The following is a 72,089-nucleotide window of genomic DNA, read 5'->3' as shown; positions in this document are numbered from 1 at the left end:
CTTCAGCATATAAATTTTGGGGGAACACAAACATTCAGTCCACAACATTCTGCCCCCAAAATTCATATCCTTCTCACATGCAAAATATATGAATTCCATGACAATAGCCCCGAAATTCTTGACTCATTCCAGCATCAACTCTAAAATCTAAGGTCTAAAGTCCCTACTAAGGTGAATCATGGGTAAGACTTGAGATCCAGTTCATCCTGAGGCAAAATCCCACTCTAGTTGTGATTTTGTCAAACCAGACCAGTTACGTGCTTCCAAGATACAATAGTGGAAGAAGCATAGGCAGTCTCTAAAAGGGAAAAATTGTGAGGAAGAAAGGGGTTATGGGCCCTAAGTAAGTCTAAAAACCTAAATCCATCAGATATTGAGGGTCCAGAAAATTCCCTTTTTGTTGGATGCCCCCACCTTCTAGGCCCCACCTCAACAGCCCAGGATGGGGGTCAAGTCCCTGTGGTTCTATGAATAAGATGAGATATCACTCTTGTGATTAGATTATGTTATATGGCAAAGGTGACGGGATTTTTCAGACAGAAGTAAGGCCTCTAATCAGTTTACTTCAAGTTAATAAAAAGTGAGAATATTAAGTTTGTGCAAGATCTAATCAGATGAGCCCTTTAAAAGGTCTAGAAGTCAGAGTCAGGAAGAAGTCAGAGAGACTTCACATGTCAAATGTGCTCTCCCGTTAGCCCTGATGAAGAAAACAGTCACATTTCGGAGAGAGTCACATGGTAGAGAATATGGGTACCTGCTCAGAGCTGAGGGCTTCAGCCCTATAACTGCAACAACTGAATCCTGGCAACAAATGAGCTTGGAAGAGGCCCCCAAGCCTCAGATGAGATCACAGCCCTAAATGACACCATGATTTCATCCTAGTGAAAACCTGAGCAGAGGACCCAGTTCACCCATAGCAGGAATCCTGACCACAGAAACTGTGCTCTAACCTAGCAGACTATGACTTTTGTTCCTTTAAACCCCTAAGGGTGTAATAATGTGTGACATAGCAATAGAAAACAAATACATATGACTTCCCACATATCTTATTAATAAAGAGATCAAATCTATTCTAAGATGCACGCATATTTTCTCAAACCCCAACACTGAATATGTGCAAAAAGATATTAAAGAAATTCATGAACACAGACCTACAACACACAGGTTTTAAAATCTATTGTTTTGCTCAGTTAAGAATAAGTAGGTGGACTAAAAGTGTTGATACACCTTCCTACCATGCCTAATACAATATCTTAACTTACACTGTACAGTGAACATTCATTCAAATATCAGAATTCAGAAGAAGGCCATCGCTTACTCTAACTTACTAAAAAAGCATAGAGATGACATTGCATATTTTATCAGCAATTCAGGACCTTAGTTGATACCTTAAAACATTGCAGCAATGTCCAAAAAAGAAAATTTTACTTTTTTGACAACTTGTTCTCTAATTTTTATTATTGAATTTTTCTAGAAATAATTTATTATATCAAATTTTAATTAATCCTTAATGTTATTTCAAAAAAAATTAGGTTAATGGAATGATTCTTCTGAAATGGATCTGGTAGCTACCATTATTAAAATCACTTAAAAACTCACACTTCCAATAAGTAAAATCTTGTCACATAATGTTCAAGGATTTTTTAAAGAAATAGGAAACAAACTGTATTCTGGTAGTGCAAATCATAAGGAACAGGGTGGCAAGAGGCAGAATATTAGCATGTCCGAGAAAATACGTATATTTTGTAAACAAATGATCAATTCACAATACAAACTCCAGAAAATAAAGCTTGACAAAATACTCCTGTTTGTGGAAACTATAAGGAGCGAGTCAAATGCCATACAGAGACCAGGATTTTTTTAAAAATGAGAAACACCAATGTGAAGTTTGATTTTAAAACTTTCTCCTAGGACAGATCAGATGGATAGCCTAAGCCTAAGTTATGTCCTTTTGCACTTTTAGACCCTAATTCTGAAATGTGAGCTCCCTAGAAGTAGTGCTTATCTGGTTCTGATAAGGGACCTTTCTTCCCCTGTGTCTAAGTGTTGTTGTCATAAGGGAAGAGCTTTGTGAGCCTATGTGTGGTGTGTGAACCAGTAGCACCTGGGAGCTTGGTAGAAATGCAGGCTCTCAGGCCCTGCCTCAAGCTACTGAGTCAAAATACGCATTTCTACAAAATCCCCAGTAGCTCTGCACACACTAAGGCAGTAGCTCACAATCCTGGTTGTACACGAGAACCACCAAGAATCTAAACCAAACAAACTAAAACCAAAATATACACAAACAACATCAAACAACAACAACAAACACCTAACTAATGTTCAAATCCCGCTCCAGAACAATTAATTAAACTACAATTTAATTGGTCTAGCATTGGATTCTGGCCATGTGGATATTTTAAAGTTCTGCCAGGTGACTCTAATGGGCAGAAGTATTCTGAATCAATGTTCATGACCCTCTAGGTAGAGAACCCAGCTATGTCCATGAACATTTCCCTCTTAGATAATGGATTTCTGTATCTGAGTCACAGTCCAAGATCAAGGCCTTCTTACTTTATGGACAGTCCAGACACCAACTTCTTGCTTGAGCTTTAAATAGTAACTTCCCTGGGACTCCCTGTTGCCCTCCTTTTTTTGTCCATTAGAAAATAAGTTGTCATATATACTTGAAATTAACTGCTATCCTGGAATATAATTATATATTTCCAGACACTGCCTACACCATGGACTTTCTCTCACTATCTATAAACAATACAAAAGAAGAATTAAGTCTAGACTTTGGCCCTGCCCAGACCTTTCTCATGCCCCTTCTTCAGTAATTAGCTCAGATATTTATTCCATGTGCTAGAAGATGGTCATCCATTTTTACTTTTCCTCTTCTGTGTTTTTGTTTTCTTATACTGTTATCTTAAATTGCTGAGTATAGGTTATTTATGAATCACATCATTGTTTATTACTTTACATGCCTTAATTGCTTAATTAATCTCTCCAACAAAAGTACCATTGTTGGTATTGGTTTGGAATCCAATGCCTAATCATGAAAATTGATCATTCTTCCTTGATAATCAATGAATTAAATACTTTATAATATTTTTTAAAATAAAAATGAACCTCTTTCTTCTAGTCTTCTGCAAGTGCTCATTCCTTACAGGCAAAGAAAAAACATACTCCATTCACTCAATAGGTAAAATATTTTGTTTCTATTTCAAAACAATTGGCCAAATGTGTGATCAGAGGGCCTGCCCTGAGATAGTGGATGATTGCACTGTGATTCTGCACAATTGGTCCATATATGGGGAACAATAACAAGAAAACCACCCCATCATGTTAGATGTTAGGGCTGACTTAAACTGAAGAAAAATGAACCTACATAAGTAATGAGATAGCGTCTTTTACTTACAAGAGGCTGCAAAGACAGGCACTGATGATGCAGTCAGCCAGGTAAATAACTCATCCTCCCTACCTTTTAGAAACTCCTAATTTAGGGAGTAAGACCCATAAATAAAATATTCAGTAACTTAAGATAACTTAAGATAGCAAAACTATATTGTATGGAAAGTAAACACAAACTTTGGCAAACATCTCTACCAAAATATAAGGTTTAGATTAGGAACCGAATAACAAATCCAACTAATGATCTTTTCCCTACAAAACTCTAAAGCCTTGTGGTTTACGGTACATTAGTAGAAGACTGAGAATATATGCATGGTAATCAAAAGTTTAATGTTGGCATTTGTGAATCTATGATAGTTTAAAAGAGAAGCTCTGGTTCAGATTGCCTGGATTTGATAAATCCACCACTTATTAGCCGTGTGTCCATGGGTGAGTTTCTTAATTTATCTGTGCCTATATTCCCTCAAATGTAAAATAGATATATCTGTAAAACAGACACTTCTTGGGATTGTTTTAAGGTTAAATGAATTAATATATGTAAAGACCTTAGAATTATGCATGACATACAACAAAGGCTATAAAAAATATTTGATATTTATCCTTGTTATTATCTAGTAGAAATAATGAGTACCAACATTACCACAGAATTCTTTACTTCTTCCTACAAAACCCTCGTTTTTGGTAATATCTTGAAAATTATTTTCCTATTAACATTAAAAACTACTAACACTCCTTATAACATTAAAATAGTGTTTCTCTAAGCAAATCATGTCACAACATAATATTATTTATATTGAAATTGAATTTCCATAAAAACTTGATAAATGTACATGCTGGACAGTCAAACACAGGACTGGTATCGTAATGCACAGATATCTGAGATGCAAATGTGAATTAATTAAGACATGCTCAGAAACATAAATATATAAAAATAAAACCTGTATAAATAGGAACATGCTTTAGAAAGTTTCAGGGTTTCTTATTTCAAAGGTTTAGGTTCAACAATACAGAAGACCACACTGGTAGTAGCATTATTTGGCATAATAGAAAAAAAAGAAAAAATTTTCATAATTTATCCATGCAGGTCCTGCCCTTTTTGACACCTTAAAAGCCTCTGACAATTCTTCCTAATGTACATTCTTGGGTAATGTTGCAATAGTACAATTTGAATCTTTAGATTTGATGACCAGTATTTTATCTTAGTTTTCTTTGTGTCAAGTTCAGTATGGTGGATGAGCTAACCTCATTATAAGCTACATTATCAAAAGGTGAAAACAGTTGGAAGGCTGCTTTGTAAAATACATGAGCTATTCAAATGCCAAAGATGAATCGTGTGGACAACTCAAAAAGCAAGGGAACCTTAACATTACCTGAGACTGTTTTAGAGAAAACAGATGAAAGTGAAGGAATACCTCCCCTGGTCAAGAAAATGGTTGCATTTTAATACAATAATAGGTGTGGTCATCAATATGGATGGCAGCCAGTGTTGTATAAAAGTTGAAAGGATGAAACCTGTACTTTGGGGCTTCACTTAAACATCCTCCCATATGTCTTAAACTGTGGAATTAAGAAACCGTTGGCTGTATCTTGATTTTGACCTCTCTTTTCTCCATTACTTGGCCTTGTCATGCATCCAAATTATCGTAGGTAATGCCCAGCTGTTTTCCTTAATATCTCACTGGCAAATGCCTTCGTTATCCTTTTACACCCTTACCAAACGTAAATGGGAAAGGAAAAATGGAGTTTAAAATACTCATTTAACGCTCAGCTTTTCCAAGGTGATCCCTTCAAAGCTCAGAATATTTGTAGTAACCAAAGTTTACAGCTCACTCCTGTTACATATTGGTTATGTGTCAGATGTGGTTCTTCTTCGCTTCTCAGGTCTACATTACAGGATCCAGACTGAAGAAGCAGCTGCATTCTGGGACATACTGCTCTCAAGGCAGAAGAAAAAGAGAGTGGCTCTTTTTCTGCATGGCTGCAGCTCAGATATGGAGTGAGCATTTCAGCCTTTATCGCATTGACCAGATTAAATCAGATGGCTGTGCTTCATATCAATGGGTCAAGGACATAAATGCCACCCAGAGGGATTCACCTTCATTCACACGGCAATAGGAAGATATGCACAGCCCTTTTACTGATGGGAAGCCAGTAATTGGGAACAATAATACAATCTATTATATCTCGCCCTCTTAATTATATATATTCACTCACTTTCTATCTGCACACAAAATAAACACATTCTACCCCAAAGAAGGCATCCCAATCAACCATGACATTACACACCAGTCTAAGGTCGTATGCTTTTCTCTACATCATGAGTACAGCTTCTCTTGATTCAAAGGTGTGTGAACTACAAAGACAAGTTATTTGCTCCCTGCACACCAAATATTTAGTAGTGGAACAGGGACATATTAGTCTCAATAAACACTGCATTAGGAAAAGAGAATGGGAAGCACAAAAAAACTGGTACATAGGAAGCCTGAAATAATTTCAGGAACATTTTTGAGTGCCCACCTACTTCAGGGATAGGGAATCTTCCAGGATTAGTCCTCAGTTCTTCTTTATGATTATATCACCAGGTTCTCTTGGTTACAGTTCCACCTCAAACAGATCCTTCCTTTTTCAACCTCCCTGGACACATCTAAAGAAAGTATTAAATTTTATACCCTCCTTGGGGGCTAATTAGTATTAATAGATGTATCTTGCCTATAGTAGGTTGGGAGATCAAGGTCATTTTAAGTCTCACATTTAGTTTTGGGTCTTTTGCTGTATTTTGGATTTTGGTCCACTCTAGGAGTTATTTCAGCAGTACAAACTTCTAACTTCTAGAATCTTCATCTATATGATCCTAATAAGCTCCATGTTCCAGTAAATATGCCCATGATTCTTTTTGAAATGCACCTTTCTCTCCCTAGACTTAACTGTCAATACCTTGAGATTATCAGGTTTCAGCAGAGAACCTGTTTGGGTTTTGTTTTTGTTTTTTTCTGTAAGCCACTTTGTCCAATGGAAAGATTTTCTGAAAGCCAATTTAATCCCTTCATGGACTTGAACTGAGGAGTTGATTTGATCTTTGCCCTAGGCCAAACTTCAGTCAGCCTTTGTTATTCAAAGCATTTCTCAATTTTATTTTTACTGGTTGAAGAAAATAAAACAGTTGCATCTTTTGAACCTGTAAATTTTGAAATTTCTAGATCTATGTTTTCCTTTCATTATTTTTAAACCTCAGTTTTCTAAGCTCATGGTTTTCTTTTAATAACATTTTAATGTTGCCAAAAGCAAACAAATCACGTCACATTTTTTTTTCCAACTTCTTCATCTAAAACTCTAAGTTTTTAAAGTACACTATCTGTCTTTCAAGTTATTGCATGAAGCAGATTTACCAACTATACCACCACTCCACAAAGTTTCATTTTTCCAGTCTCTTTTTTTTTAAACATCTTTACTGGAGTATAATTGCTTTACAATGGTGTGTTCGTTTCTGCTTTAGAACAAAGTGAATCAGCTATACATATACATATATCCCCATATCTCCTCCCTCTTGCGTCTCCCTCCCACCCTCCCTATCCCACCACTCTAGGTAGACACAAAGCACCGAGCTGATCTCCCTGTGCTATGTGGCTGCTTTCCACTAGCTATCTATTTTACATTTGGTAGTGTATATGTGTCCATGCCACTCTCTCACTTCGTCCCAGCTTACTCCTCCCATTCCCCATGTCCTCAAGTCCATTCTCTATGTCTGCATCTTTATTCCTGTCCTGTTCCTAGGTTCTTCAGAACAATTTTATTTTTTTAGATTTCATATATATGTGTTAGCAAACAGTATTTGTTTTTCTCTTTCTGACTTACTTCACTCTGTATGACAGACTCTAGGTCCATCCACCTCACTACAAACAACTCAATTTCATTTCTTTTTATGGCTGACTAATATTCCATTGTATGTATGTGCCATATCTTCTTTATCCACTCATCTGTCGATAGACACTTGGATTGCTTCCATGCCCTGGCTATTATAAATAGAGCTGCAATGAACATTGTGATACATGACTCTTTTTGAATTATGGTTTTCTCAGGGCATATGCCCAGTAGTGGGATCGCTGGGTCATATGGTAGTCTTGGGTCACATATCAAGCCTTGGTAAATTTAAGAAAACTGAAATCGTATCAAGTATCTTTTCTGACCACAATGCTAAGAGACTAGATATCAAGTACAGGAAGAAATCTGTAAAAAACACATGGAGGGGGCTTCCCTGGTGGCGCGGTGGTTGGGAGTCCGCCTGCCGATGCAGGGGACACGGGTTCGTGTCCCGGTCCGGGAAGATCCCACAGGCTGCGGAGCGGCTGGCCCCGTGAGCCATGGCCACTGAGCCTGCGCGTCCGGAGCCTGTGCTCCGCAGCGGAAGAGGCCACAGCAGTGAGAGGCCCGCGTACCGCAAAAAAAAAAAAAAAACACATGGAGGCTAAACAATACACTACTAAATAACCAAGAGATCACTGAAGAAGTCAAAGAGGAAATCAAAAAATACCTAGAAGCAAATGACAATGAAAACATGACCACCCAAAACCTATGGGATGCAGCAAAAGCAGTTCTTAGAGGGAAGTTTATAGTAATACAATCCTACCTCAAGAAACAAGAAACATCTCAAATAAACAACCTAACCTTACACGTAAAGCAATTAGAGAAAGAAGAACAAAAAAACCCCAAAGTTAGCAGAAGGAAAGAAATCATAAAGATCAGATCAGAAATAAATGAAAAAGAAATGAAGGATACGATAGCAAAGATCAATAAAACTAAAAGCTGGTTCTTTGAGAAGATAAACAAAATTGATAAACCATTAGCCAGACTCATCAAGGAAAAAAGGGAGAAGACTCAAATCAATAGAATTAGAAATGAAAAAGGAGAAGTAACAACTGACACTGCAGAAATACAAAGGATCATGAGAGATTACTACAAGCAACTATACGTCAATAAAATGGACAACCTGGAAGAAATGGACAAATTCTTAGAAAAGCACAACCTTCCGAGACTGAAACAGGAAGAAAGAGAAAAAAAAGACAGAGCAATCACAAGTACTGAAATTGAGAGTGTGATTAAAAATCTTCCAACAAACAAAAGCTCAGGACCAGATGGTTTCACAGGAGAATTCTATCCAGTCTCTTTTAAGAGTCTCTGCACTTCCAACCCCAGAGCTCTGGAGCCAATGCCATACACTTTAAGATTTTTGCCATGGCTGTGTCCCATTTATAGGTACCAATTTTTATATCAGTTGTCTCTTCCTAGGTATGTTGTGAACAACAACAAACTACACATGTAAAGACTGTAAATGTAAAGATTTAAAGAATGTAAAGATTTAAAGATTTAAAGAATATAAAGATTTAGGTCTTGCTTGCATTGCATCTAAGTTGGAAATCATCTCTGGTTCACTGGTCTTTTTTGTGTATGATGAAAGGAGCAATCTGAAGGAGTCATACAGGCAGAAGGAGTAATCACCATCTAGGATATGCCACTCTCATGGCACAAAGAAAATGAAATGACCTAATAGTTCTTAAAGCGTCTGCTCAGACACAATGGACACCAATTCTGGCCACATTCAATTGGCTAAATAAAAAAAGTCACATGACCAAATCCCCCAAATGGGCTGGAATCCTATGTGTCTGGCCAGAGATAAGCAAATGATTTCAAATAGTAACACAATCTATCATAGCCCATGGTTTCAAAATTAATGTGAAACAGTGTTAACACTAGATCCGAAGTTTCCAGGCAGGATGAGTGAGTGAGTGTGTGTGTGTGTGTATGTGTATTTTATCTATTTATATAATAAACAACTATTAACCCTTTTAAGAATATTATAATCAAGTTGAAAGCTTAATAAAAATATGTTTGTGGGCTTCCCTGGTGGCGCAGTGGTTGAGAGTCCGCCTGCCGATGCAGGGGATACCGGTTCGTGCCCCGGTCCGGGAGGATCCCGCATGCCACGGAGTGGCTGGGCCCGTGAACCATGGCCGCTGGGCCTGCGCATCCGGAGCCTGTGCTCCGCAATGGGAGAGGCCACAACAGTGAGAGGCCCGCATACCGCAAAAAAAAAAAAAAAAATTGTAAAAAAAAAAAAAAAAAAAAAAATATGTTTGTGAGAAAAGGTCAATAATAAAAAGAAGACAAATTGTGAAATCAAGCAAAAAAACCTGGGTGCTATATGATACCCTTGAAAGGGAGTCATTCAAAAAATGATTATATTACTTGCAATAGATTAAGTTTTCTTGTTTTCTCATGCTAGGATAGTGAAATTGCAGACAAATATGTAGTTGAAACTGTGTAACTCTCAAAACAAAGAAAAAATAGAATCATTCAGAATTAACAAAGTTAAAAACTCAAAACTCCCCATGTTTGGTGACAAAATATGTATGAATCTTGTATTTGGGGATTTAAGAATTAAATGATACATTTAATAATTGATAAGTCAAAAAATTGATTTTTTACAGAAAATCTTACAAAATTCAAAATGTTTAAGATGTTAAAAAATGTATACACTGTGTCACCCAAACAGATGTGCCATAGAAATAGAGCATTCATATCTGGATTAAATGAATCTTGTTCCAAGTAAAGGAAATGCAGAACTCTCTTGTTCCTGTACCAGCTGCCTCAGCTGTTAACAATGTTAGCAGCTAATGGAAAAGGTGACTTAGAAGTCTGAGTGTGGGGGGAACACCTGTGGGGCTTATTCTACCCTTGATAACCACCACAGAAAATAGTCTTCACGTATTAAACACAAACTGAATGTAGAATCCAACAAAAGAACATACTCAATTATATCAAATTAGCATCTGAGTATACGTAATCACAGAGTTTAGACCAGAGTTATTAAGCTGTCCTTTGTAGCACAGTAACGATTGAAAATGATCTCATATTATAATGTAAGGGGTTTTATGAATGCACAGTGACATCCTTTATAATGTTTTGATGCTGACACTGGAATTTTACAGACTATTTCTACACATGCAGGCCTGCGAGGAAAGAGCAGGTTTCCTCTTTTCCAAAGTACTTTCAGATCATTTAAAATTTTGCCATCTGACAAGGTTTGTATTCTTATGGCAATTCTAGATTTAGAAGAATAGAAGCGTGAGTATTATCAATGGAGATGAAGTTCACACCACCTGGAACTTCAAAGACAATAACAACAACAACAATAGTCTAAAGATTCCGAAGTTGAAGTAATGGTAGCCTCCATCAATTTTCCCCAAATGCCAAAATAAAAACTACATTTCTGGACATAGCAGGAAGAGAAGGTATGGGACTAAGAAGCCTGATTTCCTCTTGCAACCAACATGAAATGAATAGCTGCAACACTTAAGTGATGCTCCTCTGATACCTTCTCAAAGTTCTCACCTGGGCAGAGGGTCAATTCTAAACCCATTCACAGATTAAAGGAATTGGTCGTTCCTCCTCCTAAATCTTTGAGGGGACAAAGGTAAGCCATGGTCATGGGCTGGGAAACCTACCTGACATCTTGATACTGACGACACCTGTGTTGTTCTTTCCTCTGTAGTTTAGCCTCTTCTTTACAATACTGCAAGTCCCTTGAGAGCAGAAGTCATTTTTATGACATTCCTGCAAGGTAGAAAAAGCTCTGGAATCAGGCAACTTGGCTTTGAATCTTGGCTCTGCCACTTACCAGTTATGACTTTTGTAGTTTCCTCATCTGTAAATTGGATATAACCATTGTGCTAGATGTCTTATTTTCCATTCTCCCTCCACCTTTCTTCACTTTGCCTTCTCAGGCTGATCTTAAAGACCTGAATGAGCTCCTTTGCCCTCTGTCTTCTGGTTACCTTTAACCATTGGATTTTGGAGATTGGGTGGCAGAGGGAGGGGCACGAGGAGTGCTTTGCAGGGTCAAGAGGGCTGGTATATTTTGGCACCTGAAAGGTGTCCACCTCCACAACAGCCCTTTCTGACTTTAAATTTGGCAACCACTCTCTCCTCTTGCTCTTTAACAGCTAAGGGTGGCAGACCTACCCACCATGCCCCATGCAGAGTTTGGATTATCTAAACTCTGCCTGATCCTTTGAATTAATCTGTTTATTAATTAATTGAATAATCTTAATTCGAATGTGCCATCTGTTTCCTTTGGAGATGCTCACAGAGCATTACATTCCTCCCTAGATTTTTTTTTTTTTTTTTTTTTTTTTAGGTACGCGGGCCTCTCACCGCTGTGGCCCCTCCCGCTGCGGAGCACAGGCTCCGGACGCGCAGGCCCAGTGGCCACGGCTCACGGGCCCAGCCACTCCGCGGCACGAGGGATCCTCCCGGACCGGGGCACGAACCCGTGTCCCCTGCATCGGCAGGCGGACCCTCAACCACTGCGCCACCAGGGAAGCCCCTCCCTAGATTTTTAAAAGATACTAAATATACAATGTGTTTTTATCCTTAATACCTAGGGCAATTGTTGACATAAATTATGTTTTCAATGAATCAATTAATTAATCAATTAAACCAAGTTTGCATAACATAGTTTGTTTTCAGAAATATCAGTAAAAGTTATATGCTAATGATGGATCCAAAGAATACAGCTTTTCCTCCTAAAAATAATCATCTGCATGTAGCCAATATATGTGTGCCACATCAAGAGGATCATTTATGGATTCTTAGATGAGGCCCATTTCTGTTTAATAAATTAGTCCAGAATTACTTGTGCAAAATTTATTAGAGAGTGTTCTGCCTTTATTCAGAAATCTTACCAAAAGCAATAGAACAGTGTCAACATCAGTACTGAAAATTCAAATCCATATTGACAACTTGTGATTGATTCTCATAAACTTTAAGGCCTGTGATATTTCATCCTAGTTTTAACTCAAGAGTCAGATAACTGTCATTGCCATATTTAACCTCCAGTCTGGAAATCTTGTCTCAATTTTGAAAAATTACAAATTTGCTCCTACTCTTTTATTACCTTGAATAACCAGAGTCATTACATGATTTCTTTCTTATCTTAATATCCTGTAGTAGATGTTATGTTTGCTTACTATCAAGAGAATTGACTAAGTGAAGTAAGCCAGAGAAAGACAAATATCATATGATATGGCTTACCTGTAAAATCTTAAAAAAATGATATAACTGAACTTATATACAAAACAGAAATAAGCCCATAGACATAAAAAATAAACTTAATGGTTACCAAAGCGGGAAGGGGGTGGAGGGATAAATTAGGAGTTTGGGATTAACATAGACACACTACTATATATAAAATAGATAACCAACAAGGTCCTACTGTATAACACAGAAAACTATACTCAGTATTTTGCAATAATCTATAAGGGAAAGGAATCTGAAAAAAATATATACAAATATATATATAACTGAATCACGTTGCTGTAGACCTAAAACTAATACATCATAAATCAACTATACTTCAATAAAAGTAATTAAATAAATTGAAAAAGAAAACAGAGTAAACTAGTAGAACTTCAGTTTTTAGTAAACATTCATGCATAATAAAAAATCTTCTGTCAAAAGCAATCCAGATTTTTCATAAAATTACATCTCATTCTTTTTTTGTCATAGCATCTTGTAACCACAAATGTATTATAGAAAAAAAAGTCAATGAGACTATCCCTTCTTCTAACATATTTCATTACCTGCTTTATAAGTCATTATGTGGAAAAATTATAAATGCTTTAAAAAAAACCTTACAAGTAAAAGTGAGATATTAAAACCCCAAAGAAATTATAAAATAATTGCTTAAGTTATTTTTAAAAAGACGTAATATCTTTAATCACAGGATGACTTGGATCACTGGCAAAAGTCTTAGATAAATCCTGTGGTCAAAATCTTTCATGACCACAGATGAACTGACAAAATCACTGAGATAACTGACTTGAGTTGAGAAAAGTGAAATTTATGTATCAATAGAGAAACCAATATTTAATACATAAATTCTGCCTTTCACTGATGGAGACCTCCACCTTCAGTATTGATATGTTCCCTTTTGCCTGAAAACATGCTATCCATTGCTTGAAAGTTGGATGATGTTCTTGAAAACAGAAGACATTTAATTGCATGAAAGCGACATCTCTTTCTAGCAGCACCTGTTCTTTCAAAATTCAAGAAAATACTCTAATTCATCATACTACAGTCAATGATCATCTTCACCCATCACTGTTTATATGCAATATGACACAATTTTGTCTATTTATACCCCTTGGAGCTTTAACTGAATCTCTGAGACAAAGTATCATCAATGAATTGTATAGAATCCACCAATTTTTATCAATTCCCCGGTCAACTTTCAAGATAGACTTTACAATTAAAATATACAAGTACTTGAAAACTGGATACTGTGTTGAGAATATACAGTTGAAGAGGAAATAGTCTCTGTTTTTTAGGAGATGAACACAGAAAAACTATACTAATTCCTATGATATAGGACATGGCTAATAAATGCATTTTTTTTTTCCTGTGGCAGGAAATAACTCTTAGTATTTGTTTTGAGAGAACAATATATGCAGGATATGGCAGAGTTAAAGAATCAATAGGTTTTCAAAAAGTTGAGATGCTTTACCGGAATGGAGAATAGAATAATCAAAGTCACAGAAGCTGAAAATTTCACAGTATTAGAGAAACTAAGCAAGCATTTTTTATTTACAGAATGTGTAGTAGGAAAGTGGCAGAAATGCAGAACATTTGATAAGGGCTTTGAAAGGTATACTAAAGATTTTTAACTTTATTCTGTAGGCAATAGGAAGCCACTGAAGATTTTTTGAGCAGTGAAGAAACAGAGAAAAGGCAAGTTTATAGAAAATGTCACTGACTAAGAAGAAAATTTATTGGAAGAAGACGACTATATTAGGAAAAGTAAACTCCTGTAATAAATAGATCCCATAACAGTGGCTCAAACACAATAGAACTTTCTTTCTCTTTCCGGTAACAGTGCAGGGCAGGTGTTCCTGATAGTGCTTAGGCACAGGGGGGGAGGCTCTGCCACATTCACAAACACAGGCTACAGCGGCTCTTCTATCTTCAACATGTGGCTTTCAAAGACAGCATAATCATTTCTTTCCATCTTCAGTGAAGGGGGGAGGGAAAGCAAGAAGGAGAACACATGGGAATTTTTATGTAAACAGATACGAAAGTGGCAGGCATCACACCTCCAAATATTCCATCCTAGAGAGCTTAGTCATGTGGCCTGTTTAACTGAAGAGGAGGCTGGAAATTCAGTTGCCTGCCTGGCAGTTACATCCCAGGGGCAAACTGATTACCACGGAAGAAAACGAACAGAGATTATGCTGAGCAACTAGCAGGCAGCACCACAGATACTAACAACTCCACTCTTTATGGGAAAGTGAGTCCCAAAAGTCTTCCTTGGTGACTTCTTTTGATTTCTCCTTTCCAGTGGTTTTGTCAATGAAATTATCAACACTGCTTTCCAATCTCCCCAACTCTATTGTATCTCCCACCTCCCACCCAATCTCATGCTTAGAATAAAACTATATTGGCAATGATTTTTTTTGGATATGACACTAAAAGCACAGACAACAGAAACAAAAATAATCAAGTAAGACCAAATAAAATCTAAAAATCTACTGTGGATAAAAAACAAAAACAAAAACAACTATATCTGCAAAATCTGATTGAAGAAAAAAAAACTTTGCAATTAGACTCTTATGTCAAAGCTTACTAACGTGGTAAATTATATTATTGTATTTACAACATAATACATTTTGTTATTGTCCCCAAATTATCCCTTATTCACCATAAAAGGGTTATTATACATTGCAACCCATTTTCTAGCTATTTGCAGAATCTTCTTGTGGGATGCCACAAGCTTACCCTGTGACCTTCTCTGACTAATAAAATATGAGATGATTAGACAGAAGGATTTAAGAGTCATATTATTGTTTCATACTGACCTTTCAACCTGGAATCTAAGTCAGAGACACAGAAAATGGACAATTGCAGACTGTAATATGGTAAGAAATATATGTTTGTATAAATTTGATGGTGATTTGTTAATGCAACATAACCTAGCAAAAGCTAACACAGTAGAAGAGCTCTCACTCTATAGGGTGAGTACATTGATATGTAAATTCTGCAATGTGAATTTCTTCACATGGACATAACCCAAACTTAAGATATCATTCTTTGCTGAATAGAATAAACATTTCATTGACATAGCATCACTATGATATGTATTAAAAAGAATGGATATAGCAGATGACAGAACAACATGAAAATATTTCTCAAAGGAAAGCAATCTCATCTACTTATTCTTGAAGCATAGATAGCATTCTTCATTATTTCCGTTTATTTTCAAATTCTACCTGCCTTAAAGATGAATCAAAGTCTGAACTTACTCTACTCTTGTCATTTATAGCCTGCCAGTGCTCTTCATACGCTGGTTTAATTGTGGTTTATTTTTCCCAAAGACTTAGCATTGCCGCATCGTCTTTATTTCAATTCACTGACTTTCTCCCTCTCTATTTATCCTATCTCACTCTAACTGGGTTAAGTATAACACAGACTATATCACGTCCTTTTCCTCTGCAAATACTTTGCAACTCAGTCTCACTCTATTTCTTTCCACTGTAATCTGGTTCCTGTGTCTATATAACCTCTAGTTAAAAAGAGTTTGAGCACACTGAGAATGGTTATTTTCTCGGTCCTTGTAGTTTCTTCATCTTGTCTCACATGAATTCCCTATCACTGGGTCTTTTCGTTTTCCCTGCAGCAAATTAACAAATGCAATGAAAACTACTTACTTCATGATTCTGCAATGGATTGTGGACTATCGGTCAAATTACTGCTATGGATGACTACTGCTCTTTAAAGAAGATGAATATCACTTTCATGTATCTGAAAGCATTTTGAATATATCACAAAACATTTAAAATAAATACTCATAACAGAACAATATAAGCGATAGCTATGAATGAGAAGGCATTATTAAATAAATCAGTAGCAGATATTATTAAGATGGTGTCTATTACACAAGCTTAATATCTTATGGAAATCCTTTGCATTTAATTAATCTAATTTTAAATGATCCTGAACTGTCATTCTATCAAATTCTATATGCTTTCTACTTGGACACACTTTGCCGAGCAACAGCTCATTTATTGTACGTGCCCAAATAATAATATTCTTATACATTTTTAAAAGTATATTTCTATAATAATATGTATAAAATAAAATTATAAGATTAAATACATATTCTTAGAAAGAATCCTGGAATAGTACATATGAGAATGTTAAAAGTGGCTACGTTTGTTTTGTAGAAAAGTTATTCTTTATGCTTGTTTATATTTTCTTATACCTTCTACAACAATTTTTACTTGTATGCAAAATGTGTTTCTGATGTTGCATTGATATAAATTTGCTTTGACTCGGATTATAATGTATTTGAGGAGTGTTTGCTGTTCTAAAATTATGCTTTATAAAATTTGTGTTTTACAACTCATCACCCTATTCCATAAATGTTGAAACATATTATTAGAAAGAAAAAATGAACAAGGAGCAAGTTTTCTCCCCTTAACTTGGCAAGATTTGAGTTCCACCTAAATAATTATGCAAACACACAGGTTTAGCTCAAAACTTCTAAAACCAGACTTTCGAAGGAAGTCTTAATTGGTAAAAATTAATATTTCACCCATAATCTAGATATTCAGTTCCAAATTAATACACGCATCATCAAATACTTTACCTTCTTTACATAAATAGTTCTTTAATGTCCATTGATAATTATTGGTTCTTGCCCTTCTCTAAAGTATAAATTTTCACCAATTTTGTCACAGAGCTACTAATAAAACCTCATCATTTAGTTATAAATTTTTCAATATTCCAAGAAGCCTAAATCTTTTACTAATTTAATAATTATGCTAGCAACATTGGTTTACCATCAACGTCATCTAAGCAACATTCTGTATTAAAAGTAAGCTTTAGTTCTCATGTACTATTTTATTCTGGACAAGTAGAACTATTTTGGATAGGTCAGTCCCCATTCTTTGTGTATCACGTTAACTCATCAAATTGCTAATTTAAAAGAACAAGCGCTGTCAGTAGGCATTATTTATACCCACTGGCTGATAGTGAGCAAAGTTTTATTTACCCTTTGAAATGATACAGACTTCCCTGAGAAGTCACACACACAACACAAACACACAAAGTCAGAAGAACGTGCCTCTCCCTGAAAATCTTATCTGATAATAAACTTTCCTAATATTTTCCTGCTAAAGATTAATAAACTTCTCTTGAAACTTATATCTAATTTATGTGACTTTAAGGGTCATGCTTTAATAACAATGATGAAACACGATTATTACTTCCTAATGCTGAAATTACAGTTTTTACATTGTAAATTTTCCCTGCTATGCGCCCTGTGGCACTGACATCTTTATCACTCCATGTGTTTCTAGTTTTAAAACCTTTACCCCTGCTGTTTGAAAAATATTTCTCATTTTCGTCCCCTATGGAGTACAGCAATCCCTAAAGGCAAAGCCATTACTGATTCCTCTGCCTCTCCCCAAACACGTATTGTGATCACCAGTGCTGCTCCCACTGCCTCATTGGCTTCTGGTAAAGTATGCAAATGAGATGTTCAAAATACACACTTCTTGCAACTGTGCAAGTTCATACTGATTTATAAAATGGGCAGGCTATTAAAGTGACTAAAAATGTCAGCAAGATTTATGCATGGATGACAAATTGTATTGGAAATGTTCATTTTTAACATGCTGCCCTAGGTTTTTTTTTGTTTTTTTTAACAACCTAGATATTCCCTGTGATACATTTGTTTTAAGACCATTTTTTCCCTCCCCAAACATACTTTTGACAGTGACTTTTTGACTGGAAAAATAAACAATGCTACTTCACAATCATACAAATTGTATTTTATCACAGAAAGCAGTACTTGGAAGATATAATAAATTTCCTTTTGACACCCATTTTCCCCATGTACCATTAGTCCACTATGGTTAAATAGCTTCCCTTTATAACAGATAACTTGAATTGCATGCATAAATATTTCATCACTAAGATACAAAATTATGTAACTATCAAAACAATTACCCAGTCACCTCTGAGGAAAATATTTCATTCATATTAAAAATGCACAACTTAGGGAACAAAAGATAGGAGTGACAACTAACATATATCTTCTGGAGTTTATGATTCTATCTTTGGAAAATTTCGTGTTAAAAATGGTCTAAGCAATATTCAGATGACTTTTCTCTATTATTTGTGAATTTGTTCCCGTATGCTCCAGCTCTGTCTGTGATTCAACTGGGCAGTTGTGGCATTCTTGCCAGCCCAAGTGTGGTCTTTGGGTAGAGGTCTTGATATTTTACATCTCTGGATGACAGCCATTCATTAACTAAATGAAGCACAGGAATAGGAAAAATAATAATGGAGCCAGTTTACCCAAAGTATTTAAGAAATTAACTAGATCATCCTGGCAGATTGCAAGACATATACACACAACAGAAATATCACAAGTATAAGTGTGGTGTATCACAGTTACGGAGGAATGGATTGTAAAAATCAAATTCAGTAAATAAAGAACTGCCTACGATTAATTTCACAAAGAAAAGATCTTATCAACAGTATTACGTGGTCTTTCTAGTTTGGAAAGTTTGGTATTAGAATTCTAATTCTACTTTTTATATTCAGATCAGTTTGTACCAATACTATTATTGCGACTGATTTTCCTAAGTTCATTAAGTTGAATAACAATTGGTTTACAACTAACAACTCTTCTTGATGTTGAAATGGTGAATATAAAATTGATTTAATGCCCACTTCTGACCATTCATTCTTATACATTCATATGTCCTGGTGTTTGATGAAGCTCTCCTTATATGACTGCCAGCCCCTCTGCCCTGTTTTCACTTAAGTGCCATGGCTATGTTCTTGCTTATTAAAAAGAGTTAGCATTATACATTGTACTGAAAAAGTCCAAACACTCTTGAAAAGAAAAAGAAACAACAAATAAAACATCTGCTTTTCATCAAGAGGCACCATCTTACAGCTTATACTAAAATAAAGTTTTTAAGATAAAGAAATAGGAGTCATGAATAGGCAAAGATTTGTACAGGTGAAGATGCATCCAGAAAACACTAGGAGAAATCGTTTTTTTTTCTTTGCTGTTATTTCTCCCTAAAATACTGTTTCACTTTAATAAAATAAATGCCATTTGTAAGATATTATTTATTCAAATATCTTCTGCTTAAAAGAAATAAATAGTATTTTATGTTAATGCTGAAATAACTTCATAATAATGTTTCCCTCTAGAATTTTAACTTTGCTTCCATGACTATTAGCCCCCACCAGTCTCTTTACAACAGTTAAGAGTTTGCCTTCAAGTTATTTTCAAGAAACATACATTCCTGATTGACAGTCATTCCCATAGAAACAGCTTTACCCCAGAGGATGCAAGTGGAAACAGTCAAAAAAGAGGAACAAAGAGCACATTTAAGAACATCTGGTATAATGTCAAGAAAATCTGTCTACAAGACACGCAAAGTCCATCTCCTTCCCTCATCCCTGCACTGAGATGCATTAGAGGAGTAATTTACTACAAGTGGTTCAGTCAGTGGTTTATTTAACTCATAAAGTCTAGAGTTAAGAGGGGAAAAAAAAGCAAAAGAAAACATATACTTGCTCATGTAAGTATATGTACATGTATATGTAAATATAATTATATGGATATAATGTCTAATAAGAGATCATTTTGAACTCTCATTTGATTTTGTTGTCATCCTTAAATATTAAAATAAAATTAAATAAAAACGCTGCGACACATGTTGAATCCAAAACGGGACTTTTTACCTTGCATTCAAACTGCTAATTGCACATTCTGTACAGTTGGAAATGTCACTATTTCCTCACTGTGTTGACTCCCCATCCAGAAGGCTCATGTTGATTTATTTCCCTAATAATAACTCTTTATTTGCAGAGTTAGCTTTACGAGATCAAAAATAGATTGGTTTAGTTGAAGAAACATTAATTGAGCATCTAATAAATTCTAGATAGCTGAGCTAGGCTATGGGAACACATGATTAAAAAGGCGTGCTCTCTCATCTTCTCATCTGTGAGTAAAGTATGACAATGAATAGGGTGCCTAGGCCATCACTTTAGATAAAGTTCCATTGCCAATATAGTCATTATTTATTAGGGGGTGGAAAGAGTAGGGGATGCTTACTGAGAGTTAGAGCTTTGGTGTTATCCTTTTCACAACGAAAGGTAGTCTCTCGCATAAACTGGTGAATCTCTAATGAGAAAATCTATTTAAACTATTTCTATTTTTTTTAATATAAAAACATTCTACAACTTATTCTCTAACAATACAGGCAAATTTCTAATTTCTCCAAAAATAATTCTTAGATAAACAGGCCTTTTAACTAAGTCTCTCCCCCCAACACTTATTCTCATTTATCTTTTGAAATCTCAGCCTTGATGTTATTGGACAGTAAAAAGGCTGCAATGGGACCCCTGTCAAAAGACAATTTTCTTCCTTGAATGATAAGCAATGGAACATGTAAGAACAAAAAGCCAACTGATTAATAGCATGCAATTCATCTACAATTATCTTGCCCATGTTACACAGTCATTGTATAGATTGGACTAGATCATTAAATTATGTGACAGCAATCAGCCATCTAACTTTAAAAGAGGTGGGAAGAGCCAATTTAAAAACTTAATATCTCAGGATGATACAGTAGCCTGAGAAAGCCAGCCAATTTAGAGAAAATTACCATATGTACCAACCAGAATGATGGATGTGAGCCTTAGCTAAGCATTTGTCCCTGAGCTGATGATGTTTGAAATTCAGTAAAGAACTCTGTGCTTCTTCAATATGTGTTCGAGAATGGTAGTGGTCCAGGGCAGTAAACACTTAGAAAAGTGAAATACAGACTTCAGGAGGATATAAGTTTTTGTGATAACTCTCCACCCTCTATGACTTTACTGGGAATTTGGAATCATATTCTGAGATGAGAAGATCAAGGTTGTCTGACATTTTTCCATGTTCAATGTTTAGTTGTGCCTCATATGTATTGTGTCTTTATTTGAAATACTTATGTATTAGATATGCATTCTCCAAAATCCATAGCATGAAGTTCTCATTCAAAATGGGATCAAGAATTTTAAATAACAGTGGAAAGGTCCAATGTGAATTACTTCTACAGTTATAATGTAACTATTACTGGCAGTCAGCAGATATGACAGTAGCAAGTGAAATGTTAGGAAAGTAAAACATATGTATTTCCATCTCATTCTTTCAGATAAACAAATACATTGAAAGCATAACTTTGTACAAGGCATGGTAGTAGGCACTAGGGATTCAGAAAAATGGGGACCTAAAAGATCTCAGAAACCAGTGGGGAGACAATCTAATTTCAGTTGACTCAGATAAATGCTATGCAGTGGAAAAGAGCATATTGGGAGCAACATGATGGGAGAGAGCACACTGAAAGGAAATCTAGCACAGGCCACCTTGACAAAGAATGACGTCATGTCGCAAGAAATAGTATAGTCAAGCCAACTCAGTTCTCTTAGAATAATACAGGATACATGTCAATGCATACTGTCTTAGCTCAGGCTGCCGTAACAAAACTGGGTGGTTTAAACAATGGAATTTATTTCTTACACTACTACAGGCTGGGAAGTCCAAGATCTAGGTGATGGCTGATTTGGTTCCCAGGGGAGGGCCCTATTCCTGGCTTGCAGATGGCCAACTTCTCACTGTATCCTCACATGGCAGAGAGAGAGAGAGAGAGAGAGAGAGAGAGAGAGAACGCTCTGGTCTCTCTCCATCTTCTTATAAGCACACTAATCCCATCAAGGGGGGGGACCCACTCTTATGATTTCATCTAAACCTAATTAGTTCCCCAAAGCCCCATCTTTATCATATTGAGGGTTAGGGGCTTCAACATATGAATTTTAGGGAGACAAAAACGTTATTCAGTCCATAACATTCAGTTTGTGTGACAACCTATCTTGTTTTTCTTAAATATCTATGATGATTTCCTTATATGTAAAATGACTTTTCCTTTACTTCACAAACATGCACTTGAATCTATTTTGAATGCCCACCATCAAATTATTACACTGAATTAATGGATGTCAGAGAAGTTTGTGAGCAGTGTTCAGGGTCAGCAAGTATTTGATTTTCCACAAGACCAGCCAGACTGATGGCCAGTTTCTGTTTTCTCCTGGTGAAGAGCACACTGATTATATGGCTCAATTGTGGATGTGGTGTGAGTGGGACCAGAGCAAATGTGACTTTAAGTGCTATGATTTTTTCTGAATCACTTTGACAATCTAAAGGAGAGACTCATATGCTATGATATTTTTTTTCTCCTTTACATTGAGAAGAAAATCTCCTTTACAGAATTTCTGCCTTTTGAGAATAAGTAGTAGGTAACTGACTCAAAAATCACAGCTGCTATTTTTTCTAAAACTGAAGAGAACCCAAAGTCCAGAAGATAGACCAAATACAGCATGAACATAAACCTATAAGTCTGTGGATGGTTCTCATTTGGGGCTGTACAGTAAGGGACATGTGTGGTCACACATCTTTCTTTGAGTTCCATTATTTAAAAAGTTCCGTTATTAAAACCTACCTATTTTTATGTAGAAAATCTCATGAAATAACTTTTAAATGATCCATGAGACTAAGCCTAACATACTCCCATTTGTACGTGCTGCTTTTTTTTTTTTTTTTTTTTTTTTTTTTTTTTCCCCAGTACACAGGCCTCTCACTGTTGTGGCCTCTCCCGTTGCGAAGCACAGGCTCTGGACACGCAGGCTCAGCGGCCATGGCTCATGGGCCCAGCCGCTCCGCGGCATGTGGGATCTTCCCGGACCGTAGCAGAAACCCGCATCCCCTGCATCGGCAGGCGGACTCTCAACCACTGTGCCACCAGGGAAGCCCCCTGCTGCTTTTTAATGAATTAAATGGGGTGAATTTTTGGTCTAATGATAACACTGATAATAATGTTGTTCACAATTTATTAAGACTTTAAACTACGTGTCAGCTATTCTTCTAAGTGTATCACAAGCATCATCTCACTTAGTCCTAACAATAATCTTATTGTTAGGACTGAGGCACAGGGAAAGCTAAGTAATTTACCTAAGGTCATAAAGGTAAAAAGACAAAGGGGCTTGGATTGGACACAGGCAATGTGATACCACAGATAATTCCCAACTATCATGCCACAGTAGGTGGTAACTAACTCAAAATCGCAGTTGCTCTTCTTTTTTTTTTTTAACTGAAAAGAATCAAGATCTACAAGACAGACCAAACACAGTATGAGAATAACTATGAATCTCTGGATGATGCTCAAGTCATCACAGCAAACCTAAAGCTTTTACAATTTTGAGAATCCTCTTTAAGAAGAAGGACACAAAATTATGAATACATACTTTTTTTTTTTTTTTTTTTTGCGGTACGCGGGCCTCTCAATGTTGCGGCCTTTCCCATTGCGGAGCACAGGCTCCGGATGCGCAGGCTCCGGATGCGCAGGCTCAGCGGCCATGGCTCACGGGCCCAGCCGGTCCGCGGCACGCGGGATCCTCCCGGACCAGGGCACGAACCCATGTCCCCTGCATCGGCAGGCGGACTCTCAACCACTGCGCCACCAGGGAAGCCCGAATACATACATATTTATTTAGAAAGAGAAAGCTCACCAAAATACCATTTTTAAGGCAGTTGGGTATGGTAAACATCACAAAATCTTGAAAAATAATACTTTTCTCAATTGACCACCTGGCCTGTCTCTGTAATCATTTTTCCCCTACATCTTTGGTTTGTACATTCTTTGATTGTCTCTTCATAGAACTATAATTTCTTAATGATTATAATTTTAATCTCCCCTCTAGTATATTTGACTTTTTCTTTATTGGTAGTTTAGAAAAGTTATTTTTAGGATCACAGGTCATTGTTGGTAAGAGCATGTGAACTTTTAGGGTTGTTGTCAAATTTGGGGAAACTTCTGTGAGATCCTTTTTTTTTTAATTTATGAGCTGTAAGATTTGGGAAAATTTTTTTCACAATATAGCTTCTGATTTAGGAGATTCTGAACCTTGTTTCTCTTCCACCACTGGTATTTTTCCAGTGCCAGGGTAGCACGGGCCATGGCCATTTTGTAATATGACCTCTGAGCCCACACCTTTGGGTCCTGATGCGTGGAGAGTACGTACAGTGGATGAGAAGCACACCTGGTGGTTGTTCTGCACCAGGATGATAGCAAAACCAAACATGGAAGTGGACTATAGCAAGATTTAACACACAAAAATAGGGGATGGCCAGTGAAGCTTGAATTTCACATGAACAACTGGTAATTTCTTTTGACATACTTACAACTAAAAACGTATCTGTTCATTATCTGAAATTCAGATTTAAGTAGTGTTCTGAATTTTACCCGGCAATCTTGCAAAAAGGGCTGTGAAACACATAAACCTAACCCACTAAAACCAAATTAATGTATCAGCAACTAAACTTCCCCTGAGTAAGATCCCTAAACAGCTTATGGCCACTGTAACATCACTTGATGAAGGGGAAGGGAAATGCAGAGGAAAATGGAGGGGAAATAGGCAACAGTTTTAACAGTTTAAACAGTTAGCGGTTTTAATTATGGTTAAACTATCCTACTTTTGTAACTTTTTGACCATGTATGCAAATATACGACTACATGAGCATGTTGCCAGAGCCCCTACCAGTACCAGGGATCCATGCAAGTGAAGAGCCCAAAAGCTCAGGTTAATTAACTTTGAAGTTAATTTGCCTCAGTTCACTGGGTCTAGAAACAACTGTACTCACCCATGTCCATGTGCCATGACTATGCACGAAAACTACCCAGAAAGTTCTACCAACTCAGCTTCTGAATTCTGAATGCTTTACTCTCTGATCATTCGTATATTCATATTGTTATACAGTACCTCATGCTTATTTGTTTATAATTAAAGGTCTGGTTATTTTCTGCTTCCCAGCTAGTTGTCTACATTATCTATCTATCTATCTATCTATCTATCTATCTATCTATCTATCTATCTATCCATCCTATCCACTACATACTTTCACAACTAGATTTTAAATTCCTCCAACGCATTGTGAAGGCTTCCCTTCTTCCCCCACCTTATATGATTTCTCTGGTTACTCAAATAAGAGTTAAGTGGTCGAAAGGGAAAAAAATATTTAGTACAAGAATATATTGTGCTGTTTTTTATAATTAGGGAGTAATATCATTTACATAAAAGGACATGGCTTCTTGTTTAGGAATCTTGCTGGATGTCTGTTTATGTGTATAAGATGAGCCCATCAGCATGTGATCTTGGGGAAGAGGGCAATATATAGAGAGAATTGAATGATTCTATATCATCATAGGAGAAGAATATTTCTACAAGCAGCCCACGACAGAAAGAGAGGAAGGGTAAAGGAAGAAGGAGGTGTACAGAAGAACCAGGTGTGAATCGAAAGCCCAAGTTTTACGTGAAGAGGCCAACGTTCTAAAGAGAGAAACAATCAGTGAGATGATTTTCAAGATGGGAAATGGCAATACATTTCTAGGTATTCCAATGCTTAAGAATTTGTTTTACTTCACTAAGTTCTAATAACTCTTTCCTATTTACCATTCTTCCATCAACATCAGGTGCAAACGGTAAATTTAAATGAGTGGTACTTTGGAAGTACAGAGGATGGGTAGTCTATTACAGGACAAGGTAGAACAGTAAAATAGGAAGAACCTGATTTCATTGCAAAGTTGCTATATTCTCTGATGAAGGTTAGATGTTGGACTGGCAAGATGATTATAAGGCCTATAGAAATCCAAGGGGGAAATTGATTAAAACTGTATAATGTTTGAAATGCTGTTCTGGAGCCATAGTTTTTAACTATTTTTTAAAAAGAAAACTGGAAGCAAAGAGGTCATGAAGACATTATCAAGTGGCCAAAATGTAGCAGTCTATGCCAGACTTAGCAACTGTCCATTCTCCTTCCCACCTCCTCTACCCTCTACCACCCTTAACACATTTTTTGTGCTTTATCCCTCATCCATTAATTACTTGGGTACAGCAGAGATAAAAAGGTCTTTGCTAGCTGCGTACCACTTCTAGCCATGCCTACCATACAGTGCACTCTATTCCCAACCCTGTTGAGTATCTCTGGTTTCCTCACTGCCCTTTATTTATAGAACTTCCAGCTACATTCCCAACACAGGTAAAATGTCAGGCAATGGAAACCATGCTTCCCTGCAGCCCTTTGGCCATAACATTAAAAAGAAAGCACCTTTAATTTATCATGTCCTCCTTGAGTGCCCACAGCTATTTCACTTAGCAGAGCCCAGCATCCTTCTGTGGAGGGCTTGGAGAAATGTGACAAGACTATAAAATGAAGGGGTTGCACGGGTCCAGCCCTAGAATTCTGTGTTGCCATGACGCCAGCCTCCAGAGCTAAATGGTCAGCTGAGTGCAGAAGGGGACAGCCATGCTTTACTAGTATCCTGTATTAAAGGCAAGACCACTTGGCAGTTTCCATGACTCCTGGCTAAATATTTTCAACCTAAGCTGTAATATATGCTATGTTATAATATTCTAAAGCTAAAATGAAATTTTTAGAAAAGTCAAGTGTAATATTTAGTGTCTACCCTTACCCCTGCTTGAGGGTTCTTAAATTGAAGAGGTAAGGGCTAGTGTAAAGGGGATGTGTGGAAGGCTTTCTTAAAAGCATTATGTGACACCTAGTGAAAAAGAACTTGAAAAAAAAATTTCTGAGAGTAATTTTATATTTATTGCACTTAATTTAACAAATTATTGCAGGAAACACATAGACAGCGTTTTCCCAGTAAAATTATTATACTTAAATGAACTTTTGACAATGTATTAATTACAAGGACATGACCACATTTATTCTGCTGATCCAGTAATTACATGCATTAAAGAAATATTTATCTACAAACTATGCAGTGTACTTCAAAACAGCATTTATTGCCAAATTACATTTCCTGGATATCTGTGCCCTATTTCCAGTTCCTAGTAATTTTTTTTTTTTTTAATTTCAAGAGGAACAGAGAATGACGAGAATTTTGAAAAATACTCTATAAATAAATGCTTACTGATGTCAAAAGACTGAAATGTAGACCATTTTAACCATAGACGTCAGAAAAATAATTGTGAGGCACCCAAATTCATGTGTTTCAGACAGAAAGAAGACAAGCAAAATCACAATGTGTCAAGCTCCTCTTTTTTCCCTGCCTATCTTTACAATGAATAAAAACATAGCATAAATTGTAAACCAACATGACTTCACACTAGATAACAATAGGAGGAAAATTAATATAACTGACATCTGTCTGAAAGATTCAAATATTCAGTTTATTTCTGAAAGCTGGAAAACGTCTATGAAATATTAGCAATCACTTCCAACACAATCAGAATCGTTCTACCTCTGTAGCAATTCGCAGATACAAACATGCTCCCCTTCACTCCGGATGTTGTAAAGAGTAGCTGAAGAGGGAGAGAAAGATGTTCCTTCTTTAAGGTTTTACAGCTGGTGAGAGGCATAGCGGAATCAGAATTGAAGAACTAGCCCACGGAACTTAACCAAAGAGACTTTTTTTTTTCCCTAGAGGCATATTCTATTACACTTACCAAATAATGGAAACCCATTTCTCTCTTAAGGTATTCACAGAGCTCTGATAGAAAATTTACTTCCTCATGTGTCTGGAAGAGCAAGAGCTTCCCAACATTTTAACTGAGCATCCCAAACACAGCACTTTGATATTTTAATTGAGTATTTTGGAGAAAATTGCAGAATGTATCTTGAGTTTAAATTTTCTATGAAAGAAAACCCCACAATTTTTTCTAGTTGCTTATTCCAGGTAAAAAAGGAGGAAATGTTATTAAAAGCTTAGCACTTCGTGTGAAAATTAATAACAACAGTAGTAATGATAATAATAAAATAGAACACAAAATCTATTTTTTGAATGTCTTCTTTGAGCTAACATTTTATACATGTTACACCGTATCATACAATTTTTTAAAATGAGGTTAATGGCAAAATACACATCTCAACAAGATTAAAAGTAGTATAATGTATGTTATGATCTGATTAGGTTGAGGGAATCCTTAAAACATGAAAAACTACAATATATTGGGGTTTTTTCCCCACATTTGATTGAACTTTTCGGAAAATAAAATACATCATCAAATTGATGTCTGTACTTAATGTATCAGTGTATCTACTCCTCCTAAAATTCCTGTATCAATTCCCAAAAGCAATTGGTACATCTTAATACTGACAAAATAGAAGAGAGCTCTTCCTCAAATAGCTACAAGAGACAGGCATGTAGAATTTTAAATAATGGGGGTCATCTAGGAAGTACTAGCCTTCACATAACATGTCAGATTCTATCAATGCACACAAATCTATCACCTTATCTGTTTGCTGTGGGAGTGCATCAGAACATGGCAGAAGACAGAGTACATATGAATGAGATGGTTAAAAGACCTATATACCCAGAGTAGGAAGCCTCGATTTTGGTGGTCTTTCTGCTATGTCTTTCAGATAAATTTGGGCTAGATGAACTTTAAAGTGTTTTTTAGCTCTAAATCCAATAAAGATATTTCATAAATTATAAAACACTGCTTAAATATAAGTATGCCTATTTTTTAAAAACTAACTTGTAGATATAAGACATAAGAATAGTGTATGCTTTAAGCTGTATAGACAATTCCTGCTATAAAAAAGTTTTAGTCTTATTAAAACACAGAAGTATGCTCTTATAGAGGTATGTCTTAAAAATATCTGAAGGCATAAAATAGCAAAGATTGTGCTTGCTGTGGGGAGAAATAAAGTAGGGGAACAGAGAATAAAAGTAATAGGGCTCTCATGTCCACAACTCTATTTATGAAGATGAGAAAATCCCCACACCCATCCACCACCACCAAATAAAATTAGAATGCTCTCACTGTATTTCTGCCTGAGCTACTGTATAATCTGTTACCACTGCTGGCAGTGATTGAGAAATAATATGAATTAAAGCACGTTAGATCAAATAGATAAATGTAGGTATGGCTAAAAAGGCAAATGAAAGATTAATATAAATTATATTCATTTATTTTTAAATGCTTCATTTTGATAGCCTACTTTCTGCAAAATTATGTGCAGATGACCAGTCAGGGATAAAGTAAGAGTTTAAAAGGTATTTTAGACTACTTCCTCTTCATGTAACAAATTATACATTTATTGCTCCTGAGTCACAACTACCAATATTTTTGGCTTCCAAAGCACCTTGAAAAATTCAGTGATAAATGCTTGGCACTGACTTCCTACACAAAAGTCTTCTGCATCAGCCCAAAAATCTATTTCTGTGGGTTTTGTGGTTACAGTAATTAGGCTTCCACATTTGGCTATGCCCCAAGAACCAGAGAATCTGGCCATTAGAAAACACAATTCCTAGTATAGAATCCTTCCTCTGTACAATTAGTTTAGAAAGGTGTGCTTCCCTTTCAAAAAAAGGAAATGTTAAATCATGGAGTTCTCAATCAAGGATTCCTCCTTTCTGTCACTTTCTGTCATCATCACTCATCACAATCAAAGTGAGTATATTCCAAGAAAAACAGGATTTTAATAAGAAGAAACTGATCACTAATTATATTTACACATGACATCAACAGACACAAAAAGAAAGCATACAAATTAATATATGTTTAAAATATGATAAAATTTAATACCAGTTCTTGAAAAAAGAAACACTATGAAATACTAGGCTTAATTTTTCATCTAAAATCTACAGTCTATACCATGCTGATCGGTGAAACTCTAAACCAAGAACAATTGAACAGATTATATAAAAAGAATTTTAAAATACTGCTTCAGAAATTCTGATAACAGGAACAAATCATAAAATAAAGAAGTATAAATACTGGAGAAAACGATGTGTTATTGTGTTTTATTTTGTTTTTTTCCCAGAAACTTTTCTCCACATCAACAATAACTAGTTATGTGGCAACAGCAGGAAAAAAATAAAAAGCTAAAATGGCAAAATTTAATGAATAGAATTATTCTAGAAATAATTTTAACAATGTTTGCATAGGTGCAAAATAATTTTTTAAAAACAAACTTCTGTAAAAATACCAACAAATATATTTTAATAGAAGACAGAATCTAGATTTTTCTAAATCTTAGAAGAAACAAATATATAAACATTACAATTCTTCTCAAGATTTATAGGTTCAATGTGATAGAAATTATAATCTTAGTGGGCCTATATTATGCATCTTGACAAGATAATTCTGAAATCCACATGAAAGTAAATAAAATGTATTTGTGTGTGTGGTGGGAGCACATTTCAATGTAAGGAGGTTTATACCCTATACAGCTAAGGTAATTACAACAGTGAAGTAATAAATCAACAGTCAAAAGACAAACTGTTTGCCCTTATGCCCTAAAGAATGCTAAAGCAGCAAAGTCAGCTTCTCACATTTGAAACATTAGAAACTCAAATGAAAATGTCAAGAATTAAGTGTTAACGAGATAGATATGTACCTTCCTCCAAACTCTTGCCTTTATTAAATAAATGAACGTTGAATTCCCTAACAATAGTTTTGTAAAAATAATAATAATAATAAACTGAAAGAAAAGAAATGCTGGCATGTTTAGAGTGGCTATCTAAAGGCAGGAAGATTACAGATTAGATTATGTTCTTCTTCATATATACTCCTGTAAGTTACAAATATTTTCCAATGATTATACACCTTTTTATTGAAAAAAAAAACTTTCCTGAAAAAAATCCCTTTTTAAACTTACCTCACCCAACTAAGTTGGTCACGCACTGTATAACTAGAGAGAAAACATTCAGACAGCCATACTATACTGTGTACCAATCCCAAAATGAAGGATTTTCTTTGAAATCTTAGCCTTCGGCATTCTGAGAACTGTTATATGATGCCACACTGATATGCTGCAGTGAAGGTCCTCTCTAAACAAGCACTGTAATTATGGGAAATTATGAATTCTTCTGGATTTCCATATTTTTACCTTTAAAATGGTTTGATTATACGATAACTAATTCATTTCTAACAGAGTTGCATCAGGTTTTCTGACTCTGGGTCTATGGTACTTGAACACATAATAAAGAAATAGAGAAACTTATTCATTGATTCACTTTCAGCAAATTGCAAATACACAACCCTGTGAATTCCCTGGTGGTCCAGTGGTTAGGACTTGGCACTGCCAGGGCCCAGGTTTGATTTCTGGTCAGGGAACTAAGATCCCGTAAGCCACTTGACACAGCCAAATCAAAAAAGAGAGAGAGAGAGAGAGAGAAAAGAGAGAGGAATTAAGGAAACAATCCCATCTACCATCACAACAAAAAGAATACAATATCTAGGAATAAACCTACCTAAGGAGACAAAAGACCTGTACTCAGAAACCTATAAGACACTGATGAAAGAAATCAAAGATGACACAAACAGCTGGAGAGATGTACCATGTTCTTGGATTGGAAGAATCAATATTGTGAAAATGACTATACTACCCAAAGCAATCGACAGATTCAATGCAGTCCCTATCATATTACCAATGGCATATTTCACAGAATTAGAACAAAATTTTACAATATGTATGGAAACACAAAAGACCCCAAACAGCCAAAGCAATCTTGAGGAATAAAAATGGAGCTGGAGGAATCAGGCTCCCTGACTTCAGACTATATTACAAAGCTACAGTCATCAAAACAGTATCATATTGGCACAGAAACAGAAATATAGATTAATGGAACAGGATAGAAAAGTCAGAGATAAACCCACATACCTATGGTCAACTAATCTATGACAAAGGAGATAAGGATATACAATGGAGAAAAAACAGTCTCTTCAATAAGTGGTGCTGGGAAAACTGGACAGCTACATGTAAAAGAATGAAATTAGAACACTCCCTAACACCATACACAATAATAAACCCAAAATGGATTAGAGACCTAAATGTAAGACTGGACACTATAAAACTCTTAGAGGAAAACATAGGCAGAATACTCTTTGACATAAATCGCAGCAAGATCTCTTTTGATCCACTGCCTAGAAGTAATGAAAATAAAAACAAAAATAAACAAATGGGATCTAATTAATCTTAAAAGCTTTTGCACAGCAAAGGAAACCATAAACGAAAAGACAACCCTTGGAACGGGAGGAAATATTTGCAAATAAAGCAAATGGCAAGGGATTAATCTCCAAAATATACAAACAGCTCATGCAGCTTAATATCAAAAAAACAAATAACCCAATCAAAAAAAATGGGCAGAAGATCTAAATAGACATTTCTCCAAAGAAGACATACAGATGGCCAAAAAGCACATGAAAATATGCTCAACATCACTAATTATCAGAGAAATGTAAATCAAAACTACAATGAGGTATGACCTCACAGCGGTGAGAATGGAGATCATCAAAAAATCTACAAACAATAAATGCTGGAGAGGGTGTGGAGAAAAGGGAAACCTCCTACACTCTTGGTGGGAATGTAAGTTGGTACAGCCACTATGGAGAACAGTATGGAGGTTTCTTACAAAACTAAAAATAGAACTACCATATGACCCAGCAATCCCACTCCTAGGCATATACCTGGAGAAAACCATAATTCAAAAAGATACATGTACCCCAATGTTCATTGCAACACTATTTACAATAGCCAGGACATGGAAGCAACCTGAACGTCCATCGACAGAAAAATGGATAAAGAAGATGTGGTGTATGTGTGTGTGTATATATATATATATATATATATATATATATATATATATATAATATGGAATATTACTCACCCATAAAAAAGGAAAATGCCATTTGCAGCAACATGGATGAACGTAGAGATTGTCATACTGAGTGAAGTAAGTCAGACACAGAAAGACAAATATATGATACTGCTTATACGTGGAATCTAAAAAAATAGTCATAAATGAACTTATTTATACAAACAGGAGTAGAGTCACAGATATAGAAAACAAACTTATGGTTACCAGAAGATGCGGGGAGAGGGATAAACTGGGAGATTGGGACTGACATATACACACTACTATATATAAAATAGATAACTAATAAGGACCTACTGTATAGCAGAGGGAACTCTACTCAATACCCTGCAATGGCCTATATGGGAAAAGAATCTAAAAAAAAAATAAAACAGTGGACATATGTATATGTATAACTGATTCACTTTGCTGTACACCTGAAACTAATACAACATTGTAAATCAACTATACTCCAATAAAAAACTAAAAGAAATAATAAAGCAAATACACAACCCAGTTAAGTGGATTTCCTGAGTCTATTCTTTTAACTAAATAACCTATTTTCTGAGTAAGCTAGAATAGTGAAACGTTGTTCACTGAGTATAATTTTAAGTTTATATTCTTTGTTGCTTATGACTTTTATGTGTTATAGACAGACTATAGCTCTCAGTCAGGATAATCTAAGTGTGTATATTTGACACATTTAGAAGGTGAGAACTGGATGTGTGCAGCTGTAGAAAGGCAAGACGTGTGTGCACACGGGCTCTGCTGGTCTCCTAGAATGCTGTCATTCGCCAGCTTTTTCAAGTATCTGTGCCCTGATTGTGAAATGGCGGTTATTTACTTTGGTTAGAAGAACGGACGTGTGGACACAGCGAGGGGGAAGGGGAGGGTGGGACGAACTGGGAGATTAGGATTGACATATATACACTACCATGTATAAAATAGCTAGCTAGTGGGAACCTGCTATAAAGCACAGGAAGCTCAGCTCGGTGCTCTGTGACGACCTGGATGGGTGGGATGGGGGCGGGTGTGGTGGGAGGGAGTTCCAAGAGGGAGGGGATATAGGTATACATATAGCTGATTCACTTCACTGTACAGCAGAAACTAACACAACATTGTAAAGCAATTGTACTCCAATTTAAAAACAAGTAATAATTAGTATAAGTAGTTGAAGCTATACTAACAGCAATAAAGACCAAGAAATCAAACTGTGCGTACGTGCGTTTTTGGTTTTTCAAGAAAAAAGAAGAGTTTTGTCCTAAAGCATCAGTTGTCAAATTTTTTGGTCTCTGAACCAAAACTCTTAAAACTTTCTAAGGATTCCAAAGCGCTTTTGTTTATAGGAATTATAACTTTCAATATTTACCTAATCAGATATTAAAATGGAAAATTATTACCACTTTTATTTATTTAATCATTTGTAGATAACAATGACGAACACATTGTCTGTTAACATAAAACATCTTGGTACTGTTTTGAAAATAGTTTTGAACCCTCAGACCTGAGTGAGAACCACTGTCCTCAAGTAAAGCCAGTTTGTTTTAGACTATGAAAGAGACTAACGAAAGAGAAAGCTTAGAAAGTAAATTTTATTTGCCATGGTATATAATACCTAAGACTGTAAAGAGGTGAGGAAAGGTGTTAAATAAAACTTTGTCAAAGTTCACTTAATCTTATTAGACTTAACTTCCTAGGTTTACTGATTAATGCCTTTGGCTACTATTGTGAAACCTTTTTTACCTGCTTTACCTAATCTTCTTTGAAAGCAGAGATTTCATGTTTTACCATAATACTTTTCCTATGCTTTATGTTGAATTAATTATGCCCTTGATATCAAAGAAAAAAGAAAAAGAAATAAAAATTCCCTTACTTATGAAAGATCTAGGGTTCTTTAAAATCACATTATTGTCCATGTTTATTGTTAAATGTTTTCTTGTCACTGTGATTAAATAGGTGTCTTTGGCAAGAATGATCCTATCTTAATAAGTGTCAAAATTTCTTCTGATAAATATTTTGAGCTGTCTTCTCCATATCAAATTTTAAATATGGAAAAAAAAAATAAAATGAAAGTTTCAGCATAACTCTAACATCTAAAACTATCTTTGAAATTTCCCAGGGAAATGCTAGAAATAATTACATTTCTTTACTATGCTACTATTGTAAAGTGTTATATGGGCAAATCTGTCAAATCAGGAGAGACAAACCATCTACCTATGTTACATTTGTGTAGGTAAATTAATGTACATATTTCACACATTGTATGCCTCCACAGGAATTCCCTGCAGATTTAACAATGCATTGCTGCATTACCTGCAGAAACACTCATCAAAAGTCCTCTGAATTATTCTCTGCCTTGAAAGAGAACTGTGATCTCCTCCATATTGGTAGTTTGGATTATACTATTAAATAAACCACAGCCATTAAATCTCTCCTCTAAAATGAGATTTCATTTTAAGTTAGTGTTTGCTTGAGGGCTTTGATAATAAGCTTTAGGTTAGAGTTTGTCTTCAACCAAGGACAGTCTCAGAGCCTGTGAGAAATTACTGTACCAGGTACTTTGAACTGTTGATACTTCAAAGAATAAACTCTCAAATACAGGCTTCTGAGCTCACATCAACTATAAAACTTTCATACCATACCAGTGGACTGCATCAGGCTTTTTAGTCCAGAAGCAGAGGGTTTTATGAAAACAGACAGCTAACCAAATATCCAGTAAGTGAACACTCAGTTACATAGGACTGAATGAGCTGACGAGGGACATTTTATTGTGATTGTTTGTCTGAATATGGTTGATATTGGTTCAATGTCATATTTATCTGGATATAAAAAGCCATCTTTTCTCTTTCTACTTAACTTATCTTGAACCCACAATTACTCTTTTATAAACTAAAATGAAATACTTAAAAATAATATCTGACTCGGATCCCAAGAATCTCTTACTAAATCTTCTTACTTTTTATTACTTTGGCAATATAGTTATTTATTTGGGGTCAAAAAGAATCTATCCTCCTTTTACCATGACACAATTGGGGGAATCAACTGCATAACCGAGACCTTATCTGGAGTATCATATATGAGAATTATGTTTACTGAGTCAAGTAGTACAGGAACTTTTAAGAAAAAAAGATTGGTTTAGGTTTGGAGCTAATGTCAACAAAGACCTCTCAGGGAAATTGGCCTGGTACCTGGTTTACCAGGTCCCAGCCTTACAGGGATTAAGAAAAGTTAGGCAGACCATGAAAATTAGTAAATTTGGCAACATCGGAAAGGAAAGCATTCATCAAAATTTACAGGTAGGGCTGGAGAAACCTGGTAGAGTTTCTTGGGCTTAGTATTCTTGCCTTGGGAGAGTAAATTATACAGGCTTTTAAAAATCTAATCTGAGATTCCTTACAAAAACTTTCAGAGAGAATTTACTTCATGGCTTCAATAATCTCAATATCTTAATCTTATTACTTTGAGAATTTATGATCATGATGGTGGAGTTGGGACTTGGAAAGAGGCATAAGAGATCTCTGGAAGTCATGACTAGAGCACCACTCTAGATTATCTACACCTTTCATTATGGTTGAGCCATTTTACAATTAAGTAAATTGTAGAACACAAGAAGTAATACAAATGATTCTTGTCCATAGAAATACAAACAGATTTCATCCAGTGGAATGCAACTGATTGTTGCCCTGTGGATACTGATCACTTTTACATCATTTTATAAATTCATTTCAGCATTCCTCATTGCCTGCTTTGCTCCATAAACATGTGCACACGTTTGCAAGTGTGCATACACACACACACACACACACACACACATATGTAGGTATATATACACGTGTGTGTGTATGGTGTGTTCTTTGAAATCTCTTTTGAACTAGTTATAATATCTTACTGATGTCACCATTAATTAATTAATTAAAATCTTGGCGATGTAGTCATTAAAAAAAAAATCTATAACAACTTTAGAGACCATTTATCCAGATGACAGTAGGAAGCAGGAGGGAATGAGGTGTATTCCAGAAGATAAAATAACGTATGTAAAATCTCTTAGCAGGAGAGAGCAAAACTTATTCAAGAAACTGGAAGAAGGACAAGTGTATGGGACAGATAGTAAGAGGTAAGACTGGATGGGGTAGGCAGGATCCTAGCATGTTGGAAACTGAAGGCCATATTTAAGACTTTCATTTCTATTTTTAACTCAAAAGAAATGAGATAAATCTATTTCAATCCATTAAAGTGATTTAAGCTTGACAGGGGAAGATGAATTTTAGATACTTAGATTTGACTTAAAAAAGATGGCTTTGTGCGTTATGGAGAATTGATTGGAGAGGAGACTGTAGTAGCAGGCTGATGTGGTCTAAGGGAGATATTAGAGAAACTCGAAAAAAAAGTGGCGGCAGTGAAGATGGAGAGAAATGTATTATTTTGAGAGATACCTCTAAAGCAAAGAATTAGCCAAGATATAGAAACAACCTAAGTGTCCATCAATGGATGAATGGATAAAGAAATATATATATATATAAAATTCAGCCATAAAAAAGGAAATCCTGCCATTTGCAACATGGATGGACCTGGAGGGGATTATGCTGAAATAAGTCAGAGAGAGAAAGACAAATATGATCTTACTTATATGTGGAATCTAAAAAAACAAAAACAAACCAAACTCTTAGATACAGAAAACAGATTGGTGGCTGCCAGAGATGGAGGAGGGGTGTCAGGTGGCTAAAATGGGTGGAGGTGATCAAATATACGATGTACAGCACGGTGACTATAGTTAATAATACTGTATTATATATTTGAAAGTTGCTAAGAAAGTAGATCTGAAAAGTTCTCATCACAGGAAAAAAAATTGTAACTATGTAGGGTAACGGATATGGATGTTAACTGGTCTTATTGTGGTGATCATTTTACTATATATACAAATATCAAATCGTATTGCATACCTGAAACTAATACAGTGCTATATGTCAATTATATTTCAATAAAACTGTAAAAAAACTATTCACTCATTAATTTTTCCAGTTTTGATATCCATATATTTAAATTTGCTTTACAATATAATCCACTGACAAGTGAGGAATATTCTCTAATTTAAAATATATAGAGAGATATACATTTATTTAATTTACTTTTGGATTGCATTTGACTCACTGTTTGATAGAGTAGGAACAGGAAGTAAAGAGAGATGGAATCTTTGGTAAATTACCAATGACAGGCAGCACTTGTTGGGGATTATTATTATTATTATTATTATTTTATGTATTAAGGCAGCGTTACAGGCTATTGCTATCAGCCAGCAGGAAAAAATATAGGTTTAGCAGAATGATGTGGAGTCTTATTATTTTCTAACGATTGTGTGGGGGGTGGCTGGATGGTGTTGACAGTATTGGGACTTTCAGGCAGTCACAAAGATATAAAACAGGCTCCCGTTTCATGTAATTGAAGGAGGTGGGGCTGGGAAAGTTGTGTTTCTGAGTCATGACCACAGCATTAACCATCCCAAAGGACCCTGAAATAGGGCTGCAGCTGCCAGCTTCACTCACCTCTACCACCAACACTTTGAATCATTACCAAAAATAAATAAATAAATATTCAAGAACTCACAAATGTATTTGTTTTAGAAAGATAGATTTTGAACAAGATTTCACCTCCTGTATGCAGAAAACACTTTCATTCCAGTTTCTAGTATCTCCATGCAAGAGGTGGCCTTGGCATTTGTAGTCTTCCCTAGGTATGTCAAGAGATTAGGGCTACAAGGGTTAGGGCAGAGAGAGTAAAAGATAATATTTAAACTGACTTGTTTCATGTTTTGAGTATTTTAAGAATCCTCTGTCTACAGGTTTAAGGATGAAAGTGTATCTACTTACTAGATATTCTAAGATTTAAAAAATTATCTTTTAAACAGTTTCATAATATCCTTTTTATGAAAAACATGTTATCATCCCCATAGACTGCTTATTACTTACAAAAGGCAAAGGTACCTTTATAATTAAGACATCTAGCAGACACCACCTTAATTAAGTGATCATTCAATCTCCCTGATAATGGGACAATCTCTCCATTATTGATGGACTGAGAAGGACACATTATCTAAGTAGTAGTCCTACCAAAATCCAAGATCCTATTTGTGATTAGAATCTAATCATGAGGAAACAATCAGACAATCCAAATTGAAAGATAGTGGGCTTGGAGACTTAAAATATCAGTGTTATTAATTTAGAAAATGCTGGGAACCAATAAATGCAGTGTGTAATCCTTGATTGCTTTTTGGAATAAAAACAAAACAAAAACAATGAAAATACAAAGAAACAACAAAAACAGTTACAAAGTACATTATTAGGGTGATGGGGGAAAATTGAATATGGGACGAACATTAGACAATTGGATCAATGTTAAATTTCTGGAATATTTTAACATATGTGGTTATGTAGAAGAAGATACCACTGGCCTATCTCCTGTGCACTCAGGCCTGACTCTTGAGGAAGGGGTACAGTGAATGAATAAGCCTCATTTCTCTATCATTCCCATGGACACTGAAAGCACTATCTCACCACTGGTGGACGTCTTATGGTTGAAGTAAGCTTGGCAATGGCAGATGGCCGAGTTAGAGATGATGGCCGTAGTATGACCGCCTGCAGTAGCTATGCTGGGGATGGCAGTGATCCCTTCAGGATTAGGGCTAGAGAGAACGTGAGCTACTGGCAAAGGTATCCATGATTCTGGCCTTAGGCAATAGCAGCCTCCTCTTGACTTATATGAGCCTAAGCAGCAGCAGTTGAAACCTATGCAGATATTGGTGTGATTTGTTTAGTTAGTGGCAGTTAATGGAAGCATCATCACCATGAGCCAGTAAAGAAACAACGGAAAAGATTTACATTCCACATGCTGGCTGGATGAGGTGGATCCTAATGTGATGTCCCTGTGGAAATCCCAACAATTGCTTTAGCGACAAGTAGAACTCCACCCTGTACACTGGCTGGAGGTAGGGGGAGGTCAGACAGAGAAATATGATGGTTGGCTCTAACTCTCATCCTACAGCTACCTCAAGCTGGGGTACTGATAGATACAAATGTTATGTTTTCCTTTACCAGAAAAGAAAAACGTATATATTTTCATGGGTGCCTGACACCACACAGTCTTAGCTTGTAATTTCTTTTGACCGATATTTAGAATCACACCTTCCTGCAGAGAAATTCTTAGAAAGAGTACAAAATAGAAACCAGTCACCACACATCTGAGATCTGAGAATAAGACAGAAGAAAATAAAGAACTCAGTAGGAAGGATGAAATTCATTATGAACTGATGAATTTGATGTTAGATACACCAATTGTAGTGTTACCATGTTATTTATTAATGTATCACAGTGATTAGGCAACTGAGGTAGAGACCAATGAAGTGTTAATGGAAAAGAAGGAAAGAGGCCTTCCCAGTGTCTATAGCTGGGAAAAGACGTATTGTTACTGAAATAGTAATGATGTATCACTTGTTTCATAGGTAATAAAGTCTTACTAGGCATCAGTTCATATCAAGGGCCTTTTGGTGTTGCAGTGACCGGGTGTCTACCATCAATTCCCTAAAGGACTACCAGAAACACCTGCTGATGGAAAAAAAGCTAAGATTGTGCAGTAAGAAAGAATGGTACCTTGACAGGGTTTGTGCCTGGTCCAGAGGATTCTAGGCTAGGTCTTGAAGACAGAGCCTGGGTGGGATGGGCAGGGTTTATGATGTTAGAGCTATGGATCATGGGCACTGAGCCCTGGGTATTGATGAGTAAGCTGTCAGTCTTGAAAAATAAGCTGCTTAGTTAATTCCCATTATTATCTGTTGGAAACAAGTATCATGTGAAACAAGCAGCTAAGTTTTTTTTTTTTTTAATTTTATCATAATAGAAACACAAAAGGGACAAAAATATGTCTGATTATAGGATTGTTTAAATAGAGGATAGAGACATATGTTGGTTTTAGTTTTCATAGAAAACACAAGCTTGTAGCTTAGGTCTCTAGGTATATATACCTTCAATTCTTTCCTAAGGAATATCCATTACCTGGTCACAGGCTCCCCATCTGGAAATACAAATTGGCTACTTGTGAATTTAAAAAAGACTTTGTTCAATGGAAGATTTGATGATTTTAAGTTTCTGAATTTTGCTGACTAAACATCTCTCCTATCATTTCTAAATATAAAAAGAAGTGCATGTATTTTGTGTGTATATATTTGTATGTATCTATATATGTATGTATTTTTACGTAGTGGATATAACGGATACAACATGCATATGTGTGTTTGGGTGTGTGTGTGTGTGTTTAAACCTACAAATACAACATGTGTTTTCAAATAATGGACATATATATGGAGGCATTACAAAATCAGTATGTTCCTGTAACTTGATTTATTCTTCTTAACAATATGTCATGAAGTCTTTCATATGTATGTGCTTCTATATGTGTATAATCCCTAAAATGGAGGGAAATAATTCTTACCTCATAAATCTATTATGTTTTAAAGAGTTAGCTTCTATAAATCACTTAGAATAATGACAAGGAAATAATACACATTATACAAGTGTTTAGTAAATAATTTTATAATATTGTCATGGATTATCATTGGCTTGTATTTTCTCTTCTAGAGGAATTTGAATCAAAATATTAGGCTACAAAAATTCTGTGGCTATTTCAATTGAAGTAGCATAGAAACATATAGATTGGTGTTATTAGTGAGAATTGACATTTCACGTACTAAATTTTTCTATCTAGGAACATAATATATGTTTTCCACTTATTCTGCTTTCCTTTTACATGTTCATTTTTAATTGAAGTTATAGTTGATTTAAAATATTATATTTGTTTCTCATGTACAGCATAATGATTCAATATATTTGTAGACTACACTCCACTTAAAGTTATTATAAACTATTGGCTATATTCCCTGAGCTGCACAATATATTCTCTTAGCTTGTTTATTTTATACATAGTAGTTTGTACCTCTTAACCTCGTATCCCTATCTTGGCTCTCCTTACTTGCCACCACTAGTTTTTTCTCTAAATCTGTGAGTCCGTTTCAGTTTTGTTATACTCACTCGTTTTATTTTTTTAGAGTCCACATATAAGTAATAACATACAGTATTTGTCTTTCTCTGTCTGACTTATTTCACTATTACCCAGAAATAGGCACAACAGTATTTTGGTGTCTATATTTTCCATTCTGTCACTAAGCCCAATTGTAGTAAGTCTTGAAGACATGATGATTGTCTCATGGCAATGTGTCTTAAGACTGCATTTGTAATCATGTATTTCTTTATGTTCTGTTCACTTCCCTAAATGTAATTTTAGTTTTGGTTTAATGAGTCTTACACTATAGTATTATATAAAGAAAAGGGACATTTGATCTCACCTACTCTGAATACAATTTACACCGGGACACTATATCCTATATATAGTTTCCATAGGATATAGGAGAAAAAAGATCATCAGCTATTAACTCATGGACAAGGGGCACTTCTTTTCCAGACGCTTCTCTGCTTGGATGCCCTGGGTGTGGCAGTGACTAAGTTTCTCTATGACCTTGCTTTTTATAGCGTGGCCCAAGGATGGAACAGATAGCATGCAAATCACTTGCGGGCTTATTAAAACTGCAGAATATGGGCTCAAATACCATAGAGAGGCAGAAACAGAACTTGCCCTTTAACAATAACCCAAGGTGATTTTTAAACACGTGGAGCTCCGAGGAGCAGTTTTTCAGCCACAGCTTCCGTCAGGCTTTCCTTTCTGGAGGAGCCTTCCTTTCTGGAGGCTCTAGCTCTCCCTAAGCTCTGGAAATACCAGTCCCTCCCTTGCCACTTCAGGCCAGGGATAGCGGTGGTTTCTTGCTCTCCTTATTCCCTGGGTTCCTGTTCCCATTCTTTGAGAATTCCTTTAACCCTACTCATACCTCTGTAAATAAAGTCTCTTTAAACCCCAGAGCTGGGTGATTTTGGTTTCCTTCCAGGAACCTGACTGATCACCTCCCAATAAGTGGGCTTGGCTGCTGGGAGAGTTTCTCTATCTCACTCTTTCTGAGGTTTTAAAATTCGGAATGCATAAAATTTCACTTTGTCCATTCTGCCACACTTAAGTCTCTCACATTTGGCTGAGTTATTCTGAACTCTAATGTGGCTCAGTTGGTTTCTCTCTCTCTCAGTTTTTGTCACTTCCAAGTCACCAGAGAATTACTCCTTGTGGACTGAAATTCTGGTACAGTGTAGACATTCCCCTTCAGGAGAATTTTCTCATAGCTAAGTTAAAATATATCATGTGTACTTTTTTCTTTTGATAAAATATCTTACTTGATCCTCATAATAAACTCACATTGTAAATACTGTTAAAGATGAGAAAACTGACAAAGGCGGTTACATAACTTTTCCAAGATCACACAGTTGGTAGTTGGCAAAGCTTTCTGATTTCAGAGGTCATTCTCTTAACAACAGTTGCATATTGCCTGCCTATTTTTCTGCTGACTACTTCCAGAAAAATATTTTCTGATGAAGTCTGCTAATTTCTGAGCAAAGATATTATTGCTCATCTTTGAAAATATACTAGATTCCTAATCATTCTAATAGCTTGAGCTGTTAGACCCTATTCACAAACCTCACGTTCACAGCCAGACATTAATTCTGCTACATGTTCATTTCTCTCTTCAGTGGACACACACTCTGCTAAGGACAACAAAGGCAATCCTGGATAGCCAAAAATGTGGCTGGAGATCAAACCTAATTTGCCCCCAGAAGCTTAGCCCTTGGCATGTCCTCAGGATGTGAGAGGATTCTAGAATCTCAAGGTAACACTGTAACTCATTCATTTATCCTTGTCTTGCCATCCATCTCCCTGCAGTCTCCTGTTAGAGGACCACCTCTTCTAGATGGTCTTAGCATTTTTATAATTCTGACAGTCTCATGTCTCCTAAGGTAGGACTAGGTCATAGACTTTTGGGGGGTTGGAGGAGTATTGTTCGCTTAGGCTCCAAGAACAGTCAGAATCAGTGCTATATTGCATGAGCCTGCCGTCATTAAATATCATGTTCAACCATCAACCCCAATGCAAGGGGTTATAATTAAGCATCACCAAACATATCACCTAAGAAGACATCCTGATCAACTGAGTTTAAAGCAGAACACTTTGCACTTTTTCACATTTTGATATAAAACATATGAACTTCTTTTGGGTGTCAGACAGTGTGCTAAGTGCTTTCATATGTATTTTCACATTTAGAATTCATCACAACTTGTGAAATAGGTATTATTATTCTTTTCATTTTACAAATGTGGGAATTGTAGTTTTCTAATTGAAAAGTACAGAGCCTATCTCATTGAGAAAGAATTTAAAAGTTAGACAATGCAATGATGTAGACAAACCAGAACTCCAGTACACTTCTATTGAGTGTAAATATACAGCCAGTATAGAGAACTATTTACTAATATTCAGGAAAGTTGAAGACGCCCTTATGCTATCAAATGACAAGTCCACTACCATTCATACATTCAGAGAAACTCCCCAACATCTACCCATGTATTGGAATGTCCATTGAAGCCTCAGTTGTAATCATGGTAAAATGGAAGTAACCTCAAGGCTCAACTCAAGGTACATACATACACTAGGCTATGCTTACATTCAGAATACCAGAGGTACTTTATGACCATTTGTTTAGAGTTTGACACGTGCAAAACTTTAACATGTATTGCTTATTTCTAACTATATATGTAGTGAAATATTAAAATATTGAATATGGGATGGTGTTTACCTCCGAGGGGAGAGGAAGGAGAAGGAATACATAAGGGATACACAAATGAATTTCAACCTTATTATTAGAGTTGAGTGGTGGTTTCTCATGTGTTAAGTTAGTTTATATTCTCTTGTCTAATTTTAATTCAAAAGACAGAAAAGTAGTACAAAGTGTCAAACGTGAAAAAATGTGTAATAATGGGATACCATTAAAAAATGCACACACACAAATAAACACAAGCAAAATCAGGGAAATCTGAAAACCAGTGGATTGTACCAATATCTATATCCTGGTTACAGTGTGTTACTATAATTTTGTAAGACGTTACCACTGGGTGAAACTAGATAAACATATTCAGGATCTTTCTGTTTAATTTCTTGCAAATGTATGTGAATTTACAATTATATCAATAACAATTTTAATTTTAAATAAAAATAATTTTAAAACAAATTAAAAAGATGATGCTTCCACAAGTATACCTAAGATACCATTGGCTTTCATTAAAATTCAAAGAATAAATTAAAAAATTCAAAAGGATCAAGAAAATCTGCCACAACTGTCAATCACAAAGTTGACTGCTTTTGGTTTCCAAGTCAATTTTTTTTTCTGATATTGAGTAGCACCTTTGCCCCATGGAGATAGTACGTTTGCTAGGGCTTGCCTGTAGAAAATAAAATGGCAAAATGTATAGGAAAATCACCAAAAAAATTTTTATCTGCCTTCTGGGAATTACAAATGTGAACTTAAACTCTACTTAATGTATTAAAATAAATGAAAAAGAACACATATTAGCTCTCATTCTCTATATATGAATAAAAAACCATCTTTGGGCTTCCCTGGTGGCGCAGTGGTTGAGAGTCCGCCTGCCGATGCAGGGGACTCGGGTTCGTGCCCCGGTCTGGGAGGATCCCACGTGCCGCGGAGCGGCTGGGCCCGTGAGCCATGGCCGCTGGGCCTGCGCGTCCGGAGCCTGTGCTCCGCAAGCGGGAGAGGCCACAACAGTGAGAGGGCTGTGTACCGCAAAAAAAAAAAAAAAAAAAAAAAAAAAAAAAAAAAACCATCTTTGTCAGTAATATTAAAGTTTACAGTGAGTTTGCCCCAAACAACTTTAATATGAAAATTGATAACCAAACAGAGTATTTCAAGCCTGGTCATGTGCTAACTCATAATAATCTTTGGAGCCTGTGGAAAAGGCCGAATTCCAGTCAAGACTCAAAATTTCTGAATTAAAATCCCTTAGGATCAGGCAGAAGAATCTACATTTATAAGTTTCTATGTACAATTTCTGTGCAGTGAAATTTCACAACTACTCATTTGAATACCTGAATTATCCTTGCTGGCTATCACCTTTTACAAAATTAATCCAACTGCAGTCTGCACTTCATATATAGTTTGCCTTTTTAAACTGTAAAATCGATTCCCTTTTAATCTGCTAGGTTATTTTGTATCTAACTGGGCATGGGTAAGTACCTGTGTGTAGCCAAGTGAGACCTTTAAAGCTACTATGATGTTTAGACCCTAGCTGAGCTTACGAACAATTAAAGGGATGACAGGGTTTGCAAAAAGGAAAAAAAAAGTCCATTGCATTGATTGTTTCTCATCTTTCTGAAAAAACAGCTTTCATTTTATTTGTAGTAGTAGAAAGTTACTTACTCATGTAAAAAAATTTGTTGTTATGTATGAGAGTAGAGAAACTCATCATTTTGTTCCTAGCAATGTCTGGCTGATGGTAAGGTTCAATGAATATTTTTTTTTTCTTCACTAAATGAATGGGATCCCTGAAGCACAATATGCCGTGTTGACAGAACTTGGAAGATATTTTCTGAAATACCTTTTAAACAGGCCTTGGAATAATTAGGTTTTCCTACTGGCAACCACACTAATAATCTGAGGTATTCAATTTCAATGTCTTTCCTCATCCCTAAACTATTTTGAGATTACCTGATTCTAACTCACATCCAGAGCTGTCTTGCTGGGCTAATGGAGTCACGTGGTATACGTCAGGGGGGTAGTTAAACATGGTTGTTCCTGCTGTTTCTCTCATTGCCTAATTACCTGACTCTTGGAAGTTATAGCTCATGGAATTTTGGACCTGGACACACCAGGGCACTTGATCGATCATCACAGTTTCTCAGGCCCAGAAGTCACATTTCAGCTCTAGCTCAGACCAAAGACCTGCCAAGCTCCTGGGATGATTTCGCATAGAAGATTTTCAACAGCTTCAGGAAATGCAACTTCCTGCCAATTTGAATGGTTCCTGTCACTTTTTAGAACACCTGGCACTCAAACATTTAAATTACAATTCCAGTTTTAATTTGAAGGAAACTAACAATAAGCCCTTTCTGCTTCTTTAGTACTTAGGTCTAGCCTTAATTTTCTAAAAAGGCAGATTTGGGAACTGAAATTAGCAATGCAAGGTGAACCTAGTGTGAATTTTACTGAATACTATGCAAATGCAGGAAATTATAATTCTATCAGGATGTCATTACATGTGTCTACTTAGACACACATTTTCTGCTATGTTTAAGTTAAACAAAACACTAAATGACTATGTAGTATGACATCTCATTAATATGTTTCCATTCACATCTGTGCCTTTAGTATAAAAAAACGACTGCTTCAGTGATAAGAGATTAGGTCCTTTAATTAGAAGCAAATGACAAATCACTGTTAACCCCATGTGATGCTTTCTAAAACTTCCATCAAATATTCCTCTTAAAACGTTATTAAACACAAGTTCCCCAGCTCTACTTCCTAGAAGGTGCCATTTAACAAAACCCAGGCAGGATGTTAATACCGGGGCCGAATTACAGGTTGCCAAAGCATTTCCTGTGAGGGGATTGACAGGGGATCATTTTGTTATGGGGCCACCTCCAGTGTGTTGTGACAACCTCTCATTACACCTCTGAGCACAGCACTCAGCTGTAGGCTCTACAAGATGCAAATAGCTCCAAATGGGTTCAATTTAGAGCGAGTGGATAATGTATCACTCACTTTTCTAAGGTAGAAGCTTTTAATTTTCCAAGAACAAGGAAGAGAAGAACATTGTAGTTGCTGGAAACAGAGATTTAGTTAACAAACTGCGCCTGAGAAATGGAGTCACAATAGCAATATCTGTTTCCTTATAAATAAAAACACTTCACCTGCCTTGTTTCCCCTTGGCCTAAACCAAAATACCAAGTGGTCAAGTGAGCATCACCTCTCAATAAATATAATTATCCACTTAAGAGCTCAACGTCAAAAACGAGTACCCTCTAAGTGATGGTAGGTTTTTCACTTACAAAAGGAACTGCTTACAAAGTGACTATAGTTAATTATAATAATACTCAAAAAGTGTTTAAAACACATTTTGATATGGAAAAAAACACCCTGGAAAGCTTTTCACAGCTGGACTTTTTAATATTTCAGTGTGCTTGCTTTCTACCCCTCTGTGATTTTACTTCCACTGCTCTATTACTGATTTTAGTAAGAGTTGCCCACCACGGAAGGCTGCAAGTCCCTACTACCAGCTATTTACAAGAGACGCATGCTAATATGGATTGGAAAAGTCAATAAACCCATTTAAGATTACTGTGTTTAACAAAGCCACAGGAGAAGCCAGGGACCTACAAAAACAGGCTCATGGGAAAAGATGGCTGTTTTCTGCTATGAGTACCTTAATGAGCAGAACGCTCTTGGCTCTAAATCACCAGCATCACTCTGGCCATTATTACTAAAATCCTCTGAATGTTACTGTCCTTTTGTTTCGAGCACTCTACTAAGAAATTAATTATCCACTAGAAAGCCGCCGAGGTGGGCCCGTACCTGATCTATGTGAAAATCATAATGAATTCATCTGAAAAAATGTGAACTGAAAAAAAAAAAGAAATTTTCTTTAAACCCACTTAGGGTGTAGAACACCTACTAAAGTAATGATTCTTAACGTTGTTATTCTTTTCTCTAAAATTAAGCTTTAAAGATTACTTTTCCCATAGAAAAATTATATATATATATAGAACCATTATAGTTACTGTTTACAGTTTGAAGACCTATAATGTACTTTGTACAAATTTAATATATATATGCATATAGACATATATGTCTCTCTCAGAGAGAGAGAGAAGTTTATTTTGAACTTAATCCCAGGAATCACTAGTAGGAGAGAGCAAAAGTGATATAGGGAAGAGAAGGCAGTCACTAAAGTAGGCATTATCAAGCAAGTTGTTTCTTTTGCTGAGGAAATCTGGGGGTCAATGTAATGGGCACCTTGGAGTTATCCACCCATGGGGCAAGGGAACCTAGCATTTATAGTCTTATTTCCACCAGTCGTTGGCTGGGTGCTGTTCCTAGGGTATGTATAATAATTCTCCAACACTTAGATGGTTCAATTAAAAGAAAACTCAAGGAACAAGTACTACTGGGTTTACACTACTGTCTCTTCGTTTTTAGTAATTCTTTTAGTCCCTTTGGGCGGCTATAACAAAATACCATGGACAGGGTGGCTTGGAAACAACAGATATTCATTTCTCACAGTTCTGGAGGCTAGGAAGTCTAAGATCAAGGCACCAGCAGCTTTGATGTCTGGTGAGGGCCCATTTCCTGGTCCATAGACAGCTGACTTCTTGCTGTGACCTCACATGGTGGAAGGAGCAAGGGACCTCTCTGGGGCATCATATAAAAGTCCCATTCATGGGGACTCCACCCTCATGACCTAATCATCTTTAAAAGGCCCATCTCCTAATACCAACGTTTTGAGGGTTGAGATTTCAAAATAGGAATTGTGAGGTGTCACAAACATTCAGTCTATAGTAGCAATGGAAAGCATTATTCTTAGTTGGTCATGTAGCTTTCTGGACAGAGATTATATTTCCCAGTCACCCTTGATCAAGTTTCATTTAATGAGATATAATCAGCAGCTCTTGTGCAACTTCTGAGCAGTGGCCTTAAAAGGAAAAAAAGTTATCTTTCTTCAATTTGGTCTCCTTCCTACTGCCTGGTATGTGACCTAAAGACTGGAGTTCTAGCAGTCATTTTGGACCATGAGGATAAAATTTTGTGATAATGAGAACTAAGTTCTGGAAAAATTTATCTCCAGACTTCTTTACGTGTGAAAGGAATACATTTATATCTTATTTAGAAATATTATTTTGGATTTTCTGTCACATGTAGCTGAACCTAATGTCAACGACTACAGTTACTATTTATAATAGTTTGAAGGCCTATAACAAAATTTGTACAAAATTTCATGAAAAATATCACATATTTTTAATGTAAATAACAATAATAATAATGAAACATATTAAGGAATAGAATACATTGGATAGGAATGCTCATCATAAAAACATCAATTTTCCCTACTTTAACCTATGGATCATGTACAATTTCAGAGAAAATTCAAGAGTTTTTTTTTTTTTTTTTTTTTTTTTTAGCTTTATAGATGTTTTTCTAAGTTTAATATACAAGAGAAAACCACAAGAGTAACCAAGACACTCTTAAAAAAGGAAAGCTTGACTTAGGTTTCAAGAGTTAGGGTTCCATAAAACTGTGTTAATTAAGAGTTCAATATTAATACAGGTTTAGAAGATTGCACAAAAGAGCTAATATATAAACCCATGCACTATATATGTACACGTGCATATGTATATGTGTGTATATATGTGCATATACATGTGTTTATACGCACACACTTATGTAATAAGGTTGCAATTGCAGATCATGACTGGAAATGATGGAAAATGTAAAAACACGAAAGAAATTCTACCTTATAAAATGCTATTTCAGATGAACCAAAACCTAAAATGTAAAAGTACCATTTGAAAATATTTAGATATATCATATACTTATGACCTTGAGCTAAGGAATAATTTCTCAAGGAAGACCAAAAGCCCCAAAACTATAGAGCTAAATTTGTATAAATTGTACTTTAATAAAATTACATTTCTATTTATCAAAATTTATATAAGTAGATTTTTTAAAAAAATGAAAAGATATTTGGAATACCAAACAATAATGGTTAGTATTCAGGGTATTTTCCATGTTAATAAGAAAAAGATTCTCTACCCATTAGAAAAAATGGCAAAAATATAAAAAGACATTTCACAGAAGAGGAATAAAAAATAATCAATAAATATATGAAAAGATGCTTAATGCCCTTAGTAATCAGAGATAGGCAAGTTAAAACTTCAATAACAAACTATTTCAAATCATCACATTGTCAAAATTTTAAATCAGACCAAATTTTATGCACTGCAAGTGGAAGTATAAATTGGGATTACCACTTTGGAAAACAGTTTGCAATACTTACTAAAGTGGAGGAACTGTATTCTTGGTTCTATAAAATATACTTCAAAGAATATATCTTAAAGAAATTCTTGCTCAGATTACTAGGAGACATGTTTAAGAATGTTAGTAGAGACCTTTTCATAACATCAAAGTATGAGGAGTGAACAAGAGGATAATAGATAACTTTATATAATCATACAGTATAATATTATAGAGAAGAGAACAAATGAGGATAGTTAATGCCACAACATCTTTGAATCTCTAAATTTAATACTGAGCAAAAAGAAATAGCAGAAGAATACACACAGTATGATCAGTAGGGTCTCACTGAGTGTCTCTGACTCTGAACTAATCTGGACATGCATGGCATAATATCTCACAAGATTGGGGTAAACCTAATGATTCTTAGCACCAAACAAACAAACAAGAAACCAAAAAAAAAACAAACTAGGAATACTTCAAGTTATCACTAGACAGGATTGCTAAAACCTCATTGAAAGAAATTAAACATTGGTTAGAATCTTCAGAAGAGTTTTCCACTAGTGGCTAAATTAGCCCTAGAATAAATGTTGTACTGCCTTTTATCTAATAAATCTTTAAAAGAAGGCTCAAAAGGATGAAATTGATCTGTTAGTAACTTAACAGCATGCCAGAACAAAGTCTAACACTCTTTAAAGAAGTATTATTAACTTCAGCATTGGACAAATTAAATTTTAGAATGTCTGGCATCCAAAAATTATTTCTAAGCATATGAAGAAGCAGGAAAAAAATTTAATAGAAACAGACCTGGAATTTAGGGAGAGGATAGAGTTAGGAGACAAGAATCTTAACCATCATAAAAGTTACACTAGGATGTTAAGAACAACATGGATATAATGAGGAGAGTGAATGAAGATACAAACATTCAACTGGAACTTCTAAGATGAAAATAAATATATTAAATGGAAAATACATTTGTTGCGATTAACAGATAATTAGACACTGCAGAAGGAATGAAGAGTAAATTTGAACTTAAAGACACAGTAAGCAAAATTATTCAGAATAAAGCACAGAGAAAAACAAATGCTGAAAATTGATAAATGGTGCACTAGAAATCTGCGGGACTGCACCGGTTTTCTATTGCTTCCATACAAATTACCACAAACTTAGTGGCTTAAACAACACAAATTTGTTATATTACAATTCTGTGGGTTAGAAGTCCAACATAGGCCTTACTGGGCTACAATCAAGGTGGAGGCAGGACTACACTCCTTCCAAAGGTTCTAGAGTAGAATCCATTTACTTGCCTTTTACAGTTTCTAGAGGTTCCCCACATTCCCTGGCTCATAGCTTCTTTCTTCCATTTTTAAACCAGTAACAGTGGGTTGAATCCTCATTTCATATCCCTCTGACACACAGATTTCAAATACAGATTATCATTAGCAGAGAGGTTTGACTGCACAGAGCCCATAATAAATCAATTGCTTGCAGACTCATATCGAAACCCTATCAGTGAGTGGCAAGTGAAAACAAGATCAGGGCTCCAACTGACTCTGCATAATGGTGAGTTGTATAATTATTTCATTACATATTACAATGTAATAATAATAGGAATAAAGTGCACAATAAATGTGATGCACTTGAATTATCCTGAAACCATCCCCCATCCCCCTGCCCTGGTCCGTGGAAAAATTGTCTTCCACGAAACAGGTCCCTGGTGCCAAAAAGGTTGGGGACCACTGCTCTAATGGTCACATCTCTTTTTTGTGATCACAGTCAGAAAAGTTTCTCTACTTTAAAGGACTATGTGATACTGGGCCCACTCAGATAATCCAGGACAATATTTCCATCTCAATGTCCTTAACACGGTCACATCTGGAAAATCCCTTTTACTGTGCAAGGAACGTATTCACAGATTCTAGAGATAAGGATATGGTCATGGCAGGGAAGCATGTTTCTGAGAACCATAGAAACCAAAATAAAGTCACCTAATACGTGAGTAACTGTGGTTCAGGAGGAAGGATGGAAAACCAAAGATATTTGAAGAAATAACCATCAAAAATTTTCCAAATTTGACAAAAACTATAAACCCACACACCCCAAAATCTCATCAAAACTCATGCAGAATAAACAAAGAAAAACACCTAAAGGCATATCAAAATCAAATTCCTATATACCAATGACAAAGAGTAAATCTTAAAAGCATCCAGAGAACAAAGACACATTAAGCACACAGGACAAAGATAAAAAATAACAGCAGATGTGTTTTCTGAAACTATGTTTGCCTAAAGGTAATGGAGTAACGTCTTTAAATATTGGGGGGAGGGTGGAATGGACAACAGTCAACCTGGAAATCTATACTTAGCCAACTATCAAAAGTGAAGGAAGTCTTTTTCAGAAAATAAAAGCTGAGAGAATTTACCACCAGCTAACTGAACTACAAGAAATGTTAAAGGAAATTCTTCAGGCAAAAGGAAAATGATACCAGATGGAAATTTGGATCTACATAAAGCAATAATGGGGACCACACATGGTAAATAAGTGGTAACACATGCAAAAATTTTTCTCTCATTTTAACCTCTGTGAAAGATAGTCAACTAGTTAAATTAAAAAAAATCAACATCAACAACATAGCAAGGTATTTTGAGTTTTATAACATCTAGAGGTAAATTATATGACCAAAAAGCACAAAGGATAAGAGAGATAAAAGAGAGGTATACTGTTAAAAGTTCTCACACTCTGTGTGAAGTGGTATAATAGTTAAAATAAACTAAAAGTTAAGCATTTGTCTTGTTAGATCTTCTAAAATCACAAGGAGAGGCATAGATAATAATCCAATAGTGGAGATAACATGTGATTATAAAACATTAAAATAATCCAAAAGGAGGCAGGAAAAGAAGGAAAAAGAAGAAAGAACATATTTTATACAGAGAAAGCAAATGGCAAAATGGTAGATTTAAATGCAACCATATCGACATTTGCATTAGTGAAATGATTTAAACATTCCAAATAAAGAACAGAAATTTTCAGATTGTATAAAAAAGTGACTCAGCTATAAACAAAGTTTTTACAAAATGTATACAAAGACATTTAAATATAAAAACAATATTAAAAAAATAATAGCTTGGAAACTGCACACCACACAACTACTAAACAAAAGAAAGTTGAAAAGTCTTTAGTAACATTAGAAAAGTAAGCTTCAAGTAAAAAATATTAACAAAAATAAAGAAGGACCCATTATAATGAAAAAGAGGTCAATTAATCAAAAAGGCATAATAATTCTACATGTTTATGTACCTAATATCAGAATTAAAATCATGAAGCAAAAACTGACAGAACTAACAAAGAAGTACATTACCAAATATGATTTAAGATTTCAACCCTTCTTTCCCAGTAATTGGTAGAACATGTTGTCAAAAATAAAGAATTAATAGAGAACACTTGTACAATGTATCAACCAATTTGACCTAGTTGACATTGTAGAGCACTAGACTCAGCAGAATACACAACATTAACAAGTAAACATAAAATACTGACAAAATAAACCATATTCTGGGCCACAAAGTAAGGAATATAATGTATGCTCCTTTAAACACACCAAAAACAAGCAAACAAAAACAACTTGATATCAATTAAAGATATCGTGACAACCCACAAACATATGGCAATTGTATAACACACCTCTAAACAAACCAAACAATCATGGGTCAAGGAAAAACTGAAAAGGAAATTAAATATTTTAAACTAAATTAAAATGAAAACACAATATAACAAATAATTAGTTTGCTAGGTCTGCCTTAAGTACCACAGACTGGGTGGCTTAAACAACAGATACTCATTTTCTCACAGTTCTGGAGGCTAGAGGTCTGAGATCAAAGGGTTGGCAGGATTGTTTCAAGGAGGTCTCTCTCCTTGGCTTGCGGATGGCCATTTTTATGTTCACGCACTATTTTCTCTGTGCTTGTCCTCCTTTCTGGCACCAATTACAATGTGTGTTTTTTTCCATACCACCAAGCAATTCTTGAACACCAGCTAGGTGTCCTACAATTCAACTCAATTCCAACACTATCTAGAGAGTTAGTGTCAGATCCCACAAGTTAAGGGCTCAATCCCACAAGACTCCTCCCCACCCCTAAACACTAATCACAAGTTCAGGTTGTCACCTGTGCTTCTGAAAGACTGGCTTCAGAATTTCCAACAACCCCCTCCGTGAGTTTGACTAATTTGCTAGATTGGCTCGTAGAGCTCAGAGAAGCATTTTGCTTACTAGAATACCAGTTTGTTATAAATGAATATATCTCAGGAACAGCCAGATGGAAAAGATGCATAGGGCAAGGTATGAGGAATGGGTGAGGGGCTTCTATGCTCTTTCTGAGTGTACCACTCTCTCAGAATCTCCATGAACCCACCAACCCATAAGTTCTCTGAACCCCATCTTTTGGGGATTTTATGGAGTTTTCATTACATAGGCATGATTGATTATGTCTTTGACCATTGGTGATTACACTCAATCTCCAGCCCCTTTCCCCTCCCTGGAGGTCAAGGGTGTGGGACTGACAGCGCCAACCCTCTAATCACAACCCTCTAATCACAACCCTCTAATCTGGCTCCCCTAGCAACCAGCCTCCAACCTTATGTGTTTTCCAAAAGTCATCTCACTAACAACAAAAGACACCTTTATTACTCTCATCTCAGGAAATTCCAAGGTTTTTAAGATCTCTGTGCCAGGAACAGGGATGAAAACCAAATGTACATTCTTAGTATAAATCATAGTATCACAGAGACTATGTCCAAACTTCCTCTTCTTATAAGAACACCAGTCATATTGGATTAGGAACCACCTTATGATTTCATTTTATCTTAGTAACTACTTTAAAGGCCCTATCTCAAAGCACAGTCACATTCTGAAGTACTGGGGGTTAAGACTTCAACATATTAATTTCACAGGGATGGTAGTGGGAAGACATTTCAGCTCATAATACAATGCTTTTATAAAAAACAAAACTGCCTTATAGCAATGACATGAGCTTCCATCTTAAGAAATTAGGAAAGGAAGAGCATATCAAAAGCAAATAAGCAGAGGGAAGAAAATAATAAAGGTAAGCACAGAAATTAACACAACTGAAAACAAAAAAATAGGACAAAAAAAATCAATGAAACAGAAGTCTGAATATGTCAGGAGATCAGCAAAATTGATAAACCTCTAGACAGATGGATAAATTAAAATTAAGAAGAAAGAAAAGAGAGACAACAAAACATCAGGAACGAAAGATTTGACATCACTTCAGATTCTGCAGAATTGCAAATGATACTAAGAAACTAGCGTAAAATTTTTATACAATAAATGTGATAACTTATATGAAATGGAAACTCCTTGAAAGACACAAATGATCAAACCTGACTAAAGAAGAAACAAATAATTTGAATAGCCCTATGTATATTAATGAAATTGAATTCCTGGTTATAAACCTTACTACAAAGAAACTACCTGGCTTAGATGGCTACACTGGTGAATTCTACCAAAGATAAAAGAAAGTGATAATAGTAATTCTACACAAATTCTTCCAGAAAACAGAAATGAGAACACTTCAAAACTGATTTTATGAGACCATCAATACCCTTATTATAAATTCAGGCAAAGACTTCACAAAGAAAGGAAATTACAGATCAATATTCCTCATGAATATAGGTGCAAATATTTCTAACCTAATTTTCATAATCAAATCCAGAAATATATATTTAAAAGTGTAATATATAATAATAAATCAGGTTTTATTGCAGGAATCCAAAAAATATCAGTATAGTTTATTAGAATAAAAGTGTAAAACAACAGATGATGTGATGAAAATGATACTTACTGCTGTGGTCTTCCTTCCCAAAACCATATATTCCTAGCCTAATTATGAGAAAAACAACAGACCCATCACAAATGAGATACCATCTACATAATACCTGTCCATTACTCCTCAAAGTTGTTAAGATCATTAAAAACTAGGAAAGCCTGAGAAACTGTCACACCTAAAAGGAGCTTAAGAAGCCATGTAAACTAAATGTAATGTGGTATCCCGAATGGGATCCTGTAACAAAAAAAAAAAGGTCACTAAGTACAAGATATCAATAGTGGTTTATTAATTACAACAAATGTACTGTACTAAAGTAAGATGTTAATACTAGGGGAAACTGAGTTTGAGGCCTGTGGAAACTCTGTACTATCTTTGCAATGTTTCTGTTAATCTAAAACTGATCTGAAATAAACATTTTACTGAAAAAGAAAGAAAATATTTTGTGCTATTAAAAAAAGAGAAAAATAGGAAATAAGCATGGCAAGGATGCGGAGAAGCTGCAGCCCTTCTGCATTGCTAGTGGGAATGTAAAACGATGTAGTCACTATGTAAAGCAACATGACAGTTCCTCAAAATGTTAAACACAGAATTACCATTCAATCCAGCAATTTCTGGGCACACACCCAAAAGAATTGAAAGCAAGAACTGAAGCAAGTATCTGTACACCCAGGCTAATAGTATCATTATTCGTAATAGTCAAAAGGTGGCAACAACCCAAAAGTTCATCAACAGATGAACAGATAAATAAAATGTGATTTATACATACAATGGAATATTATTCTGCCTTGAAAAGAATGAAATTCTGACATATTCTATAACACGGATGAATCCTCAGACATTATTCTAAGTGAAATAAGTCTGACACAAAAGTACAAAAACTGCATAAATCCACTTATATGAGGTACTTAGAATAGTCAAATTTACAGAGACAGAAAGTAGAATGGTGGCTGCCAAAGGCTGGAAGTGGAAAGAATGGCGAGTCATTGTTAAATGGGTACAGAGTTTCACTCTGGGAAGATGAAAAAGTTCTGGATGGTGGTGCTGGCTGCACGACAACGTGAATGTACTTAATGTCACTGCACTGTACACATAAAATGGTTAAAATGACAAAGTTTATGATTGTGTATCTTACTAACATTAAAAAAATCAACCTTACATTCCATATGATTCCAATCATATCCATATAGGATCTTTTGGTAGAAACTGAAAAGCTTATTCTAAAATTAGCAAGAAAATGCACAATCTAGAGCAGTCAAAACAATTTCAGTAAAGAAGAATAAATTTGGAGTATTTGATTTACAGATTTACTACAAAGCTACAATAATCAAGCTAAGGTGGTATTGGTATAAAGATAAACATATAAATCATTGAAGCAGAAGAGAGAGTCTAGATATAGATTTCTAACTAAAGAAGCCAGGTAATTCAATGGAGAAATGATAGCAAATTCAAAGAAAAAGGAAAATTAAGGGTGCATGGGAGACCTGAATATTCATATAAAAGAGGAAATAAATATTGACACTTACTTTGATCCATGTAAAAGAATTTCCTCAAAATGGATCATATTTAGATCTAAACCAAAATGCTAAACTTATATAACTTCTGGAAGAAAACAGGGAAGAATATCTTATGACCTTAAAGAAAGCAAATATTTCTAAGATAAGATGTAGAATATTAACCATAAAAGAAAAAAGTCAAATAGGACTTTCTCAAAAGTAAAAAATTCTACTCTTTGAAAGGTATTATTTAGAACATGAAAAGGCAAGAAAAAGACTGGGGGAAAATATTTGCAGAACACATATCTGATAAGTGACTTCTTTCCAGAATATATAAAGAACTCTTAAAACTCAGTAATAAAAAGACAAACAACATGACTAAAAATAAAATGTGCAAAAGATGTAAAATTTATAAAGCAGATATATTAATTGTACATAAACATCATAAAATATGCTTAATATCATTTCAGGTTGGTAAAATGCAAATAAAATTCTCAATTAGATAACATCACAAAGTCACTAGAATGGTCAAAATAAAAAAGACTACTAAGCGTTTCCCTGGTGGCGCAGCGGTTGAGAATCTGCCTGCTAATGCAGGGGACACGGGTTCGAGCCCTGGTCTGGGAGGATCCCACATGCCGCAGAGCAACCAGGCCCGGGAGCCACAACTACTGAGTCTGCGCATCTGGAGCCTGTGCTCCGCAACAAGAGAGGCCACGATAGTGAGAGGCCCGCGCACCACGATGAAGAGTGGCCCCCGCTTGCCACAACTAGAGAAAGCCCTCGCACAGAAACGAAGACCCAAGACAGCCATAAATAAATTAATTAATTAAAAAAAGAAAAAAAAAAAGTAACAAATGTTCGAGTACAATTGGTGTCTTTAAAAAAAAAGAAAAAAGCCTACTAAGACCATACTAACTGCTGGCAAGAATTTGGAGTTACTGATACACTCACATTGTTGATGGGAAGGAAAAGTGGTATAGTCCTTTTGGAAAACAATTTTACAGTTTCAATTTTTTTAATGTTAATCATATATTTACCAAGCTACTCATCAAACCCACTCCGAGGTACTTACCCAAGAGGAATAAAAACATATGTCCCTACAAAAAATAGTATGCAAATGGTCATAGCATCTTTATACATGATAGCCAAACAGCTGCAACAACCAAAGAGGCTGTCAACTGAATGGAAAATGGGTAAATGAATTACAGTATATTCACACAACGGAATACTACCGAACACTTTCAAAAAAGAGCTACCGATAAACACAAATGGATGAATCGCATTAGTGTTATGTTAAACAAAAGAAGTCAGACATGGAAGACTATATACTGTATTAGTCCATGCATATGATATTCTAGATACAGCAAAACTAAAATGACAGAAAGTTGATCGAAGGTTGCTGGGGTCTATGGTGGAGGCAGAGAATTATTGGCAAAGAGGCTCAGGGGAACTTTTCATGGTTAAGGATAAATTCTACATCTTGACATAGAGACATATTGAATATACTAATCAAAATTCAACAAAGTATAAACATAAATTGAGAGGCTTCTATTATATGTAAATTATACCTTCATAAAGCTGATTAAAAAGTAACAATTTTTGTTGTGTTTGAACACACATATATCTAACAAAATTATGATGGACACAGGGTACTGATTAAGACAAATGCAGAATAATGGTAACTGGGATGGAAGAGGGACAAATAGAGTTCTTCGCAAGTCTTGGTAATTTTCTGTATATGTATCTGGGTACTGGGTACATATTAACTCATTTATTTATTTTCATTTATTCATTTGTATGTTTATTCTAAATATTATGCTGCAGGGATATGCTATATATATTCTTTTGTACATATGATACATTTAACAGTGAGAAACAATAAAGAAATAGGGAACTAAAGAAAAAGATTAAATAACCTTCTAGGGATGGATCATATGACAGAATGGTATTATTTAAAGAAAGAACAAATTGTCAGGAAGACAGCAGTACCTCCCAAAACTGTTTTAGTAGGAAGTGTGGTATGGCAAATGCAGTACTACTCTTAGAAAGCTGGATTCTAGGACACTTCCTTGAATTCTACTAGCGGTTTGGAAGAGGGAAGAGGAAGCACAAATCTTACAGAGGTTGCTCGCTGTCAAAAGGGGAAGTAAGGCACCACAGGAGAAATACCCAAGATTTTTGCTTATTCAGGAAATCAGAGGTATAAAAGAGCAAAGTACCATAGATTCATAATTCAGCCTGATTGCACATGTGCAAATGTGTTTTATAAACAGATTCAGGTTACTATAATTTTGAACTGTCTAAAATTCATTTACACTTGCCTGCATGAGTTTTCTTTCTTCCCACCCATAGAAGAATGTGTACATGAACAGAATAAATAAGTGATTAGGAATATGCATGTCTCTAAAACTAATGGTTATTCATTCAATACGTTTCATTTATATCATTTAATGACAATTATCAAAGACATCCAGATGCAAAAATCTCCAGATCTTTCTGTCTACATTATAGTTGATCATCTTACTAAAAATGAAAAGACAGAAAACAAAAATAAAGTTAAAAAACAAAACTATTCAGTAATATCACATAGATCAAAAATGTCAAATAGCTTTCATAGATCCATTTAGAATGACTGCCTAGAGTTCTGTTTTGAGACAGACTCTGGTTCAAGTCTGTGTTTGGGAACAAAATCTCTTATTAATGTCTGCCCTTGGTGGAGAGAGAGAAAGAGGCATTGCATCTGCCAGGCATTACCATCTTTATTGTAGGCAATTATATGACTGAAATCAAACAGTTTAAAAGTAATCACTTAACAAACTCTCCCTAGACATCCCCTACTTCCATGTAGGAATGTATCCAATAAATTCTTAACCAGTAATTTGATGAAAGTTATGATTTCCTTCCTTCCTTCCCTCCTTCCTTCCATCCTCCCTCCCACCCTTCCTTCCTTCCTTCTTTCCTTACTTTCTTTCATTTATTCATTCCTTCATTCACTTAACAATTATTTATTGTACTATGAGGGAAGCTGGATATGGGGTTATGAACTAACCAGACATTGGCCTAGCAGACATGAAGCTTAGAGTGGATATGGTAAGAAAATAAAGAGCTAAACAAGCAAATGCAAAGGAAAGCAATCAGATATTGTGATTAGTATTGTCAAGGAAAAATATAAGGGACAGAGATGTAGAACAATGGAGTAGACTCCTCCAGATAGGACTTGAGTGTGAGAAGCAGCCGGGGGAAGGAGTACTCCAGTCAGAAGGAACAGTCCCTGTGAAGATTCTGTGAAGGGAAGAAATTGGAGGCTTGAGCAATGTGAAGGAGGACGGTGTGAAGAGATTTGTGCAATTTCAGATTTTTATACTAAAAAGTTTTGCGATCTTGGCTGGAATGTTGAACCTCTTATGAGTCTCAATTTTATCACATACATATTGAGAACAAGGTACTAGGTAATCTCAAAGATTCCTTGAGATTAAAAAATAAAATATCTTCTATTCTATAAAATAGTTTGTCATCTCTAACCTAATAAAATCTTGTAAAAACATAGTCATTGCAGCTGTGATCAGAAAGATTCAGTAAAATAATGGAAATTTGGTGTAGATGTTTTTTCTTAGATTTAACAGAAGGGAGCCCTGTGTACTTTAAAGAAATTCAGAACATGTAGAAAGGAAAAACAGTTTGTTTTTGTCTCACAGTGAAAATAAGAACCGAATTAAAAAAGCATTCTGACTTGCCACCCAACCAAACCAAGGTTAAGAATGTGAGAAACAATTAACAAATAATTAAAATTAAAGAGAATTTGGGAATATATTCTCTCATAATCAGAGCAAAAATATTGTACAAATATTTGGAGCAGAATATGAAAATCAAGCTTCAGAATCTTATTCAAGTGATCTCCTCTGCCACAGTTTACCAGTCCAGCAAATGGGTATATGCAAATGTATATTTCTTTTTTATAGAATCATTTTGTAACTATTTTTTTATTATTATGATTTACAGAGTTTTAAGTCTCCACTGGATTCAGGATAGAAGGTGTGGGTCATTAGGTTTTCTGCCTCAAGGAAATAAGTCTCAGCATGCCACCAGCAGAGCTCAAATAGTGGTAATAAGGTCATCAATTATCTTGGCCTGGACATACTTTGAAACCCTGGGAGGTGAAACTCACACCCAGAAAAAGATACATTACCTTTCTAAGGGATTAAGCAACATCATCATGGAAGACAGGTGGTTTGAGTGTCCGATATGGTACCGGAAAATGTCTCAGAAGAATTAGATAATGAAAACTAACACTCCATCCCCTGAGAAATGGAATTGTTTAAATGTCCTTAATCAGTACTTACTTCTTGTACACCAAAACAAGATTTATTCATGTTGATATGTATTTAAAAAAAATTAATTTGCTTAGTTAGGTTGCCTTTATTGATATATAAATAGGTATAACCTGCATGATAAATACACATGCAAGCACAATTTTAAGGCCAAACGAACAGATACAACAAGCAAAATAACTTTCAGAGATATATACAACAAGAAAAATTAAATTCATTAAAACAACAAATTAAAATACCATCTTCAAGAGCCACTATCCTAAGACATAACCCCTTGGAGACAGGTCAATTTAAATAAGTGGGCTATACACTCCTCCCTTGGATTCTTCCAGGGCAGGGTGGTCAGAATATTCCATAAGGGTCTTCTCAAGAAGGCCAGTTCACTGGGGATGCACTCTGGCCAGTGGGATCTGTCCTCAACTAATTAGTTGAGAGGTAGTGATTTCCCACGGGGGTCATTGTATCTACACACAAACTTTCAATACTTAACACCACGCCACTTACATTTCCTTAACTGTTTGTACACGTAAATGACTTACTTAGCTTTTGCGTCAGTGCACTCTCTCCTTAGAGGGATGCTTGGCTTTAATTCTATCGCATATAGTTAACCTCAAAGGACTAGGAACTTGCTGGTAAATATGCAGAGGTATGGTGAATTCTGCTTGTGCTGGCTTGTGAGAGTAGAAACTGAAATTTTCAGGAATTTTGTAAGCCAATTTTTAGATACCACCATTATTAACTAACTGATTACATAAACATTTACTTAAATAAATTATATTAAAAACAAAAATAATAAATACAATTTATCAATTCCTAATTATTTTACTACATTTCACTATTATCTATATTCTTGAGATTATTTAAGTGTATTTTATCTGTATGGTGGAAACGCTGTAAAATGGTATGCTACTAGGCACCACTTACCAGCTCTGTGTTCAGTGATGTCACACTAATAGCTTGTAATTGACTGAGGTGGGTGCATTTACATGACAAAAATCAGCTAACATTGCAAAACAGAGCACGCATCCTCCACCCCGTTCCCCACAGCCTCTAGTTAAAGATTTACTAGCACACCATGGCAAACTGCTTTGTACAATAACTTACCTAGGGATAGAACATCAAAAGACTTTAAATATTACCTGTGATGATAACACTGACATCATCAGTACAAGGTCATGTGCAACCTCTTTCAAGCAACCATGGATGAAGGGTTGATGAGTAGAGAGATCTAGTGTGTATATAGAGCTTGCTATGTGAAAGCTGCTCCACTTACATCATCTCCATCAAGCCTCACTACAATCAGAGGTGGCATATTCCCATTTTACAAATGCATAGATTGCAGTTTATAAAGGCTTATGATATTCTGAAGGTCATCCAGCTGAGACGTGGTAGAGTCTGGATCCTCAACTAGGACAGACTTCTTGAGCAGTAACTCTTTTCCACATGCCACACACAGAAGCTCAGGGTACTTGACTCTCATCAAAGTTCAAGACCTAGGAAATCAGTAACCTAAAATCCTCATTCTATCTTAGAGAATTTGAATACACATGTACGTATGCATCTGAAAAATCAGGAGGGGGCAGACATCATGTGTTCTTCTCAAGAAAGAAACAAAAACAGATTAAGTAATGAACAAATACTCAAAGCTTCTGAAGAATGCAGAAGATAAGAGAAATGCTAAAGAATTCACCTTCAAATATATTCTATTACTCAGAGGATTAAATGACAGGAAACAAAAAACATACAAAACTATTCTCATGCCAGAAGGATTTGATAAAAACTTTACATGCATTTGTAATTCTTCATTTTCCTCCTATGGTTTTATTATACCTGCTATAAACAAAAGAAAATTGTTCATATTGAAATAATGCTGAAAATACCATTTCCCAGGGAGTTGGTACTAATGCCTATCCTTTACTCTTTACAGAATAAGTATGTAACAAGCATTCATGCTAAATGCCAATGTACTTGGAAACTGACTTGTTGATTATCATGTTTGGATATTATTCATTTTATTTATCTTTGAAAGTACAAACAAGCAAGCTCATTCTATAAATATTATCTCCATTGGAGAGCTACTGCTAATAAAAATATCTACATATTTTTGGCTACCAAATCCACTGAAACTCACTGTAAACATACAGTACTCATTATAATATTTTTTCAGTACACACAAAAGACTATTGGGAAGAAGGGAGAGGCAGTGTGGGGAGGGGACTGGTTGGGGTAAACCAGTGGAAAGATGCAATTAGAGCTGTGTTGGCTTGGCAAAGCCCTATTGAAAAACAAGCTGGGATTTTTTTTGTCAAACCACTCCAGGCTCCGTGGGAGGTCCCATGTCTGTTAAGAGGGTTTGATTCCAATAAGTAGAGGGAATCAATAGGAGGGAAATAAAGATGTAAAAAGAATTACCAAACTAAAACCAACATGCAAGTGCACACACAGGCATAACACACATAACTCTGGGTGGAAAACGCACTCAGTGGGAAATATTTGGTCTCGCAGGAAATATTACCTTGACTTTGTGTTCCCCATTTATGGTAGGTGCAAATTAAGAAATCATCAAAAATAGTAACCTGAGATAATATACACTGGGTTTAAAAGTTGGAAGCTTTCAACTGGTATTTTAGCACCATGTTGTTCCAGCTACGATTATGGTTCAAAAAGAAAGGTTATCATAATTAGCTGTATGATTGTTTAAGCACGCTCATGGGGGCTCACTAAATTGTATTTTGAAAAAGATATATGCCCAAAATGAAGTAGAAAGGTCAACTTTTGCCATTACGATGGCAATATCATCTTCGTCATAATTGCCATCATCACTATCACCATCATCAAGAACATCATCATCGTTATCATCACTAGCAATTACTGAATGTCACTGAGCCAAAAAAAAAGTGGTATGAAATGTACCTGATTTTTCCTTACATGTTTGCTTTTTAGGGGGGCTAGAAGTTTTATTCAGGTTGAGAGACAGAGACCCATTGAACTGGCACAGGGATTGGTCTCATTTTTAGATACACGTTACAATCACCTGCAGGAGGTTTCACAAAATGCCTCTTAAATTTTAAAGCTAGCCTGCTTTTTTAGTAGCCACACGAAGGAAATAACCAGAATGGTGAAGAAGAAGAAAATTTGTTGGATTTTGAATTTACTAGAGTGTGCAGCTAAGGTATTTCCCCTACCTTCCCCTGAGTGGTACCCAGAACTCCTCTGGAGCTTTTTCAGGTGAGTGGTAGGTCTGCCTCTTTTTCACTTTTGTTCTGCAACTTGAATCACATAAAGTAAGAGGTAATCACTCTGTTATTGACACCATCGGTAAGAGAGAATCAAGAGTAGGAATTCTAGTAATAAGATAATAGAAAGGTTTTTCCGAAACAGACTCACAGACATAGAGATCAGATTTGTGGTTGCCAAGGGGAAGTGGGGGAGGGAGAGTGACGGACTGCAAATCTGGGGTTGGTAGATGCAAACTATTACATTTAGAATGGTTAAACAACAAGGTCCTATTGTACAGCACAGCGAACTCTATCCAATCTCCTGGGATAAACCATAATGGAAAAGAATATTAAGAAAAGAATGTATATCTATGTGTAAGACTCAGTCACTTTGCTGCACAGCAGAGATTGGCACAGCATTGTAAATCCACTAAACTTCAATTAAAAAAATAATAGAAAGGTTTTTAAGGCTTTTTTCATATTATGAGACATAATAGGCATCGTGATGAAAATGATATACTTTATATACTTTAAAGCTTTATAAATAGTTACTAAACTCTATTAATAATTACAGTGATAATGATTTATTAGTCTTAAGAAACAGAGACCATCTAACACAATTTAACTAGTTAAGCATAACATGTGAATGCATAGGGATGGCAGGGTGATGGAGATGGGATTATTCAGAACTTTTGCATTCTCTGGTGTTTAACAAAAAGCACACTGGTTTCAGCTAGCATTTTAGTGAACAAAGCTTGGATTCATCAGTGTCCTTAACTGGTGGGTGAGTGCTCTAAGTGGGTACCCTGGACACCCTGACGAAGTGATATTTAAAACATGTAAATCTGAAGACACTAATCCACTGATTAGGATTTCCCTTCTGCAAAATCATTGTAAGCCCTCTGCTAACGCCTCTCTTGTCAGTGCGTGCTTCCCACCCTTTCACACAACCTTGTCATGCACACATATAAACTCCATGCATTGAAATGCTGAGCACTGAGCCTGCTTCCTATCATCACCTCCAAACAACCCTTCCCTCTGCCTTGATTAGCCAGCCAGTCCTTGCTTCTTTGATCTATAGGGTTGACTCTGAGAAAGCATCATCTCCTATGTTTGGCATATGGTTAAGGAAAAGTTTAATCATCCATTCCCCTCTTTACTGTTCCTAGAAATTTGTTTAGGTATGTCTAGAGTTGATACTTGTTTACCATTCAGACCTATCTACTGGAATGCAAATTCTCTGAAGGTAAGAATTTTGTGTTATTCATGTAGCTTCCCAATGTTTAGCACTTAGGCCTTAATAAATATACACTGGAAGACTGAATAAAAGAATGTCAAAGGTATACACAGGTAATATTTTTAACAACAATTAAGGATCCGGGAGTAGCAAAAGCACATTGGGAGTTACGATTAATTCATGGAATATTATTCCATCACTAATCTTATTAATATCTTCAGTGAATGACACACTTGAGGGAGACGTCGTAAAGTCAGAAGTCTAAGAAATATTATAATCTAGCTGGAGAAGCAATATATATTCATTGATATTTATATTAAGAAGCCACGTTGGATGAAACATTATTAAAGAAAAATTAGGGATATATGTATCTCTTTTTTCTATGCTTATATCCTTTTCCATTTCACTCTATATGCATTTGTTCAGTTAATTGTGGTCAATGTCAACTTTATCAAAGCCAACTGCATAAGTATCAGAACAGTGTGGATATCACCACTGAAATTAGTATTTGACCAGTTATCCAAGTGGTACCATTGCTATACTTTATTTTATCATATAATAAAATGGTGATGATGGATGACAACTCTCATTTTGGAAATAGATATCTAACAAATTATAGGTCATAAAATTGCCTGAACCAATTATATTCTCCTTTCGGAGGAATGGTATAAATCATAGACTCATATGTAGAATGATAACATCACCTAGTCTAACACTCACATTTTACATAAGAAGAACTGAAAGCCAGCAAAGTGACAGGAGGACTTGTACAAGGTCACACAATGTGGTGAAACAAAGGTTAGAAGCTAGAGTTCTCTATTTCCAAGTGAATATTCTTTGAAGACGTTTAGAACATTTTTAGGAATGAATCCAATATAATAGCCATATTACTGCAACTAAATCATTTCAGGTTCTTTCATGGACTATCTATTTTGGCTCTATCATTAAAATAAAGCACTCATTCGATGAATTTTCATCCCTGTCTTAATATCTTAGGTCAAATATGATCTTTTTTTTGTGGAAGTATATTAATATAACAGATATTTGACATAAGAGGAATGGCAGCAGGAGGGAAGTCCTCAGTTCCTCACAACCGGCTTCTCAGAGGATATGTCCTTGCCCTCAGCACCTTCTGCATGGGAGCTGGGCTAGGGAATTCAGTTATTTTCACCTCAACAGATTTGATCACGAGTGGACACTCAAGGAAAGAAAGTTTTACTGGCTAGGCAGAGTGAATTGTATTTTTTTAATCGATAACTTAAACGGAGATGACAGTCCTGTTCTGGACTTCTAAGGTCGTGTGGAGTTACACAGAGAGACGGCATCATTTATTCATTAACTCAGCAAATGTTTGTTGAGAGCCTGCTATGTGCTAGGCACTCTTTGAAGCAAATGGGACACATCAGCATATAAAAGAGGTGAAGATCCAACCCTTAGGAGCTTATGATCTAGGGGAGACACAGATAATAAACCATAAACTTAATAAATAAGACATGATGCAATATACATGAGAAAGTGATAAATCCTATGAAACAAAGAAAATACAAACTGAATAAGGGGTGACATGATTGCTGGGGTGGGGATGAGGTGAGTCACAGTTTTAATCTGGCAAGATGACATAAGAACAAAGACTTTGAAAGATATAAGAAAGTTTTATCCAAGCAAATATATAATGGAAAGAGCTTCAGGCAGAAGGAACTCCCAACAATAAAAGTCAGGCTGGCATTTTCCAGGAATATCATCAGCAAGGAGTCCAGGGTAATGTAAGTGGAGAAAGCAAGCAGGAAACTGCAATGAAGAAACAGGGAGAAAGTGGAGGACTTAAGCATCTAAGACGTTCTGTGTAGAATCATGACAAAATATTCCTCATATAAATCGAGATTATGAGACTGCAGAGAAAAATATTTGGGAAAAAGGAGAATGAAACTGATTTGCAGAGAGAGGTTAAGACCTTGTGACCCCAAAGAGGGGATGCTGCTGTGAGTATTGGCAACACTTTCCACAATGTGTATCTTTCAGATTACCCACTAGTAAACCCCTTTATTCACCAGAGTTAGCTGGAGATGGTTTGCAATAGAACACCTTGGATTAGACGGCATTAGTTTTAAACAAATATGACAGAAACAGCTACTTTGGTGTGGGTTTTCCACATTCAGTAAGTATATATCATAGCAGCATGGTATATCAGGACAAAGGACAAAACTCTAGAGTGACATTAATGTTAATATTACTTGAATGTTCGAAGTAGAGGTGTCTAATATCTTGAATATATTTTTTAAAGTAAAAATTTTAAAGTATTTTTCAGGGGCTCCCCTGGTGGTGCAGTGGTTGAGAGTCCGCCTGCTGATGCAGGGGACACAGGTTCGTGCCCCGGTCCGGGAAGATCCCACATGCCGCGGAGCGGCTGGGCCCGTGAGCCATGGCCGCTGAGCCTGTGCGTCCGGAGCCCGTGCTCCGCAACGGGAGAGGCCACAAGAGTGAGAGGCCCGCGTACCGCAAAAAAAAAAAAAAAAAAAAAAGTATTTTTCAATGGTAAATTTGGATGGACTATTAACCATGAGAGATACGACTGCTTAAAGCAATAAAAATTTATGTATATTAAAATAACAGTTTCTGCATTAATATTACACATACATTTATGATACAGGCTATAATCTTGGCAAAGACAGTATATTTAGGCCTCTCTGATCCAGGATGGACTAACTTTGTGAAACTAATGGTGATGAAGGAGGCATAATAGGACAAAATGACTAAAAATCTGTATTAATGCTGAAATAATAAACATTGGGAAAAACTTAAACCCACTAAAAGAAATATGAGCCATAGAAGTAGTTGCCTTCTGAGATAAGAACAAGTCAACCAATAAAAGAGAAAGATAATTAAATTAACTAGTTAATTGAGCACTTATTTATCTTTCTGCGAAATAACAAATTGGGACTAAATAATTCTTAAGGTCCTGTCTGGTACAGGTGTATACGTGACCCCCAAGCACAGTTACCAATTGACTCACCAAAACCTTAAATGAAGGTTCTTCTCTAGGACAACCAAATGGGTAAAAAAACCAAATGAGTAAAGCCTCAAAGAACAGAAAATGGATAGAATCCAGGGATTATGAGATGATGCTTGAATGAAAGAGCATTTGAAATACTAGAAGAGCCTCAGTACCTCAGCCACTTAGAAGACAGGCTGATATGCCACCAAGAAATCTCAGCCCTCTGTGTTTAAAGAAAAATGACTGAAAAACTTGACCTTTATTTTTACAGTCTATAGAATTTTTTAAAGTGTAAGGGGACTGCAAGATAATGTAAAACAAAACAAGACAACCACAAAACTCTCCCTATAACAATAAGAAAACTGTAACTCAGAGAGATTAGGGCGTCTTGTTCAAGGTCATACAGTTAGTGATAGAGCTGAGATGTGAACTCTGGTCTCTTGACACTCACTGCAGAATTACTTAGCTTCTACAGCAATTCCTTAGCTTAAGAGCACACACCTCACACAAATCCTGATCACTGAATACAACTACACCTTAGCAACGTCCCCACTCCCTGTGGCTTATACTGAAAGATTTTCAATGTGGAGGATGGAGAAAAGTACACATTTTTATATTGGAATTCATCGTTTAAAATTCTGAAATATAAAAATACAAAAGTCACAAAAGTTGTCACAGATAAACATTAGTTGGAATCCCATCATGAGTCTTGGCTTTAAATGAAGGGAATTCCCCCCAAAATGTTGAGAGACTACTCTGGGATAGAATTCTGAAACCTCCCAACTTTTGGGGGCTGGGAAATTTGCATATGCAATTACTATATTTATATGCCTAATTACCCCATAGGAAGGCACATATGCCAATTGGCATTTGAAAATGTGTTAACTGCACACACAGAAGGGTGGCCCTTTAGAATGTTGGCCCTAGGAATCTAATCATTAAGAATAGGTCATGTGAGTCAGAGTGGGGAGAAAAAATGGTCCATTTTGAAGCAATCTGAGCATATCCAGTTTGGATGCACACAAGAATTGACTGATACACAAGTAGATGAAAAATTGGGTTTTCAGAAAGTACTTTTGAAACGAGCGGACTTCGCAGGGAAAGCATTTCAGGCATTAGCTAATTGGATTAGCTGTGGTGTTTTCTGTGGATCCTAAGGAATTTATACGCTATAGATTAAAATCATCACACAACTCTGGTCACAGAGGTGAGGAAACATTTTTCTTGTGTTAGTAAACACTCAGTCCTGTAGACTATAAGTATATTCAGCTCTCTACTTCCTCTAAAGCAGATGGAATATATTGCATGGAGTTTGGAGTGTTTGTCTTTTTTCTCCTGCATTTTGTAAACAAAAATCCTTGGAGAAAACAAATCATAATTTTGAATCCTTCACTGTGGTAGAACAAAGATTGCCTGTTCTCCCAGAATTGTGTAACTTCCTCTCTGCAGGAAACAATGGGGTATAATCAGTTTCCTTGTTTCTCAAGCCATTTCCTCAGCTGCAGGATAACCCTATTTAGCAGTCTTCTCTCTCTGCCATGCAAAAATAAGGATTTGAAGATTCCCGCAGGGCCAGATGCAACCCTTGGAAACATACCAAAGATTATGAATCACTAGATCCCTTAGGATATAGGAGTAGAACAGGTTGGGGGCATGAACTCCAAAAATGATATGGGCTGGGGTCCAAAAATACCTGATTCTAAACACTCTCAAATTCCACAGTGGGAGTTTACTTTGGACTCTTCAGATATCATTTAGGTGGTTTTTGGATTTGCCTAAGCAAGTCACAGATACACTGTGTCAATTAAATCACTGA

This window comes from Phocoena sinus, chromosome 7, assembly GCF_008692025.1.
Source record: "Phocoena sinus isolate mPhoSin1 chromosome 7, mPhoSin1.pri, whole genome shotgun sequence".
Lineage (NCBI taxonomy): Eukaryota > Metazoa > Chordata > Mammalia > Artiodactyla > Phocoenidae > Phocoena > Phocoena sinus.
The sequence above is the reverse complement of the archived record's forward strand: the minus strand, read 5'-3'. Positions refer to the sequence as shown.